The 64937-nt window shown below is 47.4% G+C and overlaps 4 protein-coding genes across 16 annotated transcripts in view; 3 read left to right on the forward strand and 1 right to left on the reverse strand.

The window, feature by feature from the left end:
- EXOSC10 (exosome component 10) overlaps nt 1–16624 on the forward strand; it is a 20721-nt gene extending 4097 nt beyond the window's left edge. The window contains exons 4-25 of the mRNA XM_029230647.1: nt 402–506; nt 796–961; nt 1111–1225; nt 2289–2364; nt 2576–2686; nt 2892–3035; nt 3541–3731; nt 4769–4925; nt 5071–5219; nt 5384–5434; nt 6087–6198; nt 8108–8158; nt 8321–8399; nt 8493–8602; nt 10784–10879; nt 11224–11298; nt 12444–12531; nt 13618–13691; nt 14211–14382; nt 15139–15200; nt 15776–15852; nt 16489–16624. Coding sequence (XP_029086480.1) covers nt 402–506; nt 796–961; nt 1111–1225; nt 2289–2364; nt 2576–2686; nt 2892–3035; nt 3541–3731; nt 4769–4925; nt 5071–5219; nt 5384–5434; nt 6087–6198; nt 8108–8158; nt 8321–8399; nt 8493–8602; nt 10784–10879; nt 11224–11298; nt 12444–12531; nt 13618–13691; nt 14211–14382; nt 15139–15200; nt 15776–15852; nt 16489–16519 — 2292 coding nt within the window. The 3' untranslated portion in view covers nt 16520–16624. The remainder of the gene's footprint in view (nt 1–401; nt 507–795; nt 962–1110; nt 1226–2288; nt 2365–2575; nt 2687–2891; nt 3036–3540; nt 3732–4768; nt 4926–5070; nt 5220–5383; nt 5435–6086; nt 6199–8107; nt 8159–8320; nt 8400–8492; nt 8603–10783; nt 10880–11223; nt 11299–12443; nt 12532–13617; nt 13692–14210; nt 14383–15138; nt 15201–15775; nt 15853–16488) is intronic.
- Nucleotides 16625–22204: 5580 nt separating this feature from the next.
- Nucleotides 22205–26158, forward strand: SRM (spermidine synthase). 2 transcript variants are annotated; one of them, XM_029229199.1, is made up of 8 exons: nt 22205–22449; nt 23027–23147; nt 23615–23707; nt 24471–24624; nt 25250–25333; nt 25424–25569; nt 25652–25774; nt 25876–26158. In XM_029229199.1, exons 1-8 carry the CDS (start codon nt 22283–22285, stop codon nt 25894–25896), a joined length of 909 nt encoding a protein of 302 aa, XP_029085032.1. In that variant the 5' UTR covers nt 22205–22282; the 3' UTR covers nt 25897–26158. The 2 variants fall into 2 exon arrangements, with proteins under 2 accessions (XP_029085032.1, XP_029085033.1); XM_029229200.1 differs by lacking the exon at nt 23615–23707 and having other exon boundaries at nt 22250–22449; nt 25876–26146.
- Nucleotides 26159–31555: 5397 nt separating this feature from the next.
- On the forward strand, nt 31556–49462 carry MASP2 (mannan binding lectin serine peptidase 2). Of its 9 annotated transcripts, XM_029228238.1 has the most exons (12): nt 31556–31618; nt 31702–31933; nt 32056–32233; nt 32969–33100; nt 36083–36279; nt 36353–36500; nt 40245–40363; nt 42079–42157; nt 44251–44382; nt 44879–44953; nt 46163–46255; nt 47464–49462. In XM_029228238.1, the coding sequence occupies exons 1-12, from the start codon at nt 31614–31616 to the stop codon at nt 47553–47555; spliced, it is 1482 nt and encodes a 493-aa protein (XP_029084071.1). In that variant the 5' UTR covers nt 31556–31613; the 3' UTR covers nt 47556–49462. The 9 variants fall into 9 exon arrangements, 8 of the variants coding, with proteins under 8 accessions (XP_029084071.1, XP_029084070.1, XP_029084072.1 ...); XR_003794400.1 differs by lacking the exon at nt 47464–49462 and having other exon boundaries at nt 40301–40363; nt 46163–46224; XM_029228237.1 differs by having other exon boundaries at nt 46163–49462.
- On the reverse strand, nt 47277–59048 carry TARDBP (TAR DNA binding protein). 4 transcript variants are annotated; one of them, XR_003794402.1, is made up of 8 exons: nt 58854–59048; nt 57628–57879; nt 55381–55544; nt 54617–54757; nt 52003–52173; nt 50398–51615; nt 49390–49423; nt 47277–48617 (listed from the first exon to the last, which is right to left on the reverse strand). XR_003794402.1 is itself a non-coding variant. In XM_029228246.1 (6 exons), the coding sequence occupies exons 2-6, from the start codon at nt 57863–57865 to the stop codon at nt 51085–51087; spliced, it is 1245 nt and encodes a 414-aa protein (XP_029084079.1). In that variant the 5' UTR covers nt 57866–57879; nt 58854–59048; the 3' UTR covers nt 49681–51084. The 4 variants fall into 4 exon arrangements, 2 of the variants coding, with proteins under 2 accessions (XP_029084079.1, XP_029084080.1); XR_003794401.1 differs by lacking the exons at nt 47277–48617; nt 49390–49423 and adding an exon at nt 49496–49662; XM_029228246.1 differs by lacking the exons at nt 47277–48617; nt 49390–49423 and having other exon boundaries at nt 49681–51615.
- Between the last annotated feature and the right edge of the window lie 5889 nt (nt 59049–64937).

Genomic DNA, 64937 nt, shown 5'->3' on the forward strand with positions numbered 1-64937 from the left:
CCCAAACTGAGATTCCACATCTTTATAAAGTAGATCAGGACACACTTCATTCTCACTCTAAATACCGTACCTCTATGTTTAATACAGTCTAGGGTCTTTTTAATTATTTTAGTGGGCCACATCATACTGTTGCATCACTTTTGAATTTTCAGCCCAATTCAGAACTGTAAAGAGACTTGATCAAGGGTAGGGAGTGCCTGACAACAGCCCTGTCGTTGAGCAAATAATGCTTCATTTATTTGCGATTGATGACTCTCTAATCACCTCTCCTACAGTGGTCCACCCTTATAAGTGTGTACTCTCGCACATAATTCTATGAATGTATTTCGTAAAAATTTTAGGTAATTAGCTCTGTTAACCCTGAAAGGAAGATACTAAATTAATATCTCTTTTACTCTTAGGGCATTTTACTGGATGAAGCATCAGGTGTGAATAAGAATCAACAACCTGTCCTCCCTGCAGGATTGCAGGTCCCTAAAACCATAGTGTCCAGCTGGAACCGGAAGGTGAGGGCTGCTTTTCAGGTGAACTAGAGCTTTCAGTGTCAGGTTTGCAATAGGGCCCTTGCCCATTCTGATTTGCATTTCTGTTTTAACTTATTGGACACAGAACTGGCCACTGCCTAAGTTGTTCTCATAAATAGACACAACCTAATTACATCCTCTCGTCTAACCTCCCAGTCTCACACACACATACCTGCTTAAATGAGTGGTCTTTGGAAGGCATAAATTGGAATTTAGTTTTCCAATTCATCAAGTTGCCGTGTTATAAAGTATTTATATTTGTTGATCATAGGCAGGAGAATATAGCAAAAAAACAAAATGTGAAACATTCCGGCTGCTTCATGCAAAAAACATCATCCGGCCTCAGCTTAAATTCCGAGAGAAGATTGACAATTCCAACACGCCATTTCTTCCTAAAATCTTCATCAAGCCCAATGCTCAGAAACCCCTCCCTCAGGGTAAGTAGTGCCAGCTCTGCCCAACAAAAACGAATCAAGGGGAAAAGGTATCCCTCCCACCTTCCTTTCTTCAAATTCAGAGGGAGCCAGTTAACCCTCCATAACTAGACAAGATGTGAATGTGTCTTTGTCGCTGCTTGGGTCTCCAGCACTCTCTAAAGAAAGGCGGGAGCGCCCACAGGACCGACCAGAGGACTTGGATGTCCCCCCTGCCCTGGCAGATTTCATCCACCAGCAGAGAACCCAGCAGGTGGAGCAGGACATGTAAGTGTTTGCCTGTCTGAATGTCCTGCCGTGGCCCTCATCCTCGTGCCGCATTTTCACTCTGTGTCACTTCTGTAACATGTGTGAATGAGAACAGAATCTGAGGAGTCCTTATCCTGACATGCATCTTATCGATTAAACCTCCTGCTTGTGTTCGCAGAGGGCCTCGCACAAGCACCGTCTCACGTAGCCCTCACGCAGTCCTGAGAGCTGCCAGTTGCTCTTGTCCCCATTGGACAGATGAGAAAACAAAATTAGGGATGCTAACTTCCCACATAACTAGAACTTTAAGCCCAAGTTTTCTTAAAATTGTCCTTCCTTTGTACCACTCTGCCTTTCTTGTTAGGTGTGGACACAAACAAGAAGGTAATGCTCACCAATAAATTCAGTACAGAAAAGACATTTCTCACTGGCAGGATAAGCATCTTGGAAAAACTTTGCTTAAAACAGACAAGAGGACTTTGATTTCAGTTCAGAGAAAAACGGTGATGAAAACTTCGTCAGTGTTGGTCTTTTTCTCACACGCAGCCAGAGTGTCTGAGCGTTTGTGCCTCAGCCCCAGCTCTGCACTGTGAGGCCACTAGCTGAGTGCTAGAGAAATACAGGTAATGAAAGGCAGCCCTGCCCTCAAGGAACTGAGGGACTTAGGATTTTTATGCAAGTATCTGATAGAGGAACTGAAAAAAATACATCATTTGGTATATGACCAACTGAGGTATTGACCACTCTCTCTCACCTCACAGATTCGTTATTCCAAACCACAAGGAGTTACATATTTCACCTTTCTGTATCATCCACAACAGCAGACATACAGTGTTTGGCAAATTAGTGCTCAAATCTGTATAAATGAATCGATTTTCAATTATCATACTTTAAGGGTGAACAAGTTTCACCCAATTTTTTTTTTTGATGCACTTAATCGTTGTTGAAACAATGATGCTTTTAAAAATATTTTCACAATGGTCTTTTCTTGTTTGTTTTTACGAATTGGATTAAAGCAGTTGTTCTTCCTTGAATCATGGAATTAATCAAAAAGATTTTTCTTTTTGTTTTATTGATTCAGGTTTGCACATCCTTATCAGTACGAACTAGATCACTTCACTCCACCAGACTCAGTCCTTCAAAAGCCAGAGCCTCAGGTAAGTGCCCAACCTTAGCTGATGGATGGTACCCAAGTAGCGCAGGAAGAATCCAATACATAGATTACTGGATGTAATTTTGGCTTTCCTTAAATGTTTTTAAAGTAGAAGGTTATGACTTTGGATTATTTCGTGAACTCTTAATTTTGGTACTTTCATGAAAGATGATTCTTAACAGTCTTCTCTTTCTGCCCGTACTTCTGTGATGCAGTTATACAGACCTGTAGGAGAGACACCCTGCCACTTCGTGTCCTCGCTGGATGAACTAGTGGAACTCAATGAAAAGCTCCTGAAGTGTCAAGAATTTGCTGTAGACTTGGAGGTAACTTGTTAATGACCTGGAATGAAATTTTTACATTTCCTGTGAGTTGACCTACTCACAAAATACAGAATTAATACTAATTTAAATCTACTTTTTGGTAAAAATTAATTATATTACTCTGCTTTATAACTGACTTCAAAATCAGTAAAGGTAAGCCTGGTAAAATCTTTTTTCTCCTGTTCTCCCTTCTTACTGTGTGTTTTAGCACCACTCTTACCGGAGCTTCCTAGGGCTCACCTGCCTGATGCAGATTTCCACCCGGACAGAAGACTTCATCGTTGACACCCTGGAGCTTCGCAGTGACATGTACATTCTCAATGAGAGCCTCACAGACCCGGCTATTGTTAAGGTCAGCCAGCCTTTTCCCACTCTTGCACGTGAGTGCAAGATTTAGGTGCTTTTCAGTTTACTGTTTTCATCATTTCAACATAGACCCAATAAAGTTGAGAGAAATAACAGTAACTTCACACCAGGGTACCACATGCTAAACTGCTTTTGTTTCTAAACCCCTGTTAGAAGAGCTAAGGCTTAGCTCGTTACCACCCAGAAAAATGTTAAATCACTTTGATGAGTACTGCAGTGAGCCCATGCTCTCAAGATTGTTTGGACTTAATGACTACCCTTGAAGTTAGCAGAGCAGGTTTCTTAGAATCCTCAGCTGTTAGCAGTTACAAGTATGCATTAGGAGCACAGAAGGCTGTGGCCCAGGTTAAAAGAGGCATTTAAAACTGAACCCATCTTAATCTTTATCCTGGCTTCTAATTCCAGTGTTCTAATAACCTAGGGGCAGAGTTCATTTCAGAGTATAAGTGGCCTTGTGCCACTGTACTGCCTGACTGTGGTTTTGTTTTCAGGTCTTCCACGGTGCCGATTCAGACATAGAATGGCTACAGAAGGACTTTGGGTTGTACGTGGTGAACATGTTTGATACCCATCAGGCAGCACGCCTTCTTAACCTGGGCAGGCACTCCCTCGACCATCTGCTGAAGCTCTACTGCAACGTGGAATCAAACAAGCAGTATCAGCTGGCCGATTGGAGAATACGGTTAGTTTGTTCTTGGCCAGGAAATGGGGATGGCGGAGGAAGGCCTCGGCGTTCATTAACTCCCACTCCTGGAGACCTTTGTGCAGGCTGTAACACCATTTGAATCTTCAGTTGAATGTCGTTGGGCTTTTCTCCAGTTGTTTTCGTTGCATAAGGACAACTGGAAGTTTTAGAATAACAATGAAGTTTATGTTGGGCTGATTATGTTACATAGAGGGGAATGTTAGTAAATTTCAGTTTAGTTCTGTAATGTGAAGAATTTAAAAATTTTTTAATGGATTGGTTAAAAAAATGCTTCCTATTTGAAAAAGCTGGGAATTACTATCTTAGGTAAACAAATAGTGTGTTATGCTTCATGGAAATAGTAGTTGAAAGAGCCACACCATGTCAGCATTTGTCAACGCCAGTCTCTTGTTTGTAACTCACATCTCCCGGGTAGGGATGCTTGTGTATGTGTGAGATGGTCTCCCATAGGTGTGAGAGGATTCTAAGGTACAGCGCTGACTTAGCCTTATAGTCAGTGTTTACTATAGTCAAAGGCTGTAACAGAGTCTTGGCCATACTTTGTGGGATTCTTGCTCACCTTGGTCATTTTCAGATGGCTGGCTTCCTCTCTGAGGTTGCAACTGTTGTATGGAGAAGCACCAAGCTTTTCTGCACTTCTCCACTTCCATGCCAGAATTTCTAAAGAGAACCTAGTGAAGTCCAAATGTAAGATGAAAATGATGAAATCTAAAAACCATTACCTGTTATTTAACCCATGCCACGCGCCATACACTGGGCTAAGATTCAAACTCAGGACGGCAGGGCCCTTATTTTTAACCACATCCTTGCCCTGCCGCCCTTTCTACCCAGCTGTGAAAAGAGTGGCTTGTCATATGAAGATGCAGGAGATGCTGGTAGAACTGTAGTATTGGCCGGGAGAGAATCTTTGATATCAGAAGGAACCAAAAATGTCTTAGCTCCAGCAGCGTAGACAAGTTGAATTGCCGCCCAGGGGGAAAGGTGTGAAACAATGTTCTCTGTTGCAACTCTAGACCTCTGCCTGAGGAAATGCTCAACTATGCCCGAGACGACACTCATTACCTGCTTTACATCTATGATAAGATGAGGCTGGAGCTGTGGGAGCGTGGCAACGAGCAGCCCACGCAGCTGCAGGTGGAGTGGCAGCGGAGCCGTGACATCTGCCTCAAGGTAAAGCCCGACACCCGGGTTCTGCTCAGGTCCCACTTGTTCTTTGCTTTGCTCTTTGCATTCATGAAAAGAGCCCAGTGTCTTGAAGAGCCCAGGGCACAATATTGATTCCCACTGATCTTGAATATTCGATAATATTTTGCAGAAATTCATCAAACCTATCTTCACGGATGAATCTTACCTGGAACTGTATAGAAAGCAAAAGAAACATCTCAACACACAGCAACTAACGGCCTTTCAGCTGCTGTTTGCCTGGAGGGATAAAACAGCTCGCAGGGAAGATGAAAGTTACGGGTAAGAGACTACAGATTCTTTTAATCTTGCCGGGTCTGGTAACAAGGAAATAATGGACTTTTTTTCCTTTTTGCCATGAAAGTTTGTTGTTTTCCCAGGGTTATAGCATATAGTGGAACTTGTTGGCTGAATTTAATGTGATCCTGTTGTGTGTTTTATTCCAGATATGTCCTGCCAAACCATATGATGCTAAAGATAGCTGAGGAACTGCCCAAGTGAGTGAGACCTGATTAATATGCTCGCGGACTTTCTCAGTAGAGAAGAGTTGTCCTTCACAGTCCAGCTTCCCTGATTGTTATTGCCTCAAGGCTGTTTACTCAGAGAAGACTAGTGCTCAAGGAAGTTAGCACCAAGGAATGCAGAGTCTCTGCCCTTGGGCTGCCATTTAGGCAGTAAAACTTCTGAACTGGAACTGTTTCAGCGGATATGCCTTATACTGAGTCCCATGTAAGTCTCTGAGCCTATAGCGTCCACTTACAAGGAAGGAAAATGTCTGTACCTTCTTCCAAATTCAGCTATCTTATGATTTTAGACGTTTTATGATGTTAATTGAAGTATAAGCAGAGAATCAAAGTTCATAATCTTCTATCACCTCCTTGCAGAATCGCAGTACAGCAGAGCTGAGGCCCTTCTTTTCAGCTCTCCCGGTTAGCAGGAGGCAGCTGTAAGAGGCTTTCTGCTCAAGGCTCAGTGCAGCAGGCAGCACGTCTAGGAGCAGCTGGCTGGGCTGCCCGGACGTGACGGTGTTTCCTTGGTGTCCACCTGAGCTTTCCGTGCTCTGGCTTTATCTGGTTATTGTCCTTTCCTGGAGCCTTTGAGGGCTGTGTTCCTAGGCGATGAGTTGAGTGTGTTCTCGCTTGCCTTCAGGGAACCTCAGGGCATCATAGCCTGCTGTAACCCTGTGCCACCTCTTGTACGGCAGCAGATCAATGAAATGCATCTTTTAATTCAGCAGGCGCGAGGGATGCCCCTGCTCAAGGTAAGAAAGCTTTTCTGCTAAACGTTCCCAACTCAGCAGGTTCTCAACCCTGTCTGCCAGTGTCTTACTCCTTATGGTGTCCTATGGACTTGAGCTGGTCTCCATTCTAAAAAAATCCTGAAGACATAATAGGATTTAGGAAATCCAGTGGGTGTATCTTTATGATAATCAAAAGGTAAAACTCATCCTTTTTTTCATGACCTTATCTTTGATCATCCAACTGAGTCAGTGATGTCTAATGATGTCTAATGGGCTGGTTAGCTGTTGTTCAGAGGCAGTTAACCCGGCGGGATAAAATGGAGTGGGGATCTCAGCACAGGGAGCTCGTTTTGGAAAACGGGCAGTGGTCCGGAGTGAAGTGATAGTGCCCTGATGAATGTGTTGGTCACAGAAATGGAAAGTAAAGGACGGGTACAAGAAGTACCTTCAGAAGAAAAGATCGATGGGACTTAATAACAGATGGAGACAACAGCTGCCATCTCTTTTTTTCATTTTTTTGGCTGTACCGTGTGGCTTGTGGGATCTTAGCTCCCAGACCGGGGATCAAACCTGGGCCCTCAGCACTAAGAGCGCCGAGTCCTAACCATGGGACCGCCAGGGAATTCCCTGCCATTTTTTTTTTTTTTTTTTTTTTTTTTTTTTGCGGTACACGGGCCTCTCACTGTTGTGGCCTCTCCCGTTGCGGAGCACAGGCTATGGACACACAGGCTCAGCGGCCATGGCTCACAGGCCTAGCCACTCCGTGGCATGTGGGATCTTCCCGGACCGGGGCACAAACCCGTGTCCCCTGCATTGGCAGGTGGACTCTCAACCACTGTGCCACCAGGGAAGCCCTTCCCTGCCGTTTCTTTTGGAGCACGATGCTAAGTGCTTTAGAGGTATTCCCCGACTGGCAAGTGGATTTGAAAATAACGGAGGTGGAGTCAAGGACAGTTCACTCCACATATAAAGCCGAGGTGATGGGAAACATGAGAACCTTGGATAGAAGAGGGGAATTCGGAAAGAGCTAACTGTGAAGGAGATGCTAAAGTTTAGGAAAATTTAGATAAAAGCAGGTTCCCCAGCCCATAATCCAGGTCCATACATCTACGTCTATGTGCGACGCATGGGCACGCACACACCAGCACGCCTCTGCTCTTGTGTGGATAATGCAAGATGTCAGGTAAATTTGCATGTTTTGTTTTTGTTTTTGTTTTTGTTTTTGCGGTACACGTGCCTCTCACTGCTGTGGCCTCTCCCGTTGCGGAGCACAGGCTCTGCACGCGCAGGCTCAGCGGCCATGGCTCACGGGCCCAGCTGCTCCGCGGCACGTGGGATCTTCCCAGACCGGGGCACGAACCCTCGTCCCCTGCATCAGCAGGCGGACTCTCAACCACTGCGCCACCAGGGAAGCCCTGCATGTTTTGATTTGTGTTTTATTGGGACAGTTTTTCATGTTTTGTCTGAGTAGTGTCAGTATGTGGTAAATCATGTTTACAATTTTTTGAAAGATTATTGATTCCAGAAGACTTAAAATCAGCCCCTTTGAAAGGTGAAAAAGAAGAGAATCTGAGGATAAACACATTTACTGTCTTCATGTTAAAATTTCTTTCTTGGCTCTATACTTTTTCCAAGTAAAGAGAGAAATGCTGGTGACAAGAGAAGAATCTCTATCAAGCTCTTTGGAATCCTTCCACATTATGCCTTGTTACGATAAAAGGTTTTATTCTTTCATCCAACAAATAATTATTGAGCACTAAGTAATTATAGTGCCAGGCACTGGAAGGGATGAAGGGATGAGAGAAAATCTCTGGGCTCTTGAGAAAAACACCGTCTAGTGAACGGACCCTTCTGCGCTGAGGGGGAAAAAATGTGTGTATCATCAAATTTAGGGAACTTTTCTCAAATTCTCTTTGTTTTTACTTTTCAGTCTGAAGTTGCAGCTGGAGTGAGGAAGGACGGGCCACCGCCCAACCCTGAGGTACCGGGATGTGTTTATTGTTGCTTCTTTGGGGGAGATATCAGTCAAAGCCAGCGCGGACCCAACCTCCCTGACAGACACCAGGGCCTGACACCTCGGGCAGAAGGCTGCCCCCTGCTTGCAGGTTGTTCGTGTCAGCCTGGTGCTTTCTTTTTGTTGCAGAGATTGGAGAATGCTCTCTTCGGCCCCCACGACTGCTCCCACGCCCCGTCAGACGGCTGTCCTCTCATTGCAACCAATGGTAATGAAGAGCCCTCTGGAATATCCTGGACAGCTGGGGCTGCCTGGTGTGCCATCCCACAGGCTTCGACCATGCTGACTTCCCTCCCTGTAGGGCCTGTGCCGGTGCAGAAGCAGGAGGGCCTCCCCACTGCCCGAGAAGAAGAGGAGGCCCTGCCGGACTCTGGATGCCTTATCGCTACTGCTGTCATCACGTTATTTAACGTGAGTAACATCTTCGGGGAGGGGAGACAGACCGGGGGGATGTACTGGGTTTATCACACAGGCCGTCTGCCTGGAGTGTCGTGGCCACCTCTGAGCCGAACACCAGAAGTAGAAGCCAGCGGTGGTGGGAGTGGGCATGGAGGCCATCAGCCAGATGGTGTTTGCTGCCCTGACGAGGAGGTCTGTGAGAGGTGGCAGAGGATTCTCTGTGCGCTCTGCGTGGGGAGATCCTCAAGGGAGGGTTGACATCTTGATACTCACCAATGGCCCCCCAGGGAAGCGGGTGTGGGCTCCAGGGACGCATAAGCAGGGACTTTTCCCGAACATCCACGGTCAAGGGACAGTTCACCCTGATTCCCAGAAGGGATGGAGTGACGTCTCCGATGAAGAGTGTGTGCTGTGTATACCTTCCTGACAGCCGCCAGCACCACCTATATGTGCTTTGGATGAAAAAGAGAAGATTTAAAGAGCATTTCTCCAGTCTGCCTCATTAGAGGAAGTGAGCTGCAGGGAATCAGGCACTAGGAAGTGGGTAGGAGCTTGTTCCCCATCCCAGAGAGAGGCTGAGTCCTGGTAGGTAGTGACTCCATCCAGTGTGGAGTCCCAGTGTGGCCCGCCTGAGCCCAGCCGTGTTCCTGGAATCGGGCTGGGATGCGACAGAGCTTATCCCGGTCTATCCCACCCAGCACGCTTCTCCTTTCCGCCAGTGACTTGAGCTGCAGGTTCTTTGCACAAGGAAGACCAAGGTGCATTTGTTGGTCAGGATGGACAGATACTGAAATGACCAGGGACAAAAGGAAAATGCACAGATAAAATTCTGAGTACAGCAAGCAATAGATGTGGTAGAAAGGAAAAACCATAATTTCTAGAAAGAAGGAACTGAGAAAGAGAAGCAAGAATACTGTCTATATGGAAAAAGACAAGTGTCAAGCTTAGCAGATGTTCAGATGGTTAAGAAGCTGGTGGTCCAGTAGGTTACAGGATCACCGTTCACAGCTATTCCACCACACTCGGATGCTGGGCCAAAGCCAGGGAGGTGAAGTACCGCCTGCAAGATGTACCACCCGGGAGTGAACTTTCCTTTTCACTTAATTACATACATTTAGTCTTGCTTCATGTGAAAAGAAGTCTAGGAGCTTTAGTTGACCGCGCAGAATTCATTGAGCCACAAAGTGATTAGGCAGCTAAAGATGTGAGCGTGAACTTGCGGCTGTGTGGACGCGTAAGTGCTGTGCCTGGTCTAAAGGATGCTGGGTCCCCTCGTGCCCTGTGTGGCAGGGAGCCTAACTACAGAAAAAGCCAAAGGATAGCACATGCTGATGAACCCAGGTGGAAGCAACATTCTGTTGCATAATTTCATTGGTTACCTATAAAGGTGTATGATTTTAAATTTCAGGTAATTTCAGGTTACAACCCCACATTTTAGAGCCAGCCAGACCTGGGTTTAAATCCTTGTTCTGCACCTATTAGCTGCAAGGCTCTGGAAGACTTTCTTAACTTCTCCCAGCCTCACTTTCCTCATCTGTAAGATGGTGAGAATAATGCCACATAGCTCATAGGTTGTAAGGACATGGTGAGAATTCGTTGATTCAATAGATATGTATTAAACACCCTACTGTGTGCTATTACAGGTTATTACAGTGCCTTATACATAGGGGAGGCTTTAAAAAAAATTGTCATTAATATTGTAAATCAACTATACTTAAATTTTAAAAATTTAAATTAAAATAGTTTGTTTCTTGAGTTTTTCTTTGGGTTTTTTGGGGGGCTGTTTCTGTTTTTTGTTTGTTTTTGTTTTCATTTTTTTTGCTTTGTTTTGTTTTTGTTTTTGGTTTTTTTGCAGCTTACTCTTAGTTCCCCAACCAGGAATTGAACCTGGGCCACTGCAGTGAAAGCACCAAGTCCTAACCACTGGACTGCCAGGCAACTCCCAAAAAAGTTTTAAATAAAATAATAAATTTAAGTTATTTCCTGGTGGTCCAGTAGTTAGGGCTCTGTGCTTCCACTGCAGGAGCCACGGGTTTGATCCCTCATTGGGGAACTAAAATCCCCGTATGCGGCATGGCGTGAATGAATGAATGAATGTCAACTGTTAGTATCATTACTGTTGCTGTTATTCCTCTTGCTTGTATCTTAATGTCACAGAATGATTACATGAGTGATCATTTTCTGTCCCTGCAGGAACCTAGTGCTGAAGAAAATGGAAAGGGTCCATTAACAGTTGCACAGAAAAAAGCCCAGAACATAATGGAGTCCTTTGAAAATCCATTTCGGATGGTAAGTAATGGTTGTGTATGTTAAGGGCTGACAGAAGAGGCAGAGCTTTCTGTAGCTGTAGGTGCCTTTTGCCTGGAAAAGAAGCTGAGAGTGTTCAGAGACTGGAAGCCTCAAAACTGTGAAGTCGTCCCCGGCGGTGGGTTGAGACCTGGGGTCAGGTCTTTTGAGACAAAGCCAAAAAGAAGACCCCACTTGAGGGCCAGGCAGCTGCGGCCAGGCTGATGCTTTGCACTGAGGCCTCCTAAGATGGAACCAGCAAGAAAACTCCCATCTCAGCGCCACCGACCTCTGGGTCCGGATTCCATTTCTCAGCGGTTAACGTGACTGTGTCTCCATCTCTCCAGTTTCTGCCTTCACTAGAATCCCGGGCTCACGTTTCTCAGACAGCAAAGTTCGATCCATCTTCGAAAATGTATGAAGTAAGTGGATTTGTCACCCTTTCTAAGAGTGACTTTCTAAGAAAAGGGGACTTCTTAATTTCTTAAACCAGGTTTCTGTTTTAAACAAGCCCATCTGTGAACCACCCTGAAAGTGAATGCAAGAAGCACTTCATATATAAGCATTGTTTCCAGAGAGAGCAGCCAGACCTTAATCAGATTTTCGAAAGCATTGGGGGACTTTAAGAAACAGATCTTTGGTTTTTGTTTTTTTAAATTGAAGTTTAATTTACTTGGTGTAAAGTACACAGATATGAAATGTACAGCTTGATGCGTTTTTATATATGAATATTACTTTAAGGTTCTTAAAGGTGACAGCTTAAATTTTAAAACACTCTGTCGTATATCGTGTGGTTTGTCTTTAGCAGCATTATGAGTAAGAATGAGAGCACATCTTCCCTGGGTCCCCATGAGATGTTCCTGGGAGCCCGCATGTTAATTGTCTGTTAAAAGCCCTCTTCCTCCCTGCAGAAAGTAGCGCTCTGGTCAGATAGGTGGCCTGCCTCTCTCTGCTCCCAGCACCACTCTTTCTTTAGGCAAGAGAATCAGGCCGACACCCTGTCACTGGTGGCTAGCCTGCTGCTGTTAGACGGGGAGTCAGGCAGGGTTTCCCCCACTGGTTGTGGTCCACTCAGCAGCCATCCGTCCGTCACCGTGCTTGCTGGCTCCTGTCACCTGGGTGCGTTCTAAGGCCGCAGGCACAGGTGGTGTCATAAAGAAGCACATCAGACTTGCAGGAGTCCTGCCTTGAATCCCATCTCCGCCATTTATTAACCATGCCCCTTGGACAAGTTATGTAGCTTCTCCGAGACTGTTTCCTGTCCATAAAGCAGGGGTGATGTTAATGCCACTGTCCCGGGATCACAGAAGGGACTGAATGAGAGGGTGGATATGTGAGCATCCAGCCCCGTGCCTGGGATACAGCTGTACTTTGTCCTTCTTAATAAGTAGCTTATAAATAAAGCCAGCCTGAGGTTTTATTTTGTGTGTCATTAGATATGGAACTTATAACCTAGAATGTATATAGCTACTAGGTTAGCATGCTCTGCATCACCTCATTAAAAAAATAAAGCATTCCTAGGCGGCTGAGTTCTGGAGTTTTTTTGTTTTGTTTGTTTTCATTATAGATCAGCAACCGTTGGAAGCTGGCAAGCCAGGTACAGGTACAAACAGAGCCTAAAGGAAGTGCCAAGAAGAAGGCAGCTGAGCACACAGGTAGCGCAGCATCTGCTTCCTCAGAAGCTCAGCGCGTTCGCTAGAGAACAGCCCTTGCACGTCGTTCTGTCCATCTAATCGTACAGCAAAGCAGACCCAGCCCTGCCCTCCGCAGCCTCCGCCCTGCTGAGGGATGGCGGACAGTCAGCCGGTAGATGTGTGAGCTGTCAGGGCAGCGGGTACTTGCTCAGAGAGCGAGGTAGGAAGTGCTGGGGGATGGGCCTGAGGGGGCGCCGGGCTACTTCCCTACGGCAGTCAGTGAAGCAGTCAGTGAACGCGGCGTTGAGCAGAGACCTGCAGCGATCGGGGGGAGGGTACCGGACCGGAGGCCCAGCGAGGCCAAGGCCACAGCTCGCTGTGCTGCTCAGCGTGGCCAGGAGGCCCTGGGGATGAGGAAGGCGGGAAGGAGGGGAGGGCAGAGAGCAGGAGTCCGTTGTCAGGACTTTAATTCCAAGTGAGTTGGGAGCCTTGCAGGGTTCTGAGCAGAAGAGGGACATACGCTGAATTAGGCTGTGGAGGCCTCCCCCTGGAAGCCGCGCAGAGGGCAGGGTAGGGAGTCCGGTCAGGAGGCAGGGCCGGAATGCAGGTGCAAGGGGACGCTGGCGTGGACGAGCTGGGGACAGAGCAGGTGGTGAGAAGTCAGAGCCTGGGTGTGGCCCGTAGTGAAGGCGACAGCGTGGGGTGAGGACTCAAGGGTGGTCCGTGGACTCGAGAGGTTTCGTCCTGAGTGCCTGAGGAGGTGGAGCTGCTGTCGACAGTGAGGCTGAAGAGGGAGCCGGTTTGAGGCGGACGAGGTTTTGGTTCTGGTGCTTCACATGTTAGAGTTGAGATCCCGACGCAGCACCCTCAGAGGTGTCCCGTAGGCCAGTGCATGAGGGGCAGGTGTGGGTGTGGACTGAGACGGCGGGTGATGAGAAGAGCATCTGGGTGGGCCCGAGCCCCACGGCAGCCACCCTGTGGGGATTTGGGGAGGTGGGGTGGGACCAGCAAAGGGGGCTGAGGGGCAGGGAGGGCGCACGCAGCTGGGGCGGCCGCTGTGGGCAGAGGAGGGCGGAGGCTGCACAGAGACGGTTCTCTCTCTTGCAGCTGCCCGGGACCAGGCCAAGGAGGAGTGCAGAGCAGCAGCGGAGCAGGCTGTGTCCGTCCGCCAGCAGGCTGCCGTACGTGCTGGCTTTTCTGCGTTTTCTGGTTGTGGTCAGGATTTTTCTCAAACATCAGGAAGGCTTACCCTCAGCTTTGGATTAAATGCTTGCTTCTTCCCAGTTCATGCTGGCTTGTCAAGTAGTGCTGCCTCGTGCCCCTTGAGAAAGTTGACGTTGTCATCCCTCGTCGATGTTCCTCCGTCCGCATTTGGGATAGACGTGCCCCTCACCTGTAGAAGTAGACAGGGCTTCAAGCCCGCGCTGTGTCCCACTCCTCCTGGGAGCTGTTTCACTCCCCGGCACCCAAACATTCTAGAATGCTCAGCCCCGGCCTTTCGAAGTGGCCCGATGTCATTCTCCCTCTGGGAGCTCGTCTTGGTCCACCTGGCGGCAGCCCCGCCCAGACTGCCCGCCGGCGCTCCTCTCCCCATCACCGAATCAGTCGTTACAGCCCAGGAGGCGGTGGGTCCCTCGCGATGTGCTCTCTGCGGGGCACGCGGGGCGTGCTGCTCTCTTACGGGTCTGTTCAATCCACAGCTAGAGAACGCTGCCAAGAAGAGGGAACGAACAACAAGTGACCCGGGGACGACAGAACAGAAACAAGACAAGAAACGACTCAAAATTTCCAAGAAGCTAAAAGACCCAGATCCACCAGAAAAAAATTTTACCCCATATGACTACAGCAAGTCGGATTTCAAGGCTTTTGCTGGTGAGGCCAGAACTGGTGCCCTGCAAGGACTACCTGCCATGTCACATGGGGTAAAGAAACAGCGGGCCTTCGGCGGAGCTTAAGCTCTGCCTGACACCTGGCACGAAGCAGGAGTTGTGAGGGCAAGACAAGTGGTGACCGGACAGAAACCCACCTCCCTCAGCCCCTGGGACTGACTTATAGGAGCCGCTCTGGTGGTTCAGCACAATGGTGTCTGTTCTAATCGTGGCTTCATCCTTCTTCACAAGAGCTTGTGTTTACACACACACACACACACACACACATTTGGTTTGTTGAGAAAACCTGATGCCCAGGAGATGAAGCTCTGTGCTTCCTGAGCGGGTGAGAGTCTGTCTACTTTGAAGGGGCTGAGGCTGGCATTCCTGACTACAGAGCAGCCTCCTTGGCAACACAGCAGCCTTTTCTGCAGGAAAGTCACCTCTAGTCCCAGTTTACTGACAGTGGCTTCATCCTGCACAGAAACCAGATAGATTTCCTTGATATAAAGTGGCCAGTGCTTTAGCCACCTGCCCCTGACCTAAGAATAGACCTGTGAGAAATGAGCCTTGTCTCCAGGCTGCCCTTAGCTACTGGGAACATGATCTGTGAAGTTACATCAGCCAGAAGTTTCTCTCGGTAAAGGGGTAGTGGACTGACAACCCACACTGCCTGAATGTGCCCCCGGCCTGGTAGTAAGTCTGTTGTGCGTATTCACTCACTCACACGATCACCAGCGTCTCTTCTCTTACCTTTCAGGAGACAGCAAATCCACACCTTCTTCCCAGTTTGACCCAAATAAGCAGCCACCGTCTGGCAAGGTAAGTAATAGACTGAGAACCCCAGCATGCTCCAGGTGCGTGTTTGTTGACCTCTTCCACTGTTTGGAAGACAGGTCCATCTAGGAATCCTTTTTGCATATCTTTTCCCTCACCTCATTTCTTCCCAAGTACAGACAATACCCGTCAACTATTCTAGCAAGAAAAAAATGTTTTAGAGAGTCTATAGAAGTGGGTGTGTGGTTTTGAAGGGTGTTACTCTGTTTGCTGCCATGGGAATTACAGCCACAGGCCGAAACCCTCCCTGTGGCTGCTGGCACAGGCCTGCCTTTGCCCCCCCACCCCACCGTGGGCGTTGCTTCCAGTCAGAGCAGAGGGTGGCTGGACGTCTGGCATGGGCGGGGCGGGGGGGCGAGGCCCATGTGGAGCCCTCCCGTTTCTTCAGTAGCTCATCTGTATGGCCTCGCCTTCAGAAACACCCAGAAATGTCCAGTTGCAAGAAAACCAAAGTCACACCAGTGGCGCTGGAGTCGTTGATGGGCCATCTGAGCTCAGGGGTGTTTTCCTGTGCGTCTTGCAGTCATGGTTGTCACTTAGCTTCAATGGCTTCTTTTCAGAAATGCACTGCAGCCAAAAAAATTAAACAGTCGATGGGAAACAAAAGCATGTCTTTTCCAACTGGAAAGTCAGACAGGTACGTGCCAGACGGCCGGCGTGGCCCGGGAAACCCGGTGAGCAGCTCCGAGGCCTTAGGTGGAAAGACTTTCAGAGGGTCTCTCCCAACCCGATCCCGCCCTTTGTCATTTGGAAAACTAGCTGGGACAGGAGAGGTGATCGCTGGATGCCAGTCACAGCCACGGCCTCCCTGGGCTCCAGTCACCCTCAGCACTCTCCCGGTACCATACGGTTTCCCAGGGGCACCTCAGAGCAAATAGGTCTGAAGTTTGCCTAGATCAGCTTGTTTCTGAGGAATGAGGAAAACAGTCCGTAAGCAAATGTGGGTTGTCATTGTTCAGGAATATTTTAGTTAGAGGCGTGAAACCCTGATCCTTGAGGCAGACCCTGAGGTCAGAGGACTCGCCCCCAGGCTGTGGCCGTAACACAGGGACCTGCCTGTAGATCTCGGTCAGCTTGGCCGTTCCGGCCCCGCTCTTGTCTGCTTGAGTTTCGGGGCACATTGCTGCCCTGCTCAGTCCTCGCAACCCCCAGACAGTCCATTTTCCCTCCGTTCTGCATGATTAAGGTTCACAACGTTTTATAAACTGGCTGAGAGCCGACGTTCAGCCAAACTGGAAGAAGTAACTCTCTTGTTTTCGTGCTGTCTCTACAGAGGTTTCAGGCACAATTGGCCAAAGAGATAGTGTTGGAAGAGACCCTTGGGATCCTCCCATGGACTGGAAGCACCAAATGGTGGTGCTGGTTTTGTACAGACTCATTTTTAAACCATTAAAAATAATTCTTACTGGAAGAAAGCTGGTTCCTGACTTTTCTTTTGCGGCCACCACGGCTCTGGCAGGAGAGAGCAGATCTCATCTTGTCCAGATCACCATCGTCAGTGGCCTGGGGTAAGTGTGCCCTTGGGGTATGGTTTCTGGAGAAATCCAGAACCACCTCCGGGGGGGGAATGCAGGAGGCTGTCCTGTGACTCAGGAAAGGGAGGCCTGGAGCACAGCGCTCACCCGACTGTCCATCCCGAGAGTTCTCACTTGTTCACACACCTTCAGATCACATGAATGAAGCCAAATGGTGGAAAGTACATTCGGGAGGGACCGGTGGGTGCCTAGAACCAGCGGGGCTTCACAAGGGCCTGGTCTCTTCTCTGCTTCTTTCTCTCTCTCTTTTCTTTTTACACTTTTTTTCCCAATTATAAAAGTAATAACAGGGCTTCCCTGGTGGCGCAGTGGTTGAGAGTCTGCCTGCCGATGCAGGGGACACGGGTTCGTGCCTCGGTCCGGGAAGATCCCACATGCCGTGGAGCGGCTGGGCCCATGAGCCATGGCTGCTGAGCCTGCACGTCCAGAGCCTGTGCTCCGCAACGGGAGAGGCCACAACAGTGAGAGGCCCGCGTACCGCAAAAAAATAATAATAATTAAAAGTAATAACATGTTTATTGTAGGAAATGAGGAAGACATAGATAAATGCCAAGAGAAAAATTAAATCATCTTTAATTCTACCACACAGAGATAACCTTTAACATTTTGGTAGAAAGGCTTTTTACCATGTATATCTCTTTTTCTTTAATAAATGCATTTTCTTTTGGCTGTGTTGGGTCTTCATTGCTGTGCGCGGGCTTTAGCTGCAGCAAGCGGGAGCTACTCTTCTTTGTGGTTCACGGGCTTCTCATTGCGGTGGCTTCTCTTGTTGCAGATCATGGGCTCTAGGCACGCAGACTTCAGTAGTTGTGGTGTGCAGGCTCAGTAGTTGTGGTGCGTGGGCTCAGTAGTTGTGGCCTGTGGGCTCTAGAGCACAGGCTCAGTAGTTGTGGTGCACGGGCTTAGCTGCTCCGCAGCATGTGGGATCTTCCCGGACCAGGGCTGGAACCTGTGTCCCCTGCATTGGCAGGCGGATTCTTAACCACTGTGCCACCAGGGAAGTCCACCATGTATATCTGTAACTTACAAACAGCTTTATATTTCTATAGTCTTTCACCTTTTTTTAAAATATTTATTTATTTATTATTTATTTATTTGGTTGTGCCGGGTCTTAGTTGCAGCAGGAGGGCTCCTTAGCTGTGGCATGCATGCGGGATCTAGTTCCCTGACCAGGGATCAAACCCGGGCCTCCTGCATTGGGAGCACAGAGTCTTCTCCACTGCGCCACCAGGGAAGCCCCTATAGTTTTTCACCTTTAAAGTTTATATTATGAGACTTTTCTCATTCTAAAATTCATTTTAGAATTATTAAACATTTTTAATTATTATTAAACATTTTAATTATTAAACATTTAGATTTCTATCTTTGTAATATTTTTAAGGCAACACTGAACTTCTTGTATAAATTTGTGACCCCAGTCTGATTATTTCTTCCGAATTCCATTTGATTTTAATCCTGAGATGGGCTATCAAATAAAGAAAGCACAGAATGATACCGTTATTTTGAGGTTTTTTTTTTTTTTACAAATAACGGTTTGTAAAATATTTTACAAATATTTAAGCAAGGAACCTGTTTTCTTTGAAGTTTTTCCCACGAGTTACTGAGAGGGCTGACTGCGTGTGAGCCCTACAGGGCTGCCAGGCCAGACATGGCTGTGCCACAGAGCAGTGCCCCCAGGACAGCCAGGGTCTGTACAAGGTAGGGCTGGAGCGGTTGAAGCCGACAGAAAAGCCAAACGATCGGTGCTTGCGCAAAAAGATGTTTCTCCTCGTCTCTTCTGTAAATACAGTCAGCCCAGAGCTGGTACGGCGCCTGCTGGTCCTGACTCCGGCTGCTGTCTTGTTGCTCTACCGTCCTCAAGTCAAACACAGGGCTGCCACCTCGTGGGCCTGGTAACTGCCCCAGTGCCACCACTATCTCCTCATTCTGTTTAACTGGAAGGAGGGGAGATCAGCAAACGTCCACTTCCCATTGGCCAGAACTTAGCCACATGACCACAGCAAAGGATACTAGGAAAGTTGTTATTTCAGTGCCCAGCTGAAAATCCTGGGTACTATCATTGTATAGTCAGAATTTGGAAAGAATGGACATTGATACACAGTGAGCTGTCTGCCAAAAAATGGCAGAGTCTCAGCTAAGAAAAACAGATGCCGGGGGCGGGGGGGCGGTTCCCTGGTGGCCCAGTGGTTAGGATTCTGGGCTTTCACTGCCGTGGCCTGGGTTCAATCCCTGATTGGAGAACAGACCCCACAAGCCATGTATCACGGCCAAAAAAAGATAGATGGGAATGTGTTTAAGCAAGAAATTGTATTCTACTCAAGACAGCCTGAGGAGGCTTCCTGAAAGGTGCATCTGGGTCGCACTTGGAAGACGAAGGGAAGAAGTGCAGAGAACCTTGTAGCCAGTGCTACAGAGTGGGCCTCTGATAGAGACCAGCTGGAAGCTGGTTAGAAAAGCAGATCCCCAGGCTCCACCCCAGACCAGCCCTATCAGGATGGAGGGTTGGGCCCGGACACCCGGTCTGAACTCTCCAGATGGTTCTTTTATGCATGCTTAAGTTTGAGGACCACGTGCTATAAGCAAGGCAGTGGGCCCCAGACCGCGTTTAGTGGGCTTACCACTGGTCAGAGGTGAAATGAATAACGGAGACAATGTATTAAGTTTCTCACAGAGGTAAAATGATTCCTTGTCCTGTATATGGAAGTTTTCCTTGCTTGTTTTGTCTCTGGTTTTGTTTTTTAATAAGATGGAGACCATAGACCGTAGGAGTAGAGGTCTTTTTTAAGTGTCTCGTCTTGCAAAAGAAAAACTTGGCAACCGATGTCAGTACCTGAATGTGTGTTTGAAATTTGGCCCATGGAACCCCAGAGTCCAGGGCCACTGAGCCATGGGATAGAGCCAAGAGCCTTGGGGGTTTGGAGAACAGCTGTAGTTCCATTTCCCTGAAGCATCAAGTCATGGGGAGATTGCTCGGATCCCCAAGGACCAGGGAGGATGTGCCAGTGTATGGAGGGGCGCATGTCAGTCGGGAACTGCTCAGTGATTCTGAACCCTCAGCGATTCTGAACCGTGGAGGCTGTGACGGGACCTGTGCTCTGGGAAGATGATCTGGCAGGGCCGGGTGGGGTTGGAGGTAGAGAATTTATGAGTAGAAGGGCTCTTTGCTCCAGGAGGTACACTGCTGTTTGTGGTCCTTAGGAAGCTTGCCATAAGCATTTTCAACCAAGTAACACCACGTACTGGCCAAATTCCCACTCATAACCACAGCTGGCTGAACACGATGCTTAAAAAAAATGACTCCAAGTGCTAATCAATGACAGAAACGCATTCCTGCTCTGTGGCAGCCCCATTGCCTTGGACGGTGGCTGTTCACCCACCTCTTGTCCTCTTATAAACTATCTACCCTTTAGGAGGTTGGGACAGTTGACCCACTGGAGAGTAAGGCTTTACAACTGAATTGTAAATGCATACTGGTCTGAATTTGGAGAAACGTTTCATATGATACCTTGGTTTTTTCCATCCTGATTTTCCCTATCAGTTGTAGATTTAACTGGGCTGTATAACAATGGCTACTAATGGCAAAACCACAGTTCTTCCTCCTTGTGATCTGAAGTTGGGTGACATTTCTGGGCTCTATGTCCTGTACATGTGGGGAACTTTTTGCTTGAAATGTATTCAGGGCCGTTTTCTTTGAACTTGGAGGGTCTGAGCTACTGCTATACATACCAGCTTAGAGGTCCTGTTTGCTGTTGGCGCTTGAAGCCGAGACCACAGCTTTACCTCCTCTACAGGAGGGGCCAAGGGTGTAGTTCATTGTCCTCGCTTCAGGATGCACATGCTGGAGCAGCTCTGTTCAACTTGGGGGAGGGATGGGATAGACTTAATCTTCCACTGCCCCACCCCCACCCCACGCAGTGCCTCAGGAATGCCAGGGCCCCCATCTGGGCTCAGCTGTGCAGTGCCTGGAAGAAAGCCAAGGCAGCTGACTCCACTGGGTGCCTGGACCCACATCCTGGCCTCCCACGTCCACTCAGCCTGTTACTCAGTGCTGCCAGCTACAGGCACCGTCCCTAGTCTCATGGAGCTTACAGTCTGGCTCAGGGTACACCGAAGTGAGCAGGCTGTCACAGCTCAGAGGCATAGACGTCTCGACGTGCAGGCTGTGATGTCAGCACCATGAGCCAAGTGCACGGCTGAACGCAGTCAAGCCTGTAGCAGCTGATAGATTGGTTGATGATCTCATCTGCTGTGTGATCCTGACCCTGGGTCGGGTAACAGTTCCGTGGGAGCCACCTCCGAGCAATTCTTTTACTGCCTTGGCTCACTTCCCCTTTAAAAGGAGTTTAACCCAACCGAGGCTCATTGCTGTAAGGCTTGAGGCTTGCACTAACTGATAAACACCAGTGTGTTTTTCACCTGCGGTTAAGGACACAGGCTTCCCAACTCCAAGCAGAGGTTGCAAAACATGACTCAAAAAACATCCCTGTCATAATGTCACCAGTAGCTTATACCAATTTCATCTCCCTTCCCCGGCATTAGAAGAACGACGCATGTAGAGCAATTAGCATTTAATATTTGGTAATTAGCATGCTTAATGTGATTCAGAGAAGTTCCTTGACATTTTCATAAAAACAGAAAGCACATTCCCCCCCCCCCCACCCTTCAAGGAGCGAGGCCTAGTTTGGCAAAAAAAAAAACAAAAAAAAACCCAAAACAAAAAACTGGGGGCCAGTCTTTTCTGGTGCTGAATATGCATGTGTTGGCCTCTTTCGGGACACTGCTGGTAAATTTAGAAACTCGTTAAGAACTCTTTCTCATTCAGCAGCCATACGCTTATGGCTCACGGAATCTAAGGGGAAACGGCTAAATCGAGCTTAAGTCGTGGGGCTGTGATGGTCCTTCTCAAGTAAATAAAACCCTCGTTGTGCCCCCGACAAACCACACACACTGCTGAAGTCCAACAGGGAGTCAAATTCAGGGACGCGGTGAGAGATACATTCTACTCCGTCGCTCCAGCGCCAACAACGTTAACTCTTCGCCGGACAGTGTAGCCGCCCACTCCGGAGTCTCCAGCCCGAGGGTTCAAGCCGGCGGTCCGCACGTCCCGGCGCTCGGACACTCCGTGCCGAGCCCGAGATGTCAGCTCAGGTTTCCCCTCCGGAGTCGGGTACCCCTCGCTCCCTCTCCGCGCCCGTCGGTGCCTCCCCAAACCCGGCCCCACGTGGCCCCGGGAAGCAGGCCGCACTACCCTGCTGCCGCCGACTGACAGCCGGCCGCAGCCACCGGGCGCCGCGCTCCAGCGAGGCAGCCAATGAGCGCGCTCGGAGTGCCGGCGGGGCGGGACCGCCGGGCCGCCGAGCGCTCGCGCCGCCACTGGAGGGCTTGGGGCCCGCCCCTGGCAACAGGCCCCGCCCCGCCGGCAGGGTTAGGTTGCGGCGCGGGCGGCGGGGAGGAGTTGGTCCCGTTGTGCTGCGGCTCCGCGCGGCCTGCAGTCCCGGGCCCGCGCCCCGCGCCGCCCGCCCGCCCGCCGCCATGGAGCCCGGCCTTGACGGCCCCGCTGCCTCCGGCCCCGCTGCCATCCGTGAGGGCTGGTTCCGCGAGACGTGCAGCCTGTGGCCCGGCCAGGCCCTGTCTCTGCAGGTGGAGCAGCTGCTACACCATCGACGCTCGCAGTACCAGGATATCCTCGTCTTTCGCAGGTACCCCCGCCCGCCCGGCCCCGCGCCCCGGAGCCCCGGCGACGGCTCTCAGCCCAGACCGCCGGCTGCCAGCTGCCCAACCCCACGCAGCCCGCCGGGACTCCTGCCCCGGTCTCGGCCCAGCCCGCCCCTCTTCCTGCCGGACCCCTGTCTTGCGCCCTTTACGTCCGGATGCCCCCGGCCGTCTCTGCCAGCTCCTGTCCCTGCAGAACTGTCAGAAGTTCTCGTAACTAGGCCCGTCTCTTCCCTCAGTCCCCTCCCCACCCTGCATCCCGTCTCGCTGGGCTGGGGGGCCGGCGTTGCGGGCGGTCCTCTTCGGCGGGGAGGGAGCCGGAGTCTGCGCCGACCCGACGCGCCGAGCTCCACGTGTCAGTCTCGGACACGTCAGAGCCGGGACCCCGAGTCCAGCCTCCACCTAGCGGGCCTGCCCGCCGATCCTCGCCACGTGTCACCCCTTAGGACTCACCCCTGGAGCCCCTCTGCAGGTTGGGGGAGATTCTTCTCACCCAGGGCGAGTCGGGGCACGTTGCCCCTTTCCCGGGGAACCCAGATTCCTGACTGTCACTCCCACCCGCAGTAAGAGCTACGGTAACGTGCTGGTGTTGGACGGTGTCATCCAGTGCACAGAGAGGGACGAGTTCTCCTACCAGGAGATGATCGCCAACCTGCCTCTCTACAGCCACCCCAACCCACGCAAGGTACTCCCATCCCACCCACATCCAGCCCTGAGGCCAGTGATAGGTCCCACAGAACAGTGCTGGGGGCCCCAGCTGCGCTCAGTGCTCAGCTCAGGTGCTTCCCAAACAGCTGTCAGAGAAAGTGCTAGCAAGGACGAGGGGGCTAGTGGGGAGAGCCACCCATTTTACAAGGATTGGGGGCTGACAGCCTGGCTGAGGCCTGGAGCTTGAGAAGGAGCCGCGCTGGAGGGAGTTTCCAGGAACGGGGGACACATCGTGCCAGGTTCCTAGGGCAGGAGAGCTTTTCTAGGAGTAGAAAGTGAAGTAACAAGGCTTGTGGAACAGAGGAGCGGAGAAATTGTTCCAGGTGGTTCTGTCTGCTCAGCGCAGTTTGGGGGGCAGGGAGGCCAGCCACTGAGTCCTGCTGGAGCCTGTTTGGTGGGGCTGGTGCCCAGGGCCCCGCTCCTGGCTGACTCTTCCCCTGGCAGGTGCTGATCATCGGGGGCGGGGATGGGGGTGTCCTGCGGGAGGTGGTCAAGCATTCCTCCGTGGAGTCGGTGGTCCAGTGCGAGATTGACGAGGTGAGTGCACAGAGCCGGGCGGGGTTTGGATTCAAGTCCCAGTGCTCCCTGAATTGGCTGTTTACCCTTGGGCAAGTGGCTTAACCTTTCTCGGCCTTGTTTCTTGGTCTCAAGAACACATTGGAGGATTCAGTAGGAAAAGCAGGTAGTAAAGCACCTGGCACAGAGTAGGTGTGCCACTGATGCCAGCTCTTCATAAGCCTAAGAGCTGATGCTTCATAGAAGCCCCAGGGGACTGCAACCACTAGCGCACCTGCCCTTTACAGCAGCGTGCTTCAGTGAGCGTCTAGGTTCCGGGTTCAGTCCCTGCCTCCTTGGAGCCGATATTCTAGTTAGGAGGCGGTATCAAAGGGTTATCTGATAAAGGAATGTGAGGTGGGTCCCTAGGGTGTGGGTTGATGCTGAGGTCTGAATGAGAAGCAGCTGGCCACGTGGAGACAGGGAAAGGCTCTCCCGGTGGAGGCTGGAATTCTAACCCTCTGAAATAGCAAGATAGCCACCCAGCTGCGGTGGCTGTGTCTGGGGAGAGGGAGCAGGGGTGGTGGAGGTGTGGGCCGAGCTGCAGGCGGGAGCTAGCCCTCCGAGAAGTTATGGGGAGGTACCAGACTGCTCTCTGTTTTACAGATGTGGAAACTGGGGTTCCACAAAGGGAGTGGCTCGTCCAAGGTGACCGGGCTCTGAGAGGGGGTCCCACTCAACTCTGTCTGCCTCCAGGGCCCCCAACCCCTGTGGCCCAACCTGTTCCCTCCTGTCTCCTCCCCAGGATGTCATTCAAGTCTCTAAGAAGTTCCTGCCGGGCATGGCCATTGGCTACTCTAGCTCAAAGCTGACCCTACACGTGGGTGACGGTTTTGAGTTCATGAAACAGAACCAGGACGCCTTCGACGTCATCATCACTGACTCCTCAGACCCCATGGGTAAGCAATGGATGGCCTGGGGCCTCTGGCAGCCACCAGAGGGAAGGCCAGCCTCCCGCTCTGTGTCCCAAGTCTGAGTTGTGGAGTAGAGGACACAGGGGGCCCCAGAATTAGTGCAGCTCTTTTCCCTTCTGAGTTGTCACCTCCCCACTCAAACATGGCTCAGCAGAATAGGGGGACTGGGCGACTGCACAAAGTTCACAAGTTGGTTGAGAGCCTGGAAGAGAGTGGGGCTCTGGGCTTGGGCCACTGAGGCCCCAGTTTCCTCTTCAGCCTCCTCTCTGCTCTTGACAGGCCAGCATCAGGGTGTGCGGGGTATCTAGCCTCAAAGCAAGGCTCGGGGTGGAGATTCCCCTGATGCGATGCCTATGAGCATCCCCCCAGGAATGGGATTAAAATGTGGAACCCCCTCATACTGGGGTACTGGATCCCTGCCCCTCTCAAAAGCACCCTCTTCGTAGTTGGTCTCTGAACTCCACAGACCTGGCTTCAGTTCTCAGCTCTGCCCCTGGGCAGCTGTGAGGGTCTGTGTGGTCAGGTGACAGCGGCCCTTGCCGCCTCCAGAGCCAGGCTCAGGCAGTCTCAGCCGGAGCGTTCCTTGTCCCTTATCCCCTGCTCCCCTCAGGCCCTGCTGAGAGTCTGTTCAAGGAGTCCTACTACCAGCTCATGAAGACCGCCCTCAAGGAGGACGGCATTCTCTGCTGTCAGGGTGAGCGGGCTGCCCCGTGCGGGGGGAGCGCGGGGGGCGGCGGGGGGAGTGCCGCCTGCCCAGTGCTGATGCTGCCTGACCCGCCCCCAGGCGAGTGCCAGTGGCTGCACCTGGACCTCATCAAGGAGATGCGGCACTTCTGCAAGTCGCTCTTCCCCGTGGTGGATTACGCCTACTGCACCATCCCCACCTACCCCAGTGGCCAGATCGGCTTCATGCTGTGCAGCAAAAACCCAGTGAGCAGTGGGCTGTCCTGGGGGCGGGAGCGGGGCAGGTGGGCACGGAAAGCGCTCCCCTGAGACCCCCCCTTGTCCCCAGAGCACCAACTTCCGGGAGCCCGTGCAACAGCTGACGCAGAAGCAGGTGGAAGAGATGCAGCTGAAATACTACAACTCCGACGTGCACCAGGCAGCCTTCGTCCTGCCCGAGTTTGCCCGGAAGGTGAGCTACCTGCGGGGCAGGGAGACCCAGGGCTCCCTGAAGGGCCCCTTTGACCCCCTCACAATCCAGCACCCTCCTGACTAGGCCTCGTGTCCCACCAGGCTCTGAATGATGTGCACTGAGCCCACGTGCCGCTGCCCATGCTGCCCAGGACCTTGGCCAGGGAGCCTCCGGGGCACCTGGGCCGCACCAGCCCTGGACAAGACCCCCGCTGGCTCGCCCACCAACCGAGTGTTACAGGCCCCAGAACGCTGCCCGGCCGGCCCTGCTGGGCGGACTGTCTGTCTTCCTGTGTGTGGAGTTCAGCCTCCAAGCCTATACCAGCTGTGTACAGCAACCACCCACCTTCTGTCGCCCCTCACTCACCAAACACGTGTATTTATAACAAAATGCTGAATTGTGTGTCCCTGGACTTCAAACTGGCCCAGGCAGGGGCTACATCAGCCATTAATGGGTTCCCCTGTGTGCCAGACCCTGAGCTGGCCCCGCTGTCTGGCCTTCAATTGTCCGCCGTGGGAGTAGGCAGGCCTGCCTCCTTGTGTAACCGTGGACCGGCCCCTTGAGCCCCGTGGTGCCCAGGGATGCAGCAGTCATCAAACTGGACCCAAGTCTGTCCTGAGAAGCTTTAGCCATTCCTTCACCAAGCCCTGCACAAGGCTGGTGGTGATAGGCCCATGGGGCCCGGGCTGGGGGTTGTCAAAGTCAAGGGCTTTGCTTTGTCTTGGGGCTGCCCGGCAGGGTCCTCAGAAGACTCTGGGCCAGGTCCCATCCTGGGGTGGGTGCGGATGTGACCCCAGAGGCAGCCTTGAGGAGCGTGACTGGGGTCCGGTTCCCTGGGCCTGCAAGTCAGGGGCCTTGACTCGGCTCAGATTACAGACCTGGGTTCAGATCCTGCCTGCCCCCCTCGCGAGCCTGCCCTCTGGTAAGTTCCTAGAAGCTTCCCCCAAGTGTTGAGAGGTTGAGAAAGCAGGTGTGGGCGGCTCCACAAGGACTCTGTGGGCATGTGACTGTCCCCTCTCCAAGGTGCTGAACCGGCAGGCACCTCGGTCCTGCTGACTGCGGGGACTGAGGGTCTGGTGGTGGGACAGGAGCCACCACAACAGGATGCAGGCTGGGGCAGGGGGCCTCCAGTCCCCTCCTAACTCGGGGGATTGGCCCCTGCTCCTTGCAAAAGCCGGCATCACCTCCCCCGCCCCGCACCTGCCCTCGGCAGGGACGTGGTCAGGGAATGTGTTAGCCTGGGAGACTGGGGCTGGCAGGTTGGGGGCCAGCGTGGGTGTGGGAACCCTGGCGGTGGTTCAAGGATACTCCCAACCCCGCTCCTACCCTGGGCACCCACCTTGGAGGCACCACTCAGCAGGAGCTAAGACTGCAGTCATAATAGGGGTGGGAACAGGGGTCCAGCTGTGCCACCAACTCCTCGAGTGGCCTCAGGCCAGTCACCCACCCCCTCTGGGCTTCCCGTGCTCCACCCTCACGAAGCCCCTGGTCTGTGAGCACGTTTTGGGGTTCATCCCTGGTCAGCAAGTCTGATCCCAAGCTAACCTCCCCATTCCAACCCCCCGGTCTTCCCCCTCCCGCGGAGGCCCGGCGGAGTCAGGACTTGGCTGGGCTGCAAGAAAGTACCAGGCAAAGGAGGACTGGTGATGGCCAGCTATGGAGCACTGTCCTGTCACCAGCTTGAATTCCTTTAACCTTGACAAGGAAGGCAGGAAGGAAGATACTGTTAACTCCACACAAGATGAGGTGACATGCCCGAGGCCTTACCAGGCAGCTGGTCTCCCAGGAGCCACTCCGCTCCGTGGGCCTCTGCAGCTCAGCTGGAGCACCCTGGGGCTCCCAGCAGGGGCAGCTGCCTGGACCTCCACTCTCAGTGGCCCTCCTCCCCGTGGCTCATCTTACTGACCAGGCTCCAGGAAGGTCCATCGTGAGGATGACCCAGGGAATGAAGGTGGGCAGGGAAGGGGGGTGGTCCCAGCGCTGGGGGCACTGGACCTGGGTCACAGTAACTCTGTGACTTGAGCTACGCACAACTCCTGACTCGGTCACCCTGTCTGTAAAATGAGAGCAGTGGTCCTCAGCTGTTACAGGGCTTCATTAAGGAGCACGTGTCACGTCGTTCTCACTGAGCTGGTGGAAATCAGGATTTCTTCTCAGGGCAGAGGAAGAAGAGAGGGCCCAGGTTGCAGAAGTAGCTGCAAGAATGCCTGACCTGGACTAGAAGATGTCTGCAGTGTCAGTCCCTCCACTTCCCCAACTTTTAGTGGCATCTGCGTGCATGTGCCCACCTGGAAAGGGTGGGCGTTGAGGACTGAACCCCACAGCTGGGTGGATGTGATTTGAACACAGACTGATCCACAGAAGCAGAAGCAAAAGCAGGCGTTCGGTGGGGGTGTGACCTGAGTCCTCCAAAGTTCCAGAAATCTGGAAGAGGGCCGTGAACAGGCCCAGTCTGTGGCACGGAGAATAAAATCAATCCTATCTAGGGTTCTGAAATTCAGGTATTAAAATCAGCCCTGCCCACAGATGTAGAGAACAAACGTATGTACACCAAGGGGGGAAAGTGGCTGGGAAGGGGGGGATGAGTTGGGAGATTGGGATTGACATATATACACTAATATGTATGAAATGGATAACTAAGAAGAACCTGCTGTATAAAAAAATAAAGTTAAAAAAAAAATTAGCCCTGCTTCCCCGCCCCCCTCCGCCCCCGGTTTAAGGATACAAGTAGATCCCATGCGAATTGTTAGGAGAGAAAGAGCAGCCCTGCTGTACCTGCTTTTCTCCCTGGAGGCAGCCACGTTTACCTCTCAGCTGATCATTTTGCTCATGCCTCTAAACAATATGCTTGTATTACTACTTCTCGATTTGTCAGTTTCAGTCATAATTGTTGATTTTCCACTGGGGAACGTGAGGATTTAGCTCTTTGCTTCCCTGCCCCACCACACTCTCAAGCATTAACCGATAACCTTGGTTGGCTCCGCAATCAGTGTTTGCACCGTTACAACTTAGGCAAATGCCGTTCTCAGCTGAGACTCAGAGAAAACGATAACTTTTTATCTCTGGCACAGCTTCTTGTTTTTCCTGGAGGGTTTTTGCATTCGCTTAATTTTCAATAAATTTATCACTAACTTAGCCCCAAACTTTTACCAAATCGCTAAAGCTCGTAAGATGTTTGGATTCAAAACACTTCCTGAGGTTCTGGTCAATATGCTAATCAGTTTTGTTTTTTTTTTTCTTATTGTGAGATTCTAAGTGTTTTACCTATAGCCTCATTATAATTATAATTCATGATTATACTTATTGGAATGTTCCGTAATAAGAAACTAATATACATACCATGCCTTTCTTTATTATGAGTTGTACCATAATGTATGTAACACTTTCATTTAGGAAAAATAATTACTGGAAAAAAATTTTTTTGGAGGATCTTTGGACTCTACCGGTATCTTACCATTTTCATCTCTCTGAAGAATCTGTTCCAAGCCTCCTGACTACCCCAAGTGGGATACCCTGTCGGGACTCTTGTCTCTTGGACCCCATATCTTCCTGTTTCTTGGTTTACTCCCTCGTTTTGGTGAAGCATATCCTAGAGGAGCCTTCTGAGAAAGGGGACAAGGGATGAGAGTTTTAAATAACCTGACATGCATGAATCTCTTGATTCCATCTTCATGCTTAATTGATGGGTACAGAATTTGGTTGAGTATAGAAATATGTTGGAAATTATCTTCCTTCAACATTTTGAGATTTGCTGTTTTCCATTGTTATCATCTATTCCTGTGTTTAAAATTAGCCCAAAATGTAGCAGATTGAAACAATAACAATAAACATGTCTTTTCTGTGGGTCAGGAATTTGGGAGTGACTTAGCTGGTTGGTTCGGTTTAGAGTCATTCATGAAGTTGCAGTAAAGCTGTCACTAGAGCTGGAGGGTCAGCTTCCAAGATGACTCAGTCACATGACTAGCAGATTACGCTGACAGATGTTAGGAGGCCTCAGTTCCTCCCCATGTGGACCTCTCCACAGGGACACTGAGTGTCCTCACACATGGCAGCTGGCTTCCCCCAGAGCGAGTGATCAGAGAGAGAGCCAGGTGGACGCTGCGATGTCTTGTATGCCTAGCCACACATTACACACCATCATTCCAGTCATGCCCTATCCATAAGCCCTACTCAGTGTGGGAGAGGACTACACATGAGGGCGTGAATACCCCAATATGGGACTCACTGGACGCTGACTTCTAGTTTCCAGTGTTATTTCGATAGCTCCAAAATCATTCTTTTCATGATCCTTTGTAAGTGATCTGCTCTGTTTTCGCTCTCCTCCCCTCTCTCTCTGTCTCTCAAAGTTTGTAGAACATAATTTTTCTCTCTGATGTTTTGCAAATATCAGGTGTAAAGTTCTATTTTCATCTGTAGTTCTGGGCACTTGGAGGACATTTTCAATCGGTAAACTCGCATTCTTTTCAGTTCTGGGAAATTTCCTTGCATTATTTTGTTTATAATTTCCTTTCTTCTGTTTTCTTTGTTGTCTTTTTCTAGAATTCCTGTTATTTAGTCTTTGACATACTGTATAGGACTTTACTGCTTTTTCATTTCTTTTTGACTCTATTTTTCTGGAAGATTTCTTCAATCTTATCTTCCAAACAACTTGTTGAGTTTTTTGTTTCTGTCATATTTTTATTTCCCCAAGCTGTTTTTTGTTCTCTGAATGCTCTTGTTAAATAGCAATACGGTTCTTGCTTCTTGTTCTAGCCTCTCTTTTTGCTTTGAAGATATTAATTATTGCTTCATTTTAGTTTTGGACATTTTCTTCTCACTGCTTCTTACTGTTTTGTTGTTGGTTGGTTGATTTTTTTGGTCTTTCTCCCTCACGTGTGAGGTTTTCCTCAGTAACCCTTGAATGTTCTGCTCATGTGTAAGACTGGGGACTAAAAAGCTAATTGGAAGCTCTGAGCGCATGATGGGGGCTTGTCAGCTGACTTTCACTGTGGGTGAGGCGGCTGAGCCATTTGCTTGTAGAACCTTAAGTCAGTGTCTTTAGGTCTTTCCTCCTGAACTCGTCAACACTTCCCAGGAAAAAGAGAGAAGCCTGGTGGCTGCCAGGTTCTAGGAGTTGAGTCGGAGGAAGGCTGGTCTGTCTGCTTAGTGCCCCTGTTTTCTGTCTGCCCCTCCCATGCTCAGCTGGGCCTGGGACTCTCCATATACTCCCTCCAAGAATAAGTCTCCACGTTTCTGCTGAGGTCGGGGGATGGGAAATAGGGATTGGCAAGATTCTTACATGCGTCCAGAAGGACCTGGTGCCACCAATTCCTGATTCCACTGCCAACTTAGAGTTGCTTCCTGGAGAGCTGTTTCCACCTGTCCATCTGTTTCCCCAGCTTCCTAAATGTTGATGCTGCCTCCTCTCCCACATTCCCCATCGTCGTGGGCTCGTGTTTTTAAGGCTTTTCTCTTCTCTCTTATCGTAGCGTTTCAGGAGGCAAAGGTAGGTGTGTGTGTGTGTGCCTCCCCCATCTCCGCCTAGAAGCCATCGCTGCCGAGGTCATTGTCACAGAGACCCTGGGCGACCTCGGAAGTCACACACGGCGGGGGAACCACAGAGGTTCAGGGTGAGGGACAGAGCCAGGATTTGTCCCCGGAGCTGGCTGTCATCCAGGTTCAGGCCCCTGGCTCCTGGAGCATCCTGTCCTGCCTGCCCGGAAGTCTGGGCAGGCAGGAGTCATGGGGTCTGTTCCCAGAATGCCAGGGGCAGGGCGGCTGGGGGCAGGGCCGGCCGTTGGACAAACAGATCAAAGGTGAGGCGCGCCGGGGCTCCAGACCGGGCCTGGCCGAGTGCACCATGAGGTGGGTGGAAGCCCCCAGGGTCTCCCCAGCGGGGGTGAGGGGTGAGACTGGGCCTCACCGCCCCTCCCCTGCGCTGTCTTCAGGCTGCTTGTCACCCTGGGTCTGCTGTGGGGCTCGGCAGCCACCACGTCCTCGGGCCCGCAGTGGCCCAAGCCCGTGTTCGGGCGCCTGGCATCTCCTGGCTTCCCAGGCACGTATGCCAACAACCATGAGCAGCGCTGGGCCCTGACGGCGCCCCCCGGCTACCGCCTGCGCCTCTACTTCACTCACTTCCAGCTGGAGCCCTCCTACCTCTGCGAGTACGACTTCGTCAAGGTGCCGGCAGGGCGGGCTGGGGCACGGGGACCCCCGGGGGCGGGGGCTGGCCTCGGAGCGCGGGCGGGAGGGCCGGCAGGCCCGGGGTCTTGCCTTCCCCCCCGTGACCCGCAACCCCACAGCTGAGCGCCGGGACCACGGTGCTGGCCACGCTGTGCGGGTCAGAGAGCACGGACACGGAGCGGGCGCCCGGCAACGCCACCTTCTACTCGCCGGGCTCCAGCCTCGACGTCACCTTCCGCTCCGACTACTCCAACGAGAAGCCGTTCGCGGGCTTCGAGGCCTTCTACTCAGCAGAGGGTGAGCTGAGAGAAGGCCGGTTGGTGCGGGGGACTGTCTTGGGCCAGACCAGCCCTCCCTTCCGCCGCCTCCCTGAGGCTGGACTCCTGCCAGACCAGCAGGAGGGCGTCCCCACCTGGTCTGACATCGTCATCACAGTGCAAATATCAGCAACAGCCAGGACCTCTGCTCTAGGCTGAGCCCCTTTCTGTGCCAGGTGCTGAGCCAGGACGTCCTCGCGGGCCCCGTGATGCGAGGACCAAGTGAGCCCGTTCACAGGTGGAATCGGGTGCCACTGGCCTGAGCGCGTCATCTGCCTCTGGGCTTCGAGTCTGGCACTTGCTTTCAGATTCTGGCTCCTGCAGGGACTTGCTGTCGGCCTCGGGCAAGTGGCTCAATCTCTCTGTGCTCATCCTGAGACTGCTGCGAGAATTTGGTGAAACCCGTTTAGAGGCCCACCCACTGGGTTCCCGTGCTGGTCGCTCCTTTCACTAGCCTAGTCACCACGAGCAGGCGCCGTCATTGGTTAAACCGTCAGTGGTTTTAAAAAGATGGTATTTAGGTCTCCCTCCAAGTGCTGCAGGGAGGTCGCAGTGACCCTGGGCCTCTAGCGCTCAGCTGGGCATGAGACACCTGCAGACAAGAGGAGGCTCCTCTCAGGTCAGGCCATGTTACTGGAGGGGCCCTAAACCTGAGCCTAGGCCTCAGCGATGTCCCATCTCCTTCCCCGCTGACTGCCTGCCGGCCCCTCCCCAGACATGGACGAGTGCCAGGTGCCCCCAGGAGAGGCCCCCACCTGCGAGCACCACTGCCACAATCACCTGGGTGGCTTCTACTGCTCCTGCCGTATGGGCTATGTTCTCCACAGGAACAAGCACACTTGCTCAGGTGAGCTGCAGCTGGAGGGGGACCCTGTGCCCAGCCCGCCCCCACCCTGCCCCAAGACACAGCTGGCTTCTCAAGGCCATAGCTGCTCTGCCCAGGCGACTGGAGGGCCCACTGGCCTTGGTCCACTAGACACTTCTCCTGGGTGACGGCTCCTTTTCAGATCTTCTGTCCCCTCTCACCATCCATCCATCTACCCATCCATCCACCCACCCACCCACCCTCCCACCCATCCACCCACCCACTGCCCACCCATCCATCCACCTATCCATCCATCCATCCATCCATCCACCCACCCATCCATCCATCAAAAAAAAAAAAAAAAAACAAAAAAAAAAAAAAAAAAGAAAGAAAAAAAAAAAAACAAAAGAAATAAAAAAATAAAAAAAAAAAAAAAAAAAAAAAAAAAAAAAAAAAAAAAAAAAAAGAAAAAAAAAAAAAAAAAAAAAAAAAAAAAAAAAAAATAAAGAAAAAAAACAAAAAGGAAAATAAAAAAAGAAAAAGAAAGAAAAAAACAAAAAATAAAAAAAAAAAAAAAAAACAAAATAAAAAAAAATACAAAAAACAAAAAAAAAAAAAAAACCCCCACAACCGAAAAACCAAAAGAACACCAAAAAACACCACGAAAACAAAAAAACAAAAAAGAAAAAGAAAAAAAAAAAAAAAAAAGAAAAAAAAAAAAAAAAAAAAAAAAGAAAAAACAAAAAAAAAACAACAAAAAGAAAAAAAAAGAAAAAAATAAAGAAAAAAAAAACCTAAACCCGCCAACAAAAACAAAGAAAGATATGAAAAAAAAAAAGAAAAAAAAAAACAATAAAAAAACAAATAAAACATGAAATAAAAAAGAAAGCAAAAAAAAAATAAAAAAAAAAATACAGAAAGAAAGCAAAAGTAAAAAAAAAATAAAATAAATCAAATTACAGAAATCAAAATACCAAAAAATCAAAATAACAATAAAACCAACAATAAACAAAATCAAAACAAAAATAAATCAATAAATTACAAAAGTAAACCCACCACATCCCACCAATCCATCCATCCAAAAATCAAATAACCATCCACAAAAACCATCCTCAAACCACCAATCCATCCACCACAACCAAAACTCCAACCCATAAACCTGAACACCACCAGCCACCCACCAACACCCACCCATCCATCCATCCATCACACCCACACAATCCATCCACCCACCCTCCACCACCAACCAATACAACCCACCCACCCCACCCATCCACCCACCCACCCACCCATCCACCCATCACCCAACACCCCATCCATCCATCCACCCATCCCCCCACCCATCCCCCCACCCATCCATCCATCCATCCCCCCACCTAAGCACTCATCCATCCACGTTCTCCAGCTCCTCACCTGCCTCCACCCTGTCCTTGGCTCACTCTCACTCCTCCTCAGCTCATTCACTTGGTGAGCTTGTGGTCGGCCCTCACTGTGTACCTGGCCAATCAGGACTCATCCTCCTTGGGGGGCTTCAGGATGAAGGAGTGGGGGCCCTAGGCCTGCCTCACACAAGCTTCCCTCCATGAAACTTCAGCTCAAAGCTGCCGGTTCAGCCCCCAGCAGGCCAACCCTTTTGGCCTCCACTGCCCAGACTCCCCTCTGCGCCCCTGCTGGGGGCCTGGACAGAAAACCACCTGGCGCTCTGGGAGCGAGCAGCCCCCACCCTTGGTGCTGAGCCCGCTCCCCTGCTCAGTGCCCTTCCCCGTGTCTCTCCCCGTCTCTGTTCTCTCTTCTAGAGCAGAGCCTCTAGCCTGCCCTCCGGCTCCGGTCTGGCTCGGGCAAGACCGCTGCAGCCTGCAGCCCCCATTGACCCCGCCCACGGACCTAACAATAAACTCGGCTCCACCTCCACCTGCTGCGTGTCTCTGGGCGGGGAAGGGTGAGGGGAGGGCAGCAGTGTGCACTCTGGACCCCCTTCCTTCCCACCCTCACCTCAGCCCGATGGGCCCTAGTTGGTGGGAGCCGCCTCTATGGGGCCACAGGCTCCTTTGCCAGAGAGGCTTGCTCTGTCCTCACCCTCATTTTGATGATGGGGCACCAAGGCCCAGAGAGGGGCAGGGGGCTCACACAGGGGAACCGAGCTCTTGCTACTCCCCCACCAGGAATCCAAGGACTGAGCTCAGAGCATCCTGGGGTCCACCTCCTGTTCAGAGGATACCTCAGGTCCTGGGTGTGCTGGGCTGGGGGAGTCTGACCCCGAGCAGAGAGGCCCAAGGAGGTATCGATTCACCGATGGGCAGTCTGGTTGGTCCCCCACATCCGGGGGTGACTCCCTCTGTCCCATGGGGAGCAGCCACGTGGAAGAAGAAAGGCAGTGCTGGGACGCCTCACTTCCTGGAATGCCTGTGTCCCCACCTCTGCCACCTGGGGGATGGGGGGGTAGAACCCTCCTACGAGTGATGCCAACAGACATTCCGTCTGCAAAGGCAGAATCAGCTGTTTCAATGGGGAAAGTGGTTACCAGACTCACTTATGATCAGTGTGGACTTGAACTGCCCTCAATTGCCCCCCAGGGCAGAGCCTAGACCCAGGGAAGGTGGGCAAGGGGAGGCCTTCCTGAGTGTTCCTGGAGGGGACCCAGGGGAGACTCCTCTCCTGCCACCTCCCCACACCAAATTCCTGGGAACAGGAAAGTCCCCTTCACTTCTGGTGCCCCTTTCCCCCAGGCAGGCCCTGACATGGCTCACTCCCTGCACCCCTGGAACTGTGACTCTGGCCCAGGGTTCCCCACACCAGGAGCCTCAGCTTAGGGCCTCCATCCTCCCTGGGGTTGTGAGTGGGGCCCTGGAGAATGTACCTCCAAGGGTCACTTGTTTCAGCTAAATCCTGGAAGCCAGAGAGACCCCTCCCTAAATTGTCCCTTCAGCCACTGGGTGGGGCGTTCAGTCTCAGGAGATGCCTCTGGGGCTGGCGTGTGACAGTGGACACCTGGCTCACCCCACCTGTCCTCTCCCCTCTCCCCAGCCCTGTGCTCAGGCCAGGTCTTCACCGCCCGGTCTGGGGTGCTCAGCAGCCCTGGATACCCTCAGCCGTACCCCAAACTCTCCAGCTGCACCTACAGCATCCGCCTGGAGGAGGGGTTCCGTGTCACCCTGGACTTCGTGGAGTCCTTTGACGTGGAGATGCACCCTGAGACCCAGTGCCCCTACGACTCCCTGAAGGTCTGGTTCCCCTGGCCGCTGCCTCCCCCTGGCCCGGCAGGTCCTGAGGTGACAGGGGCCTCTCCACTTTCAGATTCAAACAGACAAGGAGGAATATGGCCCATTTTGTGGGAAGACGTTGCCCCGCAGGATTGAAACCAAGAGCAACACTGTGACCATCACCTTTGCCACCGATCAGTCGGGGGACCACACGGGCTGGAAGATCCACTACAACAGCACAGGTGAGGGCAGGTGGGGCTCCGATTCGGCAGGGAGCTCTTCCAGAAGCATCATGGAGCCACATAGGATGGAACTCTTCCTGGCCGGGCCTGGGAAGTTAGGGGAGGGAAAAGTTTTCCTTAACCCTCTTAGTGTCCCTGGCTGGGTCTGAAAAGCAACCTGACAGGTTAACAGGAAAAAAAAGCATACATGTTTATGTCATGTAAATTTTATGTGGTACAGGAGCCTTTGTAAGGAAATAAAGATGCAGAGAGACAGCTGGACCTGTGGACTTTTGTGCTAGGTTTGTTGAGGAGTATGACAGGCTGAGGAATATGAAGTAAGGGTGGAAAACGGGGTGTGGGAACTTAGCCAGGCCTGTTAGGATTGTTCTTGGCATCCTTTTGTCTTTGGTGATAAGGCTTCCCTCTGGGTGTAGGGCAGACACCTCTCACATGAGGGTCTTATGACCTGCTTCAGGGAAGAAGGGCGAGGGGTGGGGAATCAGAGTGACCTTCCTGCTTCTGCCATTTTCTCAAACTCCCAGCTTAAAATCGTCAACATGCCAAGGTGCCGTATTTTGAGGTAGTGTGTCCTGAACTCCATCAGAAGACAGGCCAGGTTTGAGTGGGGTCGTCTGTGAGGCAGGGGTCCCCTATGGGAAGTGCCACCCCCCCCATTCTTCCACCCACTCGCTCACCCCTCCATCCAACCATCCCTCCTTCTACCCATTTACCCATCCAAACAGCCATCCTTCTCTCCTTCCCTACCTCTCACCCTCCCCTCTTCCATTCACCCAGCCATCCAACCATCCTTCCTTCCATCTGTAGGGGAGGAAATAATAATTTTCCCTCTGCCCTTCCAAATTCTTGGCTGGGAACAAGAGACGTTAACGAGAGAAAAAGAAACACGTTTATGAACATGGATATCTCGTGTATAGGTGGGAGATAACCCAGGGGAAAATGAGTCTCAGAGGCGGCTTAGAATTCAGGCTTACACATCTTCAGCTAAAGACGAAAGAGAGAAAGGGTACAGGGGAGTCCAGTTATGAGGCGGTGACCAGGGAAAGCGTGGTAAGCAAGAGTAAGATTCATTATGCAGATTAAAGACTGTCTTCTTTTTATTGCTTTTGAAATTTAATTTTAGTAAAAGAAATTTTTCTGTCTTTTCCTTTGTTAAGCGTTTCTAGTGATGTAGTCATCCTACTCCTGGTACAGAGTTCGAGACACTCTTACGAATGGAGATTTCCTCCGTAAACGTAAATTTCCCTTAGAAAAGGGTACTTTCTACTCTGCTTTCAGAGTCTCTCCTGTGTCTGCTGTTTCATAAGATAATCAGCTCAAAATACAGTCGGCTTCCCACACCTGTGGATGTAGAGCCCGTGGATACAGATGGCTGACACTCTGCCTTTTTTTTTTCTTTTGGCCGAGAAGCTTGTGGGATGATGTTAGTTTTCCGACCGGGATTGAACCCATGCCCTCGGCAGTGAAAGCGCTGAGGAGTCCTAACCACTGGACCGCCAGGGCGTTCCCTCTGCCATTTTGTATAAGGGACTTGAGCAACCGCAGATTTTGGTATCCACGGGGCTCCTGGAACCAATGCCCCGCAGACATCGCGGGACAGCTATAATCCTTATGCCAAGTCATGTTCATGCCACCCCTCACACACATCCATCTGTCCATCCTTCCCTCCTTCCATCCATCCATCCATCCATCCATCTTATGGATGTGCACCGGGCCCTGTGTGGGGAATACGTAATACCTCTGCTGTCAGTCCAGTCTAGTCACAGCAACATGACCACAGCCCTGTGACAAGCACAGCCGAGCACCAGACACAGTGAGAGTCCAGAGGAGGGACCTGGCCCAGGCAGGGGCCGGGTGCTAACAAAAGGGGCCCGGGACACGAAACATACGAGATTGGATTGAAAGGACAAGTAGGTATTGGAGGAAGGTGGAAGGGTGTTCCAAGTGCAAGGGAAGTGTATGTGCAAAAGCCCAGAGGCTCCAGCTTTCTTGTGAGCTGTAAGAGGGTGTGATGGGGTAGGCAGAGATGGGGGCTCCTGCCTGACATGGAGGGTTTGGACAGGGAGTCTGCACTCTGCCTCTCAGACCCTCCTCCACCACCTCTTCCTTGTGACAGACCCTCAAACGTAGACGGTAGTTCTTGGTGCCACCTCCTGAGACACGAGTCCAAGCCCCCCACCTTCCGGGCACTGACCTCTGGATGTGTCTGTCCCTCTCACCACTTTCAGCCAACAGGTCTTTCAGGATGTCTTTGGAAAGACAGAGTAACTGAGCTGGAGACGCTCCAAAGCAAAACATCCAACGCCCCAAGCCGTGCTCAGAGCGCAGGCTGGGTGTCAGACTGCCCGGGTTGGCGTCCCGGCTGTAACGCATCCTGTTTCCTGGCCATGTGACATTGAACCTCTTAACATAACTTTTCTGAGACTTAATGTCCCAATTATCCAATGAAGGACAAAGCTCCTTGGAAAGGTGGGGATTAGTGGGCTAATGCAGAAGACACCGAGTGAGCATGGAGGAGGTGTTGAGTAATTTTAAAAATGAGATTGAATTAGGAAAGATATTAACCTTTGGGCCAGCTCTGGGGGAAAGGGTGAGAGACGGGTCAGTAGGGGAGAGACCAGCACTTTGGGAACATTTCATTTGCCTCTTGTTCATATTTAAAAAGCCTTTTGTTTTCCTGTGGGTCGAAGTAATAAAACTTCTAAAACTGAAGCACTGGTTTCAGAGTGAGTCAGAGGGAAGAGTCAGGCTTGCCAGGCTGGTGGGTGAGAAGGGGCCAGGACAGAGCCTGGAGGTGTGTGTGAAGGGAAATGCCAGCAGGGCCCTGGCCTGGGTATGAGGTGGCCTCGGGAAGCCCTGGGCCCCGACAGGGCCGCCTGGAACATCCCTGGAGATTGGTTCCAAGAGGGGAGACTCTGGGGCCTGCCTGGGACTGGGAGTCACTGCAGGACACAGGGGTCAGCTGCTGGACGAAGCAGGGGACTGGGCAAATGACCTGCATGGGCTGAGGGGTGGCCTTGGGGGATGGGCAGCCATGGGGGACTGGCTGGAGGCTTGGGGTGACAACAGGCCAGGGTTTGGGGGCCAAAGTGGAAGCCAGCCGTGAGCCCTGTGGGCACGTGCTCACGAGGGACGTATGAGGCTTCCTGAGTGCCAGTCTGGCCCTGAGCCCCGGTGCCTCTCTGAGCCACAGGGGCTGCTGTGAGGGTTCGCTGGCTGCAACCCCCTTGCCCAGCACTTATTAGCAAAGCGGTTTCCTCTGTGCTTCACATTTGGTCCTCGCAGCAGCCCTAGAAGCTGAGCAAACGTTCTCATCACTCCCAGCTTACGGATGAGGAAACTGAGGCTTTCCTGGGATTTTTTTTTTTTTTCCTGTGATTTTTAACCCATGCTGTCCAGCGCCTTCCCCCGCAAGTTACACTCCCCCGGTTTTCAGCAGTGTGTGTGAGGCCCCTGGCGTGGAACAGATGCTCCCTTTGCCGTGACCTTGCTCCCTTACCACGTGCCCGGCTTTCTTTTCATCACTTTGGCTGAAGCCCAGGCCAGGAGACAAATCCTAATTTGTACGATAAGCAGCCGAGAGTTTCATCTTGCCTTTGGTTTTAAATCTTAAGGACTCTACCCCACTGTGGCAAGCTCTCTTTACACGTTGTTTCATTTATAAACCAGGAACTTCTAACTGCTAAATTCAGACTTGCTGCTATATAGCCAGCTAAACCCCCGACATCTGGTTTCCTTGCGCAGCTCAGCCCTGCCCTGACCCGACGGCACCACCTAATGGCCACATCTCCCCTGTGCAGGCCACATACATCATGAAAGACCGCTTCTTTGTCTTCTGCGAGTCGGGCTACGAACTTCTGCAAGTAAGTTAATACAAAGCTGTTTAAGTGCACCACAATCATGACGGTTTTTGAATGAATACATATTTATATCAGCAAATATGTGAAAGGAAAATGGGGAAACAGCTGTTGTCAGCATGGTGGTTTACTTTGCCTATGATTAAACAATGAAATTCAAAGAAATGATACATTTGCTAAGAGAAACGGCTACAGAGAGTTTTCTATTCTTAGGAACTCCAATTTTTTAAATTTTTTAAAAATTTATTTATTATTTTTGGCTGCGTTGGGTCTTTGTTGCTGTGCATGGGCTTTCTCTAGTTGCGGCGAGGGGGGCGCTACTCTTTGTTGTTTCGGTGGCTTCTCTTGTTGTAGAGCACGGGCACCAGGTGCGCGGGATCCAGTAGTTGTGGCATGCAGGCTCAGTAGTTATGGCTCGTGGGCTCTAGAGCACAGGCTCAGTAGCTGTGGCCCACGGGCCCAGCTGCTCCGCAGCGTGTGGGATCTTCCCGGACCAGGGCTCGAACCCGTGTCCCCTGCACTGGCAGGCGGATTCTCAACCACTGCGCCACCAGGGAAACCCAGAACTCCACTTTTTAAAAAAGCTTTTTCTTTTCTTTTTTTTTTTTTTGGAAAGCTGGCGATTAAAATGAACACCTTTTCTCTGTTCACACACATTACAGCAGGTCTTGGTTAAAGCAGCTGAAATGTTTGTCATGTGCTCTGTGTTATCACCTTGCATTAAATCAAGTTCCTCCTGGTCAAATGACCTTTACATGAAACAACTCCTGGGCCCACAAAAAAATTAAATGGCCCTTGGAAACAGTATATTCTGCAAAGTTATAAACGGTGACCACTGTTAAGGGAGAAGGAGAATAATTTCAAAAACTGCTCAGTGTGTTGCTTTAGGGGCACAGGTTAGAGAGTCACATGTCCTCTTTATGTTCTTCAAAATGTCACTGAATCCCAGTGGTAAAAAGCAATAACACTGAAAAGATAGCTGGTTATGCAACCAGTCCTGTGGAGGGACAACTGCCCCCGACCCCAAAAAAGTGAGACACTTTGTTCAACTTGTAAACTTCTCGGCAGGCTCTTTCCACAGCAACTTGGACCCAAGCCTGTTCAGTTTCTGAGGAAAAAAGAAGTCATCCTGCTCTCCTTCGAAGCATAAAGCTTCAGTCAAAGCCACCTTCTTTCATTTTAAAGTCTGGTTTTAGAAAAATATTTAAATAAGTCAAAAATGTCCCGCTAAATATTAGCAACGGAAAGTGATTGAGGACACACACGCGAAGCTTCTGGAAATATTGATATTTTAAATAACTTTCCTCCAGTTAATAGCCGCAGGCTAGAAAAATCCAGACACATTCACTCCATGTCTGATCAGGCTGATCTTCCCCAAACTTTTGACTGTCACCCTTTGGCACTTTACATAAAGAAATGGTGGAACACCAGCAGGAACTTGTGAGAAATCTGACGTATTCTTGGATTAAGTGGAAAGCAGAAAATATAAACTGCTGCAGAGGTCAACATCTTTAAAACGGAGATACACACATAGGTGACATCACCAAAAAGTACACACATGTATCAAGGCAGTTGGGCTGCGTGTCCAGTCATGTGGGTGCATCACCCCCTTGGGAGCATCCCTTGAAACACTCGAAGAAGAACTATCGTGGGAGCAGAGCTTTGGGGAGTGGTTTCATGATATAAACAAGGAAATTAATATTTTCTCAATTCCTCTTTAGGGTTACTGGCCCCTGAAATCATTTGTTGCAGTCTGTCAGACAGATGGATCTTGGGACCAACCGATGCCGGAGTGCAGCAGTACGTATGTGTGACCACAACGCCTGTAGCTGCTTCTGCTACTACTGCTGCTTCTGGTCTTTTTTAAAAATGACTTATCAGGGCTTGAATTCCAAGTTTGCTTCTCATCCTCAGTCTCTCAGAGCACTTTTAAGAGGTTAAAACAGGACCAAGCTACTAGGAAAAGTATTTGCTTCAGAAAAGTATGGTATTTAAAAATATTTTTCTAAGTATAAAATACTCATAAAAGATGGGAAATAGAGAAAATTACAAACATTATAATATTCATAATCCCGCCATATCAGAGTATAATCACTCTCGTTATTTTGGTGCACAGCCCTCCAATTACATATATCACACATGTAAACATGTATAGGCTACTGTTTGTAGGGGCATATACGCATCAAACTGGGATAACAGTGTTCACTACCATTTTGTGAACTAAGAATCACATACTTTATTTTTAATATTTTTAAAATTATGATACGTGTTAAATGAAAAACCATATAAATTCACAAAAATATACAGTGAAAGCCTCTCTTGCCCAAATCCTCAAACTACCTGTAAGACACTGGGGTCCATTCCTTCATACTCTTTATTTCCTATACTATTTATACTAACATATCTCACTATTACTTACTTTTGAACTAAATCTGACTGCAATGTACTCTTCCCCCCAACATTGTTGGGTTATCTTTCCACAACAATCCAAGCACTCATAGAGCTGCTCCTTCTTTTTAATGACTGCATAGTATTCCATCAGAGGACCTATGCTTTTTATTTCATGTGATTTCTATTGTTTCCAGTTTTTTACTATTACATACGCTGCCATAGTTAACACCTCTGGACGTATACTTTCACATATTTTTTAAAAATAATTTAGTTTTTGGCTGCATTGGGTCTTCGTTGTTGTGCGCAGGCTTCCTCTAGTTGCACTGAGCAGGGGCTACTCGCCGCTGCGGCACGCTGTCCCCTCACTGCAGTGGCCTCTCCCGTTGCAAAGCACAGGCTCCAGGCGTGCAGGCCTCAGTTGTGGCACGTGGGCTCGGTAGTTGTGGCTCGCGTTCTCCAGAGCGCAGGCCCAGTAGTTGTGGCACACGGGCCTACTTGCTCCGTGGCATGTGCGATCCTCCCGGACCAGGGCTCGAACCCGCGTCCCCTGCATTGGCAGGTGGACTCCTAACCACTGCGCCAGCAGGGAAGTCCCTACTTTCACATATTTTTTCGCAAGGGTTTCTACAAAATTCCTAGGGGAATATTTTTATTTCAAAATTTATATTCCCGTGAGACTACCAATTCTTTACTACCAATTCTTCTAGTTTAAAAACCAGTAAAGAGCTGGCACCGAAGGACTGTTGGACTAAGGTACGGGTTTGAGCTCTGATTCTGCCACTTTTCACTGGGTAGTTACGGGCATCCCATCTGTGGAGAATTAAGGCAACGTAGACAACGCACTTGACACAAAGCCAGAAAAACTGCTATTAAGTTGCTAAAAACGATTTATCTTTTAAAATCCACAGAAATACATCAACAATTTTTAGATGTCTGTGTACAAAACTATGCCTTTTAGACTGGTATCACTTTGTCTCACAAATTGGTCATGTCACATTAGTAATGTCCTAACAGTTGTGAATTCTAACCCAAAGTCAAGGTATTATGACTTCCAGGTCTTCTAAAAAGGTCAATTTAGGAAAAGGATCATAAGAACAGGTTCTTCGGTCTTTGTATTGTTCTATTTTTAAGGCTAACCAAATTGTACCATTTAACATCAAACCAGACTGTATAGGCATATGCAGGCTGTGCTGTTTTCTTTCTTTTGTGAGTGCTAAGGAAGTCCAAGTAGTTTCAAATTCCCTTCCTTTAGGGAAGGCATCATACAACTCCTTGCCTAGGGCCTTCACTTCAACCTAGCCATTTAGTTAGGAACAGAGATGAGAGTGATGCTTTAAAATCACACCAAGGTGATTCTCTCCATTTTCAGAGATGAAATGATGTCCATCTTGAATATGACTTCAAGTTATAACAACACACAGCACAACCACCTATCAGTCTCCACATCGTTTTAATGTTAGGATTCAAAGTACAAACTGACTTCCCTCTCCTGCGTTTATTAGTTGTTGACTGTGGCCCTCCTGATGACCTACCCAGTGGCCAAGTGGACTATGTAACGGGTGCCGAGGTGACCATATATAAAGCTGTGGTTCAGTATCGCTGTAATGAGTTCTACACAATGAGAACAGATGATGGTAAGCAAATTGTTCAAAGTTGGGGGTGGGTGATATTTGGAACCTAAGCCCTCATGATCTGAAAATAAACTTACCCAACATTTTTGGCTAAGGCTAGACAAAAGATTAAAAGGCACTTCTTCCACCTGCGAAGTGAAATATTATAGCTGAAGTGACTTTAGTCAATTTGCAACAATCTGAAAACAGATCTTATCTAGTAAATGACTACTACAAACACACAATATATTCCAAATGGTTTAACAAGTCAAAACCTTATCATTAAGCACTTAAGATCTTGATACATATTCAAGTTACACATCTAAAAGGTTTCCACTTTGCAAGCATACATGGTAATGCAGAGACCTCCTATTTATGAAATCATGTAAAATGGTTATTCAGACACCTCTATTTCCCCCTGATGCTCAAGAATCTACATTTTTCAAGGGGGGTATTCAAGCAAATGACAACCACCTTTTCACATGCAGTTAAACATTTTTGCTCTTTCAATGATTTGCAGGTAAATATGTGTGTGAGGCTGATGGATTCTGGACGAGCTCCAAAGGAGAAAAATCACCCCCCGTCTGTGAGCCTGGTAATGGATACATTTATACACGAGATTCATAACTGATGGAAAGTAGAACTGGGTAGCAGACAGTAAGTAGTGCTTCAGCTGTGTAGGCAGAAATGTAACTTCAGCACTTGGCTCTTACACCAACTTATTATTTCCAAATAGTATGTTCTCATTACCCCTTCCATATGGAGAGGTTGTTGGTGCTGACTGTATCAGTCATTTGATTATTTTTGACCTTTACAACTAGGCAAGCATAAAAAATTAAATGATTTTTAAAATTATCTTGAACCATTTATACATTTATAAACATGATTTCTTCTCTTTAAAAATGCTATTAAAACCCAAAGCTAATAACCTCATTATTTCCCTAAGCAATTGTTTTCAATGACATCTAGTTTTTAAACATTAATGCAATTTGCCTTTTAACAGTACTTAAAAAAAAAGTTTTACCAGAATCTGCTCTGAAGATATAGCTGAGTGCTTACAAAAAAAATCAGAAAGGTAATAATATACTCATCACCCCTGTGTTATTTGGCTTAAATTAGTCTTTTTAAAAAACCTGCATCTTAGCTGACAACCATGTTTGTAAGCTTTAATAAGAGCATTCTGCCATAACAGGAAACGTATTTGCTACATTTATGAGCATATTTAGTTAGCAATACATAATAAAGTTTAGTGTTTGGAAGAAACAACTAGACCCAAAATAATTTCTGAACCTGAAGGTTCCTGGCTACAACTGCAACATTCTAATTTTTAAAAACATTTTAATGTACAAAGGTGAAAGTAATTCTGCAAATCCTATGACAGTGACCTTAGTTTCTGCTTTCCCAGAACTACATGGTAAATACCCCATTTTACAAGCAGGAAAACAGAAGCAATGAAAAGGTTATTTTTCACTTCCTACGCACATCAGCTCAGACAATTCCTGCTTGCCCTATTAAATATTTTCCCAATTGCGAGACCAAATTATTTTACCAAAACAAATCAGTTTCTAGAAGTTAATTTTCACTCACCTCATTTTCTGCGGAGCTAAAAAATACCAAATGGTTTTACCAGGTCTTTGAGTAGCGTTTTAAGCAGTCTCACTTGCCTGTACAGGTGGACACCCGCCGAATTATGCGGTGCAGTTTTTGGCTGACATTACATATACACAACTCCAAAGTGGTAATAATTGGAGAAAAAACACCATCGGGTTTCTATAAAGGCTCTATACATCTTTTTCCCCCCCAGTTTGTGGAATATCCACCCGTACCACAGAAGGTCGTATATATGGAGGACAAAATGCAAAGCTTGGCGATTTTCCTTGGCAAGCCCTGTTATTAGGTAAAACTATAGCAGCAGGTGCACTTCTATATGACAACTGGATCCTAACAGCTGCTCATGCTGTATATGAGCAAAGAGAAGACGCCTCCTCCCTAGACATTAGAATGGGTGCCCTGAAGAGACTGTCACCTCATTATACACAGGCCTGGGCCGAGGCCATTTTTATACATGAACGTTACACTCATAATGCTGGTTACGATAACGACATAGCATTGATTAAATTGAAGAACAAAGTTGTATTAAATAGCAACATCATGCCTATCTGTTTGCCAAGAAAAGAAGCTGAATGCTTCATGAGAACCAATGACATTGGAACTGCATCTGGATGGGGATTAACCCAGAGGGGTTTTCTTGCCAGAAATCTAAAGTTTGTTGACATACCAGTTGTTGACCATCAAAACTGTACTGCGGCATATGCAAAGAAGTCCTATCCGGGGGGAAGGGTAACTGACAACATGCTTTGTGCTGGTTTAGAAAGTGGGGGCAAGGACAGCTGTAAAGGCGACAGTGGGGGGGCATTAGTGTTTCTACATAATGAGACACAGAAATGGTTTGTGGGAGGAATAGTGTCCTGGGGTTCCATCAATTGTGGGGAAGCAGATCAGTATGGGGTCTACACAAAAGTCATTAACTATATTCCCTGGATTAAGAACATAATTAATAGTTTTTAACTTGTGTGTCTCCAGTGAGTACATGATTGTTTGTTCTAAAAAATACCTGTAAAAGACCTCGGCAGCAAACTGACCTGAGAAACATTAACACGACAGTTGCTGTTCCACCTCAAAACCAAACCAAACTACAGGTGAGATGTGCCTTTCAGGCACTTCTCCACTTGCCACTTTTCCACCACTTACTCTCTGATTGAAGGGGACATAAACCATTGTAGTGATATTCACCGTTGCCAATCCAACAGAAACTCACTGGTTAAATTTGGACTGACTTACAAAAGTCCAGTGTCTTTTTGTACTGGCCATTTGCATTTCTGGAAATTGCCTGTTCATGTTCTTTAACTGTTTTTCTCCAGTTTTTGTACTTGTTCTTATTGTTCTCTGAGAGCGTTACATATTATAGCAGTATTGGTTCAGGAATTACTTTGAATCATGTTTTTCTTGGGTAGATAAATTGGAAATATCAATACTTTGGCCTAGGTATAGACTGATTTCCATGTTAAAAGCGATGCTATAATTTTTCACTTCTCAAACTGGCAGAAAAGAAGAGCATGGAACAGCACCAGTTCACACTGTCGAAGGCGACGAATTTTCTGAAGGACAATTTGGCAAATCTATTTCACAAGTCTTAAAAGCATGCACAGTCTTTGACCTGGTAATTCCAATGCTAAGATTTTAATTTAGCTGTGAGGATGTTCCTAGCACTTGGAAATAACCTAAATATTTTATTTTCAAATTCAGAAGACAGTTGAATCAAATGTGGCATTTCCATAAGATGAAATACAACATTAAAAATAAGTGGCGGTATTACTGATAAATCAATCTGTAGTGTTTTTTTCCTTCTTACCACGAATGTGGAATACTTGGGCACATTTAAAAATAGATTACAGATCGTACAACAGCTAAGTACAGAACTTAAATACACAGTTAAGGGTTACTCTCCTAGTATTCAACAACAAAAAATTATTCTAATTATCACATACATCTTCTGAATTACTAAGTACTCAACATCTTTTTCCTAAGGACAGCATTTAAGCTCTGACTTAACCTTAAAAATCTCATTTCATTTAGTTGGCCATTCCTCCCTAAAAAGCTTTAATACTTAACATTTAACAAACTTTTTCATTCTAGCCAAACAGTTACCATTATATGTAGAAATTCATTGCGAGTTTTGACTAACTTCTCTTGTGCATATGAAGTGCAACTTCTTGAGACTCACTTTTTAAAGGTAACTTTCCAGCATCTTTGTCACGTTAATAAAAAAAAAAAAAAAAAGAAACTGTTTTTCCAGTAAGACTCCAGACACTAAACTGTGGTGGCAACAAAAATTTTTATTCAACTGGTTCAAAAAATTTTTTAGAATGAATGCATTTAGATGATCAAATAGACTTTAAAAACAAATCTCTGCCAAATAGTTTACTTCTAAACTTCATTTTTTTTTTCTTTAGGGTAGAATTAAATACCCATAGCTACGTAGTACCATAAACATGTTAACAGAAGGCTAGTCAACATTGAAAGCCTTCTAAGACTGGTAACTAGATTTACACAAGTGTAAATAAGGGATCAAAACCATGCCATTGACAAAGATAACTTACCCCTGGGCTCCTTGAAGGCGTGTCAGTTTAGTCTTTGGAGGTCCCCGAATACCATTTTAAGTGTTACCATGTTACTGCTGCTGAGTAACAGTGCAAGTGCTAAAATGCAAAATTCAGATGGTACAGGATTTGGAAATCATGCAATTTAGATGCAGAAAAAAAAAAATTAAAACAACGCAAGATCCTTTTACAGATGAAACTGAATAAAACAATGTGGCGACCATAAGTCTAAAGGACGACTTCATTTTTAAGTTTAAAACATGTAACTTGCAAAATGACAAACCTATTTATCATAATCTAATTAGATAAGGGCATCAAGTAAATTATCAGCACAAAAACTTACATTCTTCCATTAGAAAAGGAGCTCAACTCTCATAGAAGTTAGTTACATTTTAAGTACAACGGAGAATATATTATTGCTTTTACATACTTAACAATGCATCGTGAGAGTCTAATCTGAGTTTTATAAGCGATTTTATTCAACATTACTCTATTTCCCCACCTTTGGAAGACAAAGCCCATTTCACTTAACACTTCCACAGACAGACAACCCACCCTGCTAGTTCTTAAAGCTATCAGGCTTCCTAATGGATTTCAGGCACAAGATAATTTGTGGTTTCTTCTACTTTATCCCTATTGCAATTAATTCCACTTTTCAAATCCCCAACTAGAAAGGTGCTGACAGTCCCTTCAATTGATAGGCTTTGCTACAAAGCATTTTAAAATAATTAACATTGTTTTGCCCACTCCTCCAAATCAGAATATTTTTAGAAGGCATGATTTCCCAATGGAGATTTATAACAGGCCATGTAAATAGAACATCACCCAAATGCACAGAGGCACTAAGAAAAAGCTGGAGGGTACTGCTTACCATTTTAGGTGCGGTCACCCAGACTTATTAAAAACTAGATTTAAAAAGAAAAAAAAAAACTTTTCACTTTGGACAATGCAAGAACAAATAGCAATTAAGTCTGGGTATCAGGTGTCAATGCATGACAGGTGATGAATCCATTTGACTTGAGACAACTTTTCAAATAAGTTTATTTGAAGCAAAATAAACTACTGCCAAGAAACTTTATGAAAGTTCCATCTCAAAAGGGTCAAAAAAGGGGAATTAACTGCTATGAATTCTTTGCATTCAGGGCTGCAAAACAAAGACACATATTATTTAAATCAGTTTTATTTAAGAATTTCCAACATTGACAACTCTTATAAAAAGCATCCAAGCACAGGACACAGAGCTGCAGCAAACAGCATTCTTATGGGTAGCTAACAGACATGAGAACTTGCACCCTATTTTGAGACACCCCGAGCTCACTGGTGAACTCTGCTTCCAAGTACTCCTGCAAAGCGCACCACAAGCTCAGTCCATGTCCTCAACCCATCAGCTTCAGTCCACATTGCCACGCTTACAGGTCAGTAACAGAAGGGAGCACACACCATACAGCATTCACAGCAGTTGACAAAGGGGCAGGGGAAATACAGGTATCGTTTCACTTAACACATTCAGCTAACGTGGGTTATCTAAGAACAAAACTCACTTAAAGTCTTCCAACAGATGTGGATGTCCTTTGAATGCAAAAAACATTCGTACGTTATTTGCTATCATTGCTCTCTGCACACTCTCTCACCAAAGCCACAGGGATTGAGAGACACATCTCTCCAAGTTAAAAAATATCCATTATGCACCACCAAGTCTCTGCACGCGCTCTCTCCTTTTCTCGCTCATACTAGCCTTTCATGCCTCGGCACCACCATCAATCCCACACAAGGTTTCAAAAGTTCAAACAGCCTTCTGGTTCCATATCACAGCCTTGCGTTCATAGCGTTGATACGACTCCATGAAATAAAGAGTAGCGGATAAAAATGGGACACCCACCGTCAAAGACACAGCCTGTGCAGCGTGACGAATTCTTCTTGAATGAGAAAGCATGAAGACAGAAGTATTCCTATGGCAGAATATTTACAGCACTACTTTCAATGAAGTGCTTCTTCCATAAACATTTGAAATGAGATGAACTGCAGAGATTAAATGAAGGCTTCATATTGTACTTTTGTATATGAAGGGAGACAAGTGTTAAAAAACAAAAACAAAAAACAAAAGAACCAAACACTGTGACACCATGATCTCCAAAAAGGAGATTTTCCTAAGGAAAAAATCCATATGGTGGGGTTCAAATTAAAACAAGGAGAAAAGAAATGTAGTTCTAACCAATGGTTTCCATTTTGAACATGCAAAGAATTCACTTGACAAGTCCAGGGATAAAATATTACAGGAGAAACCTTTTGATATCAATTGTAGTGTGTTGGTTTACCAATCAGGCAAACAGCAGTTCACTTTCAAACACTCAATATTTCAACCCTTTATGTAACAAAACTTATAAAATTCCTTTAGCTCTTCCTCTTTTTCTAAAGAAAAATGTCAAAAATACTGCTGAATATACTCCACACTGAACAAACCAATTTTGAAAATTCTTAGTACATACGTATTTTACAATATACTTACCATGAGTTTAGAAAAATCTGAATTCCCACCAGTTTATACCAACTAATGATAACCCAACGTCTACATTCCCCAGCCAGAAGATTTAGAATCCATGCTTGAGCCAAAGCCTCCATTAAAACCACTGCCTGACCCTGCATTTGATGCTGATCCCCAACCAATTGCTGCACCTGAATTAGAACCACTATAAGAGTTATTTCCAGAACCAAAAGCCTGATTTGGCTCCCTCTGCATGTTGCCTTGGCTTTGGTTATTACCTGATGGGCCTGACTGGTTCTGCTGACTGGCTAACATGCCCATCATACCCCAGCTGCTCTGCAGAGCTGCCTGGGCTGCAGCCATCATTGCTGGATTAATGCTAAAAGCACCAAAGTTCATCCCTCCACCCATATTACTACCTTGATTGTTTCCCAAACCAGCTCCACCCCCTCTACTGTTACCAAATCCACCCTGATTCCCAAAGCCACCTGGATTACCACCAAATCTTCCACTTCTTTCTAACTGTCTATTGCTATTGTGTTTAGGTTCAGCATTGGATATATGTACGCTGATTCCTTTAATGATCAAGTCCTCTCCACAAAGAGACTGGGCAACCTACAAAAAAATAAGGGATGCAAATAAAGGAGATTAAACCACTGACTCATACATCAAAGTAGCAATAAAACTTAGATTTCAAGCCATCATCTAAACTGGAGAAAAAATAAGCAATGAACACTTATTTCATTTAAAACCATAAAATAGCCTTTAGCTTCAGTAATGGCAGCAGCGATTTTTTAGTTCTTTTTCAAAGGACATGTAACATCGCCACTTAAACCTCACATACTAAAAAAATATCTGAGGGGTTTATCACAAATGTTCAGGCCCATATACCCCACAGCGTACAAGGTCAGAGAGCTCAGCTAAGGGTGGCAATTGGCTGGAAGGGCAAAGTCCCACAGAAATTACCTAATTAGCTGGGACAAAATTATTAAGAGAAAATACCTGATCATCTGCAAACGTAACGAAGGCAAAAGCCCTGAACGGTTTGGGAATGAAGACATCTACCACTTCTCCGTACTGGCAAAAAAACTGCCGCAACTCATCAGCAGTCATGTCTTCCGTACAACGGCCAACAAACACCTTTCTGCTTCTCAAAGGCTCATCTGGGCTTTGCTGGTCAAATTGAAAGGAAGAAAACCATCAGAAATATTTTATGAGCAATGAACACAGCATTACGGTAGAGGATGTAATACAACCTATCTGCCTTTTATATTAGGTGAGTCATTAAAAAGTAGGTACATTCTTATTTTTTGCATTAGCACTTCTTCTTGTAAGACTTCAATGAAGAATAAAGTTTTAAAGTTGAGGAAAGTATATATATGTTTTATCACCTTTACTGGACTATAACTGCTTTACAATGATGTGTTAGTTTCCGCTTTATAACAAAGTGAATCAGCTATACATATACATATATCCCCATATCTCCTCCCTCTTGCATCTCCCTCCCACTCTCCCTATCCCACTCCTCTAGGTAGTCACAAAGCACCAAGCTGATCTCCCTGTGCTATGCGGCTGCTTCCCACTAGCTATCTATTTTACCTTATATACGTCCATGCCACTCTCTCACTTCGTCCCAGCTTACCCTTCCTCCTCCCCATGTCCTCAAGTCCATCCTCTACGTCTACATCTTTATTCTTGTCCTGCCCCTGGGTTCTTCAGAACCTTTTTTAGATTCCATATATATGTGTTAGCATACGGTTATTTGTTTTTCTCTTTCTGACTTACTTCTCTCTGTATGACAGACTCTAGGTCCATCCACCTCACTACAAATAACTCAATTTCGTTTCTTTTTATGGCTGAGTAATATTCCAATGTATATATGTGCCACATCTTCTTTATCCATTCATCTGTTGATGGACACTTAGGTTGCTTCCATGTCCTGGCTATTGTAAATGCGATGAACATTGTGGTTCATGACTCTTTTTGAATTATGGGTTTCTCAGGGTATATGGCCAGTAGTGGGATTGCTGGGTGGTATGGTAGTTTTTAGTTTTTAAAGGAACCTCCATACAGTTCTCCACAGTGGCTGTATCAATTTACATTCCCACCAACAGTGCAACAGGGTTCCCTTTTCTCCACACCCTCTCCAGCATTTATTGTTTTTAGATTTTTTGATGAGGGCCACTCTGACTGATGTGAGGTGATGATACCTCATTGTAGTTTTGATTTGCATTTCTCTAACGATTAGGGATGTTGAGCATCCTTTCGTGTGTCTGTTGGCAATCTGTACATCTTCTTCGGAGATGTGTCTATTTAGGTCTTCTGCCCATTTTTGGATTGGGTTGTTTTTTTGATATTGAGCTGCATGAGCTGCTTATAAATTTTGGAGATTAATCCTTTGTCAGTTGCTTCATTTGAAAATATTTTCTCCCATTCTGAGGGTTGCCTTTTCATCTTGTTTATGGTTTCCTTTGCTGTGCAAAAGCTTTTAAGTTTCATCAGGTCCCATTTGTTCATTTTTGTTTTTATTTCCATGTCTCTAGGAGGTGGGTCAAAAAGGATCTTGCTGTGATTTATGTCAGAGCGTTCTGCCTATGTTTTCCTCTAAGAGTTTTATAGTTTCTGGCCTTACATTTAGGTCTTTAATCCATTCTGAGTTTATTTTTGTGTATGGTATTAGGGAGTGTTCTAATTTCATTCTTTTACATGTAGCTGTCCAGTTTTCCCAGCACCACTTACTGAAGAGGCTGTCTTTTCTCCACTGTATATTCTTGCCTCCTTTGTCAAAGATAAGGTGACCATAGGTGCATGGGTTTAACTCTGGGCCTTCTATCCTGTTCCACTGATCTGTATTTCTGTTTTTGTGCCAGTACCATACTGTCTTGATTACTGTAGCTTTGTAGTATAGTCTGAAGTCCGGGAGCCTGATTCCTCCAGCTCTGTTTTTCTTTCTCAGGATTGCTTTGGTTATTTGGGGTCTTTTGTGTTTCCATTCAAATTGTGAACTTTTTTGTTCTAGTTCTGTGAAAAATGCCATTGGCAGTTTGATAGGGATTGCATTCAATCTGTAGATTGCCTTGGGTAGTATAGTCATTTTCACAGTGTTGACTGGTCCAATCCAAGAACATGGTATATCTCTCCATCTGTGTGTATCATCTTTAATTTCTTTCATCAGTGTCTTATACTTTGATGAAAGTATATTTGGATTAAGGAAAGTTGATGATTAAGAAATGTCTTGGCAAAGATGATAATGTTCCAAATAAGCAAGTCTTGCTTGCTTGGAATAAGTTAGGCTTTTTAAAAAGATTAACATATTCTAATTGTCTGTATTAACATGTAATTATGTAAGAAATTGTTAAATCACTAAAAATAACAACAGAAAAGGAAGAACAAAACGAAAAACGTTTTAGTTTGGAGGAGCAATGAACTAAATATTTCAAACAAACATATAAAATATTCAGCATGCATTAAGGTCCTGAGACTTTAATAAGGCAAAAGATTTCAAGAACACACCCTGCCACTACATTTTCCAACTGTAACGTTTTATTTTACAGTGTCTTCTAAGTAAGTCTGTCAGCAAAAATGGCCAAAGCAGAGAAAAAAAAGAGCAAAGTACCTTAGAATTTGGAAGTTTACAGTCACACCATCGTCCATCTATCATATGTCGCTGTGACATTACTTTCACCTGGGTTTCATATTCCGTAAAACGAACAAAGCCAAACCCTTTTGAATGACCAGTTTTAATATCTTTCTTGACCTAGAAAAAAATCATTTAAATTTACTAAAACCACACACACACGTAACCAACTCAGAGTACATACGTGAAGGGAAATAGTATAAACCAAATTTCTTTTCAGCGCCCCTTACGTATACACGTAACAAATATTAAAAATATCATCAGGACTTCCCTGGTGGCGCAGTGGTTAAGAATCCTCCTGCCAATGCAGGGGACATGGGTTCGAGACCTGCTCCAGGAACATCCCACATGCCGCAGAGCAACAAAGCCCGTGTGCCACAACTACTGAGCCTGCATTCTAGAGCCCACGAGCCACAACTACTGAGCCCATGTGCCACAACTACTGAAGCCAGTGCGCCCAGAGCCCATGCTCTGCAACAAGAGAAGCTACCGCAGTGAGAAGCCTGCACCCCGCAACGAAGAGTAGGCCCCGCTCGCCACAACTAGAGAAAGCCCACATGCAGCAAAGAAGACCCAATGCAGCCAAAAATAAATAAATAAATAAATTTCTTTGGAGAAAAAAAAGAAAGAAAACTTATTAAAAAAATATATTATCTGTTGAACATGAAAGCCAGCGTCACTAAAACAACAAGAATTCTGGGTGCTCATTCACTGAAAAACTGTTAAATGAAATCAAAGTTTACCTGAACCATAAGAACTTCTCCAAAGGTACTAAAATATTCTTTTAGATCCTGTTCAGTTGTTTTCCATGGGAGGCCCAACACTATTAAATCAGATGTTTTCTGGACTGCTCTTTTCACCTTCACTGCTGATGAAGCATCTGTTTCATCCATTTTCCTTTTGTTATCTAAACAAAATGAGCAGAAACCTTTCAGAACTTTCATTAAACACTTCGTAAAACACACACCCTCTTCTTCTAGAAATGAGAAGCAAAAACATTCTCAGAACAGTTAAGACGCTGGAAACTTTTGCCAAAGAGTGATGTTAGCTCTCACAGACAGAATAAGAATTGAATAAGTGGCTAAGGTGCTTTTCTGGAGCCAATCTAGGGATTCCAACCTCTGGTTCCATAATGTCTCAAGATTACAATTGTATGTTCTCCCCTCTAAAAAGGTGTATCAAAACAAAAGTTACTTCACTTTAAAATACATTAAGGAAGGAAAAAAAACAGGTTGAATAACTGTGATACTATCTTTGTGCCTATTAAATATATTTGTGTGATTATTTTAAGGCCTATAACTTGAAGACTACTAAAAAATTAGCAACTTTTATCTCCAGCTGTGGATCTAAGGGTGATTTCAATTTTCTTTTTGTTTCGTTTCTAAACTTTCAGCAATGAACTCACGTTACTTTTGTAATAAAAAAGAAACCTGGACTTCCCTGGTGGCACAGTGGTTAAGAATCCGCCTGCCAATGCAGGGGACATGGGTTAAAGCCCTGGTCTGGGAAGATCCCACATGCCGTAGAGCAACTAAGCCCATGCATCACAACTACTGAGCCTGTGCTCTACAGCCTGCGAGCCACAACTACTGAAGCCCATGCGCCTCCAGCCCGTGCACCACAACGAGAAGCCAACACAATGAGAAGTCCGCGCACCGCAACGAGGAGTAGCCCCCGCTCACCATAACTAGAGAAAGCTCGCGCGCAGCAACAAAGACCCAATGCAGCCAAAAATAAATAATTATTAAAAAAAAAAAAAAGGAAACCTAAGGTTATTTTAAAAAATCAGTATTTGGAAGAGGAACTAAATGACATTCAGACATACAGACCATTTTTTGGAGTACTGTCAGGTTCACAGCAAAACTGAGGAAGGTAGAAACTTCCCATATACCCCCGCTCCCCACACCTGCAGAGCCCCCCCAGCATCAATATCCCCCACCAGGGTGGTATGTTTGTCACAACCATGAACCTACATCGATACATTACTATATAAATGACATTTTAAGTTTGGGTAAATATTAATCTACAGCCAATGGATCAAGAAACTACATACTAAAAAAAAAAAAAAAAAATCAAGTTGATGCTATTAAGAATTTTCTTGATATATAAAAAAATGTCTTGATGCAACGTCTTAAATACTGACCAAATAATATGACTTTGTTGCAATATTACGTTACAATAAAAATAACAGACACGGGCTTCCCTGGTGGCGCAGTGGTTGAGAGTCCGCCTGCCGATGCAGGGGACACGGGCTCGTGCCCCGGTCCTGGAAGATCCCACGTGCTGCGGAGTGGCTGGGCCCATGAGTCATGGCCACTGGGCCTGTGCGTCCGGAGCCTGTGCTCCGCAACGGGGGAGGCCACAGCAGTGAGAGGCCCGCGTACCGCAAAAAAAAAAAAAAAAAAAAAGTAACAGATCTACCAACTAGCACACTCCTACTGCTAAAATGTACTCATTTCCTTCGCTCACTTCTACATCTTCATTCTTCCTTTTAGATTAAAAACATAATTAATAAGGGGCAGTGAGAATAAGACCAGAACCCAAAATTATAATTACGACTGCACTAATTCAAGATTTGGGCTACTGCAACTGATGTTCATTTAAGGAGGAAAAAAAAAGATTAGCTGGATGAATGACGTAAGCCTGCAAGGACAAAGACCAAACCAAAATACTGAGGCACTTCAGAAAAATCTGTTTACAACAGACTGATACACCTGCAAAGCATTCTTAATTCCTTAAATTTCGCATTAGCTCAGCAACGTTAGTCCAGATAATTGTTTAAACACAGTCTTTAAAAAATGTCTTGTAACTTCCAATTTTCACTAATGTAAACTAGTGGTCTTTCAAACTTGTCTGACGGTAACGTTTAAAGAAATACTTGGGCTACAGGAGATGGTTCACCATGAAGAGGCCATGACCTATGACTTAGAACGAGACACAAACCTATACTTTATACTTTAGCATCACTGCAAAACCAAATGACAACAAACCTTTGGGATAGTTGACAACATACACCAGGTTCCCCCAGCCAGCATCAGGGGCGTGCAGAATTCCTTCTACCAGACGGACACCTCTCATACATTGAGACACTGGATTCCTGTAGCGAAGCCCACATGCCCCTGGAAACTGGGCTGTAACTGTGGACAGCAGCACTGTCCCATCGTCTTCTGATGGTATTTCAATGGGCTCGTCATTCTCATCTTCGGTTACCCGAATATATTCGGACATCTTTGCTTGTCTTGCTTAAATGGAAAAGAGATACGAATGACCAACACTTGTGTCAAAGTAATTGTGTCAAAGTAATTATCCCAGCTGACTAATACCACTACCATGTCATTGTTCTGCCAGAAAAATTCTCGGTGTTTGGATTCTTATAGGTGTTGGTTATCCCTGAAAAATGAGGAGGTACAGGCAAGGATAGCTATTCCTATTAAAATGTAATGCCTTGCTAGTTCATTCATTCATTATTTGATGAGTGCCTACTATCCACCAGGTGCTGCAACTATTCACTGTGTGAAACCACAGTCCCAGCTGGCATGCTGGTTGCAAAGGGGGAGATAAGCAGGAGAAAGAAAGCAAACAAGTAATTATTTTATTACAATCGTGATTATGCTACTGGAAAGTAGTCTTGGGGACTGGGAAGAAACTAAACTGGTTGAGATGTGTGTGAGGGGAACGTCAAAGTGGATTTCCCTAAGAAAGCGATGCAGAAACTAAGTCTTTTGAGAACTAAATAGGAGCAGTGAACGAGATGAAGAGAACAAGGGAAAAGTGCCTCCCTGTTCCAAATCTGGGGACTCTCCAAACTTGAGCCGCAATGACAGCGGCGACAGGTCCTTCGCGACAAGGACCGCCACCTCCCAGAAGCCAGTGCGTGACAACCGTGGGAGGAGTTTTTAAGCGCGGCCGGGGTGGGACCGCTGGGGCACCAGGCCTAAACGCTGTCCTGGCGCAAAGTACGAAGGCACAAAACAGTGCCCGGGCCCGGAAGCCAGGCCAAACCTCTGCCTCGGGCTGCACGGCTCCGCGGGCCCGGCGTCCCTGCTTCGGCGCCGGCTGCCATCCCGCGCCTGGCCCTAACGTCGCTCCCACGCGAGCCCGCTCGGGCAGAATGAGGCAGGCCCGGCCCCACGGCTCCTTTCCCGGGGCGGGGGCCGCCCCACTGCGGGAGCCGAAGCACACAGGGCGTCCTCAGTGAGAAGCGTCCGCGACTCACCCGCTAGGCCGCTGCTAGGAAGCCCGACAGAGAAACTGAAGCAGCGAGGAATCCAAGAGCAGCCCAGCGACCACTTCGCTCCCACAAAATGGCGCTAGGGCCGCCTCCTCCCCCCTCCGGCCGTCGTCCTCTCCCACCGGTTTCCCGTCCAGAGGGGGAGGCCGCCGCACAGAGACACAACGACCCTTTCCTCAGAGAGTCAGAACGCCCTTCTCGGAGTCTGAGTATAGGGGGCGGACTTGAAGGCTAAAAGGGGACCAGAACCTGGGCCTGAAAAGCTAAAAATGGAAAAAAATATGGAGGCGTAGGCTTTTAGCTCCCCCCACGTAGCATAATAGATGGCTTCTCCCGACCAACCGCCGGCCCTGGGTCTCGGCCGGAGCTCGCGCACTTTTAAAGTGCGCGAGACTAGCTCAGGGGCCGGGCCGGGCCGGGCGGGGCGAGGCGGGGGCGGGGCGCCGGGTTGGGGCGGGGCACCTGGGCCCTCCGGACCGTTTCGAGACTGGGGAGGGCAGCGGAGGCCAAGACCTTTTTATCTGAAAAGCCAGCCAGGTTCGTCCTCTCTCCTCTCCCCAGCCAACCTCCACGCCTGGAGAGAATAACGTTGTTCTAAATAATACCAATCATAGTGCCTACTGTGTACCAGGTACTTCCTAAGTCCTCACATATTTAATTACCCCAACAGTCATGTATGGTAGGTGCTATTGATGTTATCCGCACATACAGGTGAGGAGGAAACTGAGGCACAGAGAGGCTCAGGATCTTGCATAAATAAGGTCACCCAGGTAGTAAATGGTGAATCTGGGATTTGACCCCTAACTCTAATGCTAATGTATTCCAGCTAAGCATGCTAATAATAATAGTGTACTTCATCTATTTTGACATATGTTATGTTTCACATTTCTGAAATCAATATGTGATTTCAGTTCCCGTTCCACTGATGATATGTCCTAGTTTAATTGGCAACAATCTCAATTTCCTAGTGTACCAGGGTATCAGATTCAATGAAATGCAGTACTAGCAAAGCGCTCTATACTTATGCTTTAACTCATTTAATCCTCAGAAGAACCCTATAGGGTAGGTGTCATTGTTATCATTCCTGTTTTATAGATGAGGAAACTGAGGCACAGAGGTTAAGTAACCTTGCCCAAGCTCACAGGGCTGTAGATGGTGGAGCTGGGATTTGAACCCAGGCAGTCTGGCTCTGGAGTTGGTGCCTCCTGCTTCTTATAGCCTCCTAGGGAATAAATATTGAGTCCTGCACATCCATCTCTGATACCTGCTGTTCATATTGAGCAGATTATACCTGAACCAACTTGGGGAGATAGAAAGGAGGGAATGGAGGCAGTCAGAATGAGCTACCCCTACCCACCCCCAGGGGTAGCTCAACACACAGGGCGTGAAGCTGGACAGATGGCCCCTGACGGTCACTAAGGTTTCCAAACACTGGATGAAGTACAGAGGCCTGTCATCACAGTCTACCCATTCATTTTGGGGGAGAAGTCAGTTTTACTACTCCCAGAGCAGGGATTGAACCCGTGCCCCCTGCAGTGGAAGCATGGAGTCCTAACCACTGGACTGACAGGGAATTCCCACTACCCCCATTTTGCAGAAGAAGGAACTGAGGCTCAGAGGCTGTGTAAATTGCCTGAGCATGTCACACTGCCCATAAATTACTGTCCAGGGTTTGTCAGATCCTGAAGCTGTGCTCTGTCCACCTCCCTGGACCATTCTCTCTGGCAAGGTTGAGGCTGAGGCATTTAGTGTGGGCGACTCCGTGGGGCCTGGGATGCCTGCAGCAAGTGGGCAGAGCTGAGTGTGCAGAAACTGGAGAGAGGTCACACAGGGACAAAACCACAAAGTCCGTCCCTTCTCCCAGAAGTTTTCAGGCCAGTTGGGAAGACCAGCAAACACAGTCTTGAAGAAGGTAAATAACTCCTTCAGGAAGAGAATTGATAAGGCCAGAGGGAGGCTGGACCCTGGAGTTCTCCCACTCCTAGTGGAATTCATCTCTGGGTTTCAGCTTGATAGTACTGGTCGTCAAAACTTGTACTTGTTTACACCTGAAACTAACACAACATTGTAAATTGACTATACTTCAAAAAGAAAAACAACTTCTACTTGTTTGAAATCTGCTTTATAAATTATCTTGGCTTGTTTGCTTGTTTGTTCATATCCCTTACACATTAAGCCCAAAGATTGTTAGAAGGCCAAAAAGTATCTGTTTATTAATTGCTTTCTGAAAATAATGGATCAGAAATGATATATTGAGCTTTTATGCCTTATTCAGTGCTGTGCTAAAACCATACTGTAAAGACATGCAAGAAAACTGGAAGCCAGTCATGGCCTGGATGGAGTGGTCTAATCCAGGTGAGGGTGGTGACAGAATAATTGGAAAACAATCCCAAGAGGTATAAAGCATGTGGGTGCCAGTGCTGGGAAGATGCTGAGGGTCTTATGGGTTCCCCAACAGCTCTTTGGGGAGCTGGCTTCCATATAAGAATGAGGAGTCTCAACTGGAAAGAAAGGCTACTGGCCAGAGAACCAGAGTGGTTCAGTTTGCAACCCAGTCACTTGGGCATGCATGCCTTCTCACATTCCAACCCCTCCCTTGGAGTCCCAGCTCTGCCAACTCCATGAAGTCAAGTATTCCTGAAAGCTAAAAGAAATGCCAAGGTAATAAAGGTATTTAAATAAAAGTAACTTTATTTTATCAAGATTTAAATTTTTGGGACTTCCCTGGTGGTGCAGTGGTTAAGACTCTGAGCTCCCAATGCAGGGGGCCTGGGTTCAATCCCACATGCATGCCTCTACTAAGAGTTCATGTGCCTCAACTAAGGAGCCCACAGGCTGCAACTAAGACCGGGCGCAACCAAAAAAAAAAAAAACGTTAAAAAAAAGATTTAAATTTTCTGTTAACCCCTACATTTTTAGGAGCTACCTCCCCAACTAGTCTAGGTCTAACTTAGATTTTCCTAAAAATTTTATTTTTTTTTTGTGGTACGCGGACGTCTCACTGTTGTGGCCTCTCCCGTTGCGGAGCACTGGCTGTGGACGCGCAGGTTCAGCGGCCATGACTCATGGGCCTAGCCGCTCTGCGTCATGTGGAATCTTCCCGGACCGGGGCACAAACCCGTGTCCCCTGCGTCGGCAGGTGGACTCTCAACCACTGCGCCACCAGGGAAGCCCTTCCTAAAAATTTTTTACTCTGAAATAATTTAAAACATGACAGAGTTGCAAGAATAGTAGACAGAACTCCTGTGTACCCTTTGTCCAGATTCACCAACTGATAAAATTTTGTCACATTTGCTTTATTACTCCCTCTCTCTCTAGAGATATATAAAATAATAATAATATGTATAACCCAGTACTGTGCTATTATCAAATTCAGGAATTTTAACATTAATATAATATAAAATTTTGGCAAGAATACCACAGAAGCAGCGTTGTGCCCTTCTTGTACTGCTATTCTCCACTGTAAAAATGCCATTTTCCCCCTTTTGGAACTAATAAATCTATGGGAGGGAATTCCCTGGTGGTCCAGCGGTTAGGACTCTGCGCTTTCACTGCTGAGGGCCCAGGTTCAGTCTCTGGTCGGGGAACTAAGATCCTGCAAGCCGTGTGGAAAAAAAAACAAACCTATGGGTAGATACACTGAGGTGACCCCAAATATCCTGTTTGTTTTCAAATTTTCACCTACTGACTTTAGGATCCATCGATGACTCTTGCCTAATTAGTTACCACTCGAATGGTTGCAAAATGATGATTTTCTAGTTCCATTATTTCTTTTTTTTTCCCCATTATTTCTTCAACAAGTAATTTTTAAACTTTTTATTCTGAAAAATGTCAAAGTATGGAAAAATTGAAGCAACAGTCCAACTGAAGAACATCAGCATGGCCACAACTTAGATGCAACAACTGTGACTCTTTTGCCCTATTTGCTTCATCTATCTGTGTATATAGCTAACTCTCTGCTTTTGCTGGACCATTTCAAACTAAGCTGCAGTCAGGAAATACTTCAACCTGTATCTCTCAAGAACAAGGACATACTTGGGACTTCCCTGGTGGTCCAGTGGGTAAGACTCCACACTCCCAATGCAGGGGACCTGAGTTCAATCCCTGGTAGGGAATCTAGATCCCCTATGCATGATGTAACTAAGAGTTTGCAACTAAGAAGTCCACATGCCACAACTAAGAGTCTACATGTCGCAACTAAGACCCGGTGCAGCCTAAATAAATAAATAAATAGTAAAAGATAAAAAAAGAACAAGGACATTCTCATACATAACCATAATACCACTTTTACACCCGAGAAAATTAACAGTTATTTCCTAATATTATCTGATATCTAGTCCATATTCAAAATTTTCACAACACAGTGTCTTTTACATTTGGTTTATTGAGCCAGGATCCAATTAACATATTACATTTGGTTATCATATCCTTTAGTCTTTTTAAATCTAAAATAATCTCCCCACCTAAGGCACTGACTTTTTAAAGAGATCTGGCCAGATAGTTTGTGTAATGTGTACAGCTGACCCTTGAACAACACAGGTTTGAACTGCATGGGTCCACTTATACATGGATTTTTTTTCAGTAATAAATATTACACTTCTACATGATCCTTGGTTGGTTGAATCCGAGGCTGGGGAACCACAGATACAGGGGAACCACGAATACAGAGGAACCACGGGTACAGATTATAAATTATACTCGGATTTTCGACTTTTTGGAGGGTCGGCACTCCCAACCCCTGTGTTGTTCAAGGGTCAGCTCTACATTCTGGATTCATCTGATTGGCTCCTCATGGCATTATTTAGCTCATTCCTCTCTCCTCTTTTTTCCTGCACAGTGGAAGTTAGGTCTAAACTCATGGTCACATTCAGGTTAGACAATGGCCAGAACACTTTGTGGGTAAAGGCATGTATGTCCCATTGCACTCCATCGGGAACACAATGATTGGCTGTCTCACTTTCAGCAATGCTAAATTTGGTCTTTTGGTTAATATTGTGACCACTGGATCCCTCCACAGAAAAAGTATATTTTCCCTCTTTGCAGTTTGCAAGTAATCTCTGGATACTTTGGCACAAGGAAATATCCCATTTCCCTACAACCTTTTACTTAATGGTTTTAGCATCCACTAACGATCCCTGCCTGTTTCAGTTACTTCACTGGGGGTTGCAAAAAGACAAAATTTTAAATATATCATTTCTTCTACATTCCTTTGTAAAGAAGAATTTTCCTTCATTAACTGGAGATGAACTACAGTTCCCCCTAAATGCGTAACTTTTTATCAAGTTTCAGAGTAGGTTGACCTAATAGTCATCTCCAATGGTAACAAATTAATTTTAATTTTTTCCTGTTTTTTTAGTCACTATGAACTCTTGGAATTTATTTATTCAATGTTTTGCAATAATTACAGTCCTTAGTGTTTTTAATGATCAAATTGTCCTAATTATGGCCTGGGGAAACCCTTTAACCCGGCTTTGTGTTCTTTTGATGTGTTCCCTTCAGTCTTTGAGTACGTTCTTGTTTTCTGGCACAAGAAAGTGTTCCAGACTCACCATACACTTTCCCTGCGCCAGCCCTGGAATCAGCCATTCCTCTAAAGAGCCCTGGTTCCTTTTAGTCAGGAAAGACATTTAGAAACTAGAATCTGGTCATTAGGTGTACTCATTGCTGTCTTGGTTGTCAGAGCATTTTTGAAAGGTAATATAATACAAAGGCAAGCCATTTTTATTTCGTCATGACTCACTTTCCTTTTCATTGAAGTGTCTTAGAACCTTCCAGAATTAAGATCTGCCTCCCCTATTTAGCCTAGGTCTTAGATTTTTAAAATTATTTTTGTAAAAAGCCAATTAATGCAAAAACACCAATAGCAAAAGACTGCTCTCCCCAAAACCCTCCTATCCCTTTCAGAGGTAACCAACCATTCTTTTAGTTGCTTCTTATGGATTTACTTACATATTTTTTAAATAATAAAGCTATTCTGCAATATTCTGATTCACCTGTTTTAGAAATTATCTGTTGATTTCCTATATGATCAGTGAGGATTTTTTTTTTTTTTTTTTTTTTTTTTTTTTT

Source organism: Monodon monoceros, unplaced genomic scaffold, assembly GCF_005190385.1.
Source record: "Monodon monoceros isolate NGI ecotype Baffin Bay Population unplaced genomic scaffold, NGI_Narwhal_1 Super_Scaffold_18, whole genome shotgun sequence".
NCBI lineage: Eukaryota > Metazoa > Chordata > Mammalia > Artiodactyla > Monodontidae > Monodon > Monodon monoceros.

What these genes read in the sequence shown, in the direction of transcription:
- SRM (XM_029229199.1), top strand. Translation starts at nt 22,283, where the DNA reads ATGGAGCCCGGCCTTGACGGCCCCGCTGCCTCCGGCCCCGCTGCCATC. An exon ending in GCCACCCCAACCCACGCAAG is followed by an intron (nt 23,148 to 23,614) that starts GTACTCCCATCC and finishes TTCCCCTGGCAG; the next exon opens with GTGCTGATCATCGGGGGCGG. An exon ending in CGGCATTCTCTGCTGTCAGG is followed by an intron (nt 25,334 to 25,423) that starts GTGAGCGGGCTG and finishes ACCCGCCCCCAG; the next exon opens with GCGAGTGCCAGTGGCTGCAC.
- MASP2 (XM_029228237.1), top strand. An exon ending in GGCCTTCTACTCAGCAGAGG is followed by an intron (nt 32,234 to 32,968) that starts GTGAGCTGAGAG and finishes GCCCCTCCCCAG; the next exon opens with ACATGGACGAGTGCCAGGTG. An exon ending in GATCCACTACAACAGCACAG is followed by an intron (nt 36,501 to 40,244) that starts GTGAGGGCAGGT and finishes TTCCTTGCGCAG; the next exon opens with CTCAGCCCTGCCCTGACCCG.
- TARDBP (XM_029228246.1), bottom strand. Translation starts at nt 57,865, where the DNA reads ATGTCCGAATATATTCGGGTAACCGAAGATGAGAATGACGAGCCCATT. An exon ending in TGTTGTCAACTATCCCAAAG is followed by an intron (nt 55,545 to 57,627) that starts GTTTGTTGTCAT and finishes CATTTTGTTTAG; the next exon opens with ATAACAAAAGGAAAATGGAT. An exon ending in GAGAAGTTCTTATGGTTCAG is followed by an intron (nt 54,758 to 55,380) that starts GTAAACTTTGAT and finishes ATTTTTTTCTAG; the next exon opens with GTCAAGAAAGATATTAAAAC.